Below are 71103 nucleotides of genomic sequence, written 5' to 3'. Positions count from 1 at the left end.
CGCGGCGCGGCGGCGGCCGGTGCGGCGGCGGAGACGGCGCCGGTCGCCGGAGGTCGGGGAGGCAGCGGATCCCGGCGGGAGGCGAGTCCCGGGCGGCGGCGGAGCTCACCGGGCCGCGGGGGCCGGATGCGGGCTCCCGGGCCGCGGTGGGAGGCGGCGGCGGCGGGGGTGACGTGGCGGCCCCCGAGTGGGCGGGCTGCGGCGGCGGACGCTGTCCGGCCGGGGGCGGACACGTCCGTCGGCGCGGATCTGACGGGGATCTGTTTTTTTTTTAGGGTTTCGGGGAGAGGGAGAGATCCGAAAACGGAGGGGTGTATATATAGGCATAGAGGGAGCTAGGAGAGTCCAAATGAGGTGCGGTTTTCGCCCACACGATCGTGATCGAACGCTCTAGGACATGGAGCAGAGTTTGGTGGGTTTTGGGCCAAATTTGGGGGGTGTTGGGCTGCAACACACACGAGGCCTTTTCGGTCCCTCGGTTAACCGTTGGAGTATCAAACGAAGTCCAAATGACCCGAAACTTGACAGGCGGTCTACCGGTAGTAAACCAAGGCCGCTTGGCAAGACTCGGTCCAATCCGGAAATGTTTAAACCCCACACGAGAAAGAAAGGTAGAAATGACCACCGGAGGAGAACGAAACGCCGGAATGCAAAACGGACAACGGGGAAAATGCTCGAATGCATGAGACGAACATGTATGCAAATGCAATGCACGTGATGACATGATAAGAGATGCACGAAAAAGAAAACAACACACGGAGACAAAGACCCAAACCCGAGAAATAAATATAACTTAGCGCCGGAGACGGCAAGAGTTGGATACAAAAAATGGAAAGTATATCTGGGGCGTTACAATATAGTTGAGGGAGAGGAGGATCAAAATAGGAGAGAGTCCGTAGGTGATGGTAAGGAAATTGGGGGTATAAGCAAGGAAGCTACCGGCCCTGGGGCTGCCGGTCAACTGACGGGCGCACTTGATGACGCCCGTCAGGAGCCATGAAAATGATATGTTGGAACTGCCGAGGCTTAGGTCAGCCTCGGACAGTTCAAGAACTTGTGTGCCTTTCAAAGACACACCGGCCTAACATTATCTTTCTTTCTGAAACAAGAAAAAATAAAGAGTATGTTGAGAGTTTGCGCTACCGCTTGGGTATGAAAAATGTTTTTGCTGTTTCTATGCCAGGCAAAGGAGGTGGATTAGCGGTCTATTGGGATGACCTGTACACTTTGGAGTTAAACAAATATGGGGAACATTTTATTGACATGTACATTTCCAACGATGCTGGCACTAAGTGGAGATGCACTTTTATCTATGGGGAGCCGAAGGCGAGCCAAAGGTATGTTATGTGGGAATTGTTAAGGCGTATAAAACCTCTTGGGTCGGGTCCATGGTTTATGGCTGGTGACTTTAATGAGGCTATGTGGCAAGATGAGCATTTTTCTCGGATCAAACGGTCACCAAAACTTATGGCTAATTTTCGTGAGATCATGTCTGAATGCAACTTGTTTGATTTGGGTTTTCATGGAGTTCCTTGGACCTATAACAATAAGCAGGAAGGTAACAAGAATGTGAAGGTGCGGCTGGACCGGGCGGTGGCGTGCCCCCAATGGTCATCTATCTTTCCTGACTGCAAGGTAACACATATTATCAGTTCCAGGTCAGATCATTGCCCTCTTCTTATTGAATTGATGGGAGCTCCTCGTTCTGGCACATTTATTAAACATTTGAAATATGAAGCGTATTGGGAGAGGGAAGATGCGGAGCTGCAAGTACAGATTGATTCGTGTTGGAATAATAATGCTAGAGTCAATAATCTGGGAGATGTTGCCAATAATCTGGACAAGTTGATGAAGTCTCTTCATGGGTGGAGTCAGGTTCACATTGGATATTTGCCAAAAAAACTTGAATCTGCTCGCAAAAGACTAAGTGTGTTGTTTAACAGAAGTGATCATAAAGCAATAGTAGAAAGGAAGAAAATTTTAAAGGAAATGGATGAGCTCCTGTTAAAGGAAGAAATTATGTGGAAGCAGAGATCATGTCTGAATAAAATGAAATGGGGAGATAGGAACACAAAAAATTTTCATAGGAAGGCCACTTGGAGAGCGAAGAAAAATAATATTTCTGCCATCAAAAGAAGAGATGGGTCTCTCTCTCAGGATATGGATGAAATAAAAGGTATCACTAATGATTTTTTCAAGAATCTTTATTCCTATGATTCTGTGGTTAATCCGTCCCGTATCATTTCTCTTGTGAAACCATTGGTGACTGATCAAATGAATGAGGATCTTTGTAAGCCATTTTCTGAGCAAGAAATCAGCGATGCCCTATTCCAAATAGGGCCGTTAAAGGCCCCGGGGCCAGATGGATTTCCTGCCAGGTTTTTTCAAAGAAATTGGGGGCTGCTTAAGGAGGATATTGTTCGTGCCATCCAGTAATTTTTTATTTCTGGAACTATGCCTGAAGGGATAAATGATACAACTATTGTTCTTATTCCTAAGGTGAAGAATCCTCAGTCCATAAAAGACTTCCGTCCAATCAGTCTTTGTAATGTGATTTATAAGATTATCTCTAAGTGCCTGGTCAACGGACTAAGACCTCTGCTAGATGGTATGATTTCTCCTACCCAAAGTGCATTCATCCCTGGAAGATCAATATCTGATAATGCACTTATCGCGTTTGAATGTATGCACTCTTTAAATACGTTAAAATATAGCCGTGGTGAATTTTGTGCATATAAGTTGGATCTCGCTAAAGCGTATGACCGTGTCGATTGGAATTTCTTGGAAAGAATGCTTCAAGCGTATGGTTTTGCTCCAACATGGATTAAGTGGATCATGTCTTGTGTTACCACTGTGAAGTTTGCTGTGCGTTTGAATGGCCAGCTGTTAGAGCCTTTTCATCCTTCTCGTGGTCTGAGGCAAGGGGATCCACTATCACCATACTTATTCCTCCTTGTGGCTGAAGCATTTTCGTTGCTACTTAATGATGCTTCGGCAAGAGGGGCTATTCAAGAGTTCCGGCTAAACAGACATGCCCCAGGTATATCTCATCTCCTTTTTGCTGATGGTAGTCTCCTGTTTTTTAAGGGTAACTTGGAGCAAGCTCTGAATATTAAAGGCATTTTGTCGGCTTATGAGGAGGGAACTGGCCAACTATTAAGTCCGGATAAATGCTCCATATTATTTGGCAAAAATTGTTCTATGGAAGACCAGGTGTCTATTTTGGTTATCCTTAAAATCACGATTGATGGTTTTGAGGATAAATATCTAGGCTTGCCTATTCCAGAAGGTCGTATGAAGGCAGGTAAGTTTCAATCCACCAAAGATAAGGTGCTCAAGCGGGTTTCAGATTATATTGAAAAATATGCTTCGAGCGGAGCGAAAGAAATCCAGATCAAGTCTGTTATTCAAGCTATTCCCGTGTTTGCAATGGGTATTTTTAAATTCCCCGCTTCACTGTGTGAGGAGTTATCCCAGATTATCCGGAATTTTTGGTGGGGCGATGAAGAGAATAGGAAAAGAACGCATTGGCTGGCTTGGGATAAGATGACGAGACCAAAAAGTGAAGGGGGTATGGGCTTTCGTGATCTTTGGCTTTTTAATCAAGCACTCCTGGCGAAACAAGCTTGGCGTCTTTTGGTTTTTCCGGACTCTCTGTGTGCTAAGGTGATGAAAGCTAAATACTATCCTCATGGGCACCTTATTGATACGATATTCCCTCAAGCTACTTCCCTTACTTGGCAAGGAATTATGCATGGCCTTGAATTGTTAAAAAAAGGCATTATTTGGAGAGTGGTCGATGGGACTAGTATAAATATTTGGAGGGATAATTGGATCCCTAGGGAATCTGGCCTACAAATTTGTGGTAAAAAGAGCAGAACTACGATCAAATTGGTTTTCGAGTTATTTTTGAGTGCAACCAGGAGTTGGGATGAGAACCTGATAAGGCATCTATTTTATATTCATGATGCAGAGGAAATCCTAAAGCTCCGTATTCTTCGAGTGGGCGAGGGAGACTTTATTGCTTGGCACCACGAGAAAAGTGGCTTGTTCTCCGTGAAGAGTGCGTATAGACTAGCTCTGAATCTTAAAGAGCCGAGGAGTGTTTCTGGCAATTCCAGTGATGCCATAAATGGGGATAGGAGGCTCTGGAATATTATTTGGAATGCTAATGTCCCCCAAAAAATTAAATTTTTTGCCAGGAGGGCTGCTTCTAATAGTTTGGCGGTTCAACTCAATAGGGTTAAACATCATCAAACTACTCTAGGTACATGCTCAATATGTGGTATTGATGATGAGTGTATTTTCCATGCTTTGGTGGTTTGTCCCAAGGCTCGTGCGTTCTGCATGGCTCTGAAGGAAGTTTGGAAATTACCAGCGGAGGAGACCTTCAAATTTTCTGGACCGGATTGGTTCCTTATTCTATTGGACCAGCTAACTACGCATGTTCGTGAGCAAACTATATTCATGTTTTGGAGAGCTTGGCACTTGAGGAATGATTTGATCTTTGGTAAGGGAATGGAATCCATCTCAGCCTCGGTAAGTTTTGTCGAAAATTATTGGGCATCTTTCTCGTCTTGTCTTGCTAAAATGCAGGTGGAGATATGCAGTAAGGGGAAGCAAGTGGAGTTGGATCTTCAGCCAACCAATAACATTGAGAGGCAGGTTACTCTTTGGAGGCCACCTACCCCAGACATCTATAAGATTAATGTCGACGCAAGTTCTGTGAAGGCCATTGAAGCTGCGAGCGTGGGGGTGGTTGTTAGAAATCACCGTGGACAAGTGATCCTATCCTCCTGGGATTATATTGGTACTTGCTACAGCGTTGAGGAAGCGGAACTTAGAGCGTCCTTGTCCGGCCTATATATTGGTATGACTCTAGACATGCCCGTCATTTTGGAAACTGACTGTTCGTTTGTAGCCTCCGTTTTTGGTAAAGAACATGTGGACAGATCATCCCTTGTTGATCTAAAGAAGGAAGCTGTAGTTGTCTCAAAGTTGTTGGTGAATTTACAGATTTCTAAGATCAGTAGGAAGGCTAATATGGTGGCTCATGAGATTGCAAAGTTTAGTTTTGATAATAGTTCTGATGGTATTATGTTTCATTCTGTTCCGCCCTGCGTGGGAAAGTTTGTAACGAATGATTGTATGAACATTTTAAGTTAATTAATACATGGAGGGGTTTTTCAAAAAAAAAAAGTTGAAGAGGGCACGGGTCGCAGCTGTCAGTTTTTGGGTCGGAGCAGACGGCTCCAGTCCAGAGAGATTGATCGATGGATCGGACGGAGAGACAGATGGGCTCGCGGATTTGTTTTTACTCGCCGCTGCCGGATCTGGATCTGTATCTGCGAGGCCGCTTTTTGACACAAGACGGGCGTCGACTCTCTCTGCCTCTGGCGTACGTACGTACTTTGCATGTATGTATAGTTATTATACTGCACTCGCCCGCGTGTACGAGCTGGGAGGGAGGGGGATCTCTTTGTCCGTGCCCCCGCGGTGAGCGTGCAAGCTTCAGCTTCGCTTGACCTTGTCAGTCGGTCAGTCAGTCAGTCAGTGTGGCTGGCTCTGCATCTGCATGGACGGACGACGCAGAGCAAGTAAATACGCCGTACCTTCTTTTGCTGCAAGCAAACAAAACATTTGCCAAAGCTTGCCAAAGAAAATATTCAGAATGCTTCCATTTTTTTACTAGTTCTTCGGCTTTACTGTTTATGAAGGAGCATTTGAGTTCGGGAGCGTCCCCCTCGAGTGAAAGTTTTTGGTTCACTGCAAGTCCGCTTTTTCTCCAGGCGGGCCTTTTCCATTCTTCCAGGCCCATTCGCCATTTTCTTTGTATATATAAAAATAGAAAAAATGTGCAAAGAAGATTTTAAGTGAAAAAGTCAGGAAATTTGCCATGTCATATTTTTAAAATTTTCTATAAAAAGACACGTAAATAATATTGTCATCATAAAAAATAAAAGAATAAAGTTGCCATGCCATTTAAAATAAAATCATTCCATGATATTATTAATTAAATTGTTGTGTTCTATGTGTTTCTATGTCATGACTTAAAAATCGCACATAGAAATTACCATGATACAAAATAATAAAAATTGCCACGGCATTTAATTTTTTTCCATGATCTATATAAGTTGTCATTCGTGGTAAAGAGGTAGACAAGAATCTAACCGAGACCACTGGCGTCCGATATTCTCATGATCCTCATCCTCTTCAAGAACCAGCGAACACTCTGCACATGCGGGCATCCAGAGAGCTACAGAGAGGATGTGTTTAGATTGCAACCAATAGCAACCATACCAAAAATTTGGCAAAGCCCACAGAAATTGGTGTCCGTTTGGATGGTAACCAAAATTTTCGCTCGTCCCACGCGCCCACGACCGACCAGTACGATCCTTGCCAAAGCGAGGGCGAGTTGATGGCACGGAAAAGCTGCGCGAAAAAATTGGCAACTCCCTCGCCCGCTCTCTCCATGGGACCCGCTTAATTATTGCAACGATTAACTAACGATTTACTCTCAAAACATATTTATTGGTCCGCATATCTCACCAATTTCCTAATCTTTAGGTGATACATACTCCTTTTTTTGGCTCAACTAACCGGCAGGTGCATGCAGCAACATATGTACTAGTACTTACCAAACAAATTACCATCGGTTGTTTAGATCGACTACTATAATCCGGTGCAAACCCCGACCCTAATTTGTTTATTATTATTACGGCCCAGAGCAGCCCTTTTAAAAAACTAATCCAGAATTTGCCTTAAAAAACTAACCCTGAATGTCCTAAATAAAAACTACTTCGGAAACCCTTTAAAAAACTAATCCTGGAAAAACGGGAATTTTATCTCAAAAAAGAGTATTCTTTTGTGTGACAAATGTAACATACATTTGAGCTTTTGCATGCCAATTTTCGTTTATTCAGTGTATTGTAGCTGATTAAAAAGGTTATGTGTCACATTTTTTTGACCGGCTATGGATAAAAGGAAGCATGGATCAATCGTAAGTCCCAAACTTTGTTATGTTTACTTGGTAACAAATCAAATGGCGGCTTCACTGATTTTGCCAAAAAAAATTGGTAGGTACAATGGATCTAAACCAAACAAGGTTAACTTGCCAATTTTTTGGTCATGCCCTAGCTTTGGTCATGCCAATAAATTGGTGGGGCTAGCTGGGGCATAAAGCAAACACACACAGAGACTTCATACTATCTCACAATTCCAAGATCAATGTCCTTTAGGTTCAAATAAAAAAATGCACCAATGGTTGGGCCCGATACATACCTAGATAAATTATAAAAAATGTGATTTGCAGAACATAAAGTTAACACTATTATGGGGTGGAGTTTGTTTAAAATTCGATGATTTTTTTCTAGTTAGATGATTTTTTTTTCAAATTTGATGAAATTGTTCTACTATTGATAAACTTTTTTACAAATTCGATGATTTTTTTTAAAGTTTGACGAACTTTTTTCAAATAAGATGATTTTTTAAAATATTAAATGAACTTTTTAAAATTCTTTGAACTCCTTTTCAAGTTTACGGTTTTTTTTTTCAAAATCAGTGAACTTCTTTGAATTCATGATATTCTTCATTTTTTGTGAATTATTTCATTTTTTCCTTTTTTCCCAAATGCGATCGAGCGAACCATGGGAAAAATGTGAAAACTAAATGGGTCAGGGAGCACTCCAGCCTCCCCAAGGGTCACTTCGGGTGGGTTGAGAGCGCGCCACTTGGCGCGCTCTCAGCCACCGCCATGCGTCGCTCTCTGGGCGATTCCTCCATTTTTTATTTTTATTTTATTTTTTCGCACGCGTTTTTGCCTTTTTGATGATTTTTTCGGCTTTTTGATATCTCATCAGTCTTTCATAGCTTTTAGACAAAAAAATTGATTTTTTTCACGAAAAAATGTGCTTTCTTTTTTTTCATCCGCGAGAGACACGGATTTGCTCCCGCGGGAGGCACGAATTTGCTTCCGCAAAAGGCACGGCCATGGTCGTGTCTCTCGAGAAACGACTTTCGAAAAGGGGAAAAACGTGCTCCCGGTCCATTTTTTTCATGAAAAAAGGTTTGTTAAAACCTATCAACCTAGGATCTAGTTTTGAAGATCTTGATGCGAGGAATCCAACGGTGAAAACAGTTCAAGATTTGGACGACAGTTTAAAAGATAAAACTTTTTGAATAAATGGATCAACGACAAAAGAGAAAACTCACTGGTTACGACAAGTGGCGCATATCCAGTGCACATGCAACCCGCCATTTGTCAGATTCTGAGAAGGTGGTAGTGATCTTTAAAGGGAGTACTTCTCAATTAGTGATTCCACGATCACATGACAACAAAGTGCGCACTCTCGGCAATCATGATGGTTGTAATCGATATACCGAGGCCCACAAAGATGTGGTGTCTATATGGGCTTAGTTCGTCTGGGCTGGGCTGGTCTGAGATGGACCCGCTGCTGCTAACACTGCCGCTTGGGCTTAATGTCACTAGTAGAAAAAGGGTCAAACGTGAAGCACATTAGTGCCGGTTTGAATTTGACCCGGCACTAATCTGTACATTAGTGCCGGTTCCAACGGCTAGTCGGGCCGCTCTCATTAGTACCGGTTTGTGGCGAACCTTTAGCACCGGTTCGTGCCACGAACCGGTACTAAAGTGAGTGGTGGCAGGATGTTGTCAGTCCGGGGCCCCTCCAGCACCTTTAGTACCGGGTCGTATCACGAACCGGTACTAAAGGTCGTCCTACATAGACCCTTCGTCCACCCGAGCTCGCTCTGTTCTTCCCCTTTCCCCTCTCCTCTCTGTTATTTTCCCTCTTCCTCTCAAGCTCATCACACATTTTGCCCAAGATTTGAAGGCCCCCATCCATTCAAATGATCACAAAGGTTAGCAACTTTTTCCTTTCATCACTCACTGCTAGATTAGCTCGTGCAATGCTTTATATAGTGATTGATTTTTGAGTTTAGTAATTTGGGAGGAATTATATATATGTTCTAGTATTTGATTTATATGCAATTTGAGGTAAAAAATAACACTTAGTTTTGCATATGTAGGTGTGGTTTACTTAGTACCTTCTAAATCTCTGTCGTAACCACCGTTGATCGCTCGCAACGTCTCGTCGCCGGCACCACCTTGTGGTGAGCCTCTTGTTCATGAAGTTTTATATAAAAAATGATGTTTGTGTGATTTGGATATATAGTTACTCGTATAATTATCTTACCCATACGTTGTTTGTTATGCATAGTGCCATGGTTTTGATATCCGTCCCCGTCGGCCCTCGTCCGGGTTATGATTCGTATGTGGTATATTCTCTTTTAAAACTATTCATTGCATTTCGTGTTTATGACAAATTATGCCCATCAAGTTGACATAGATATTTGTATGTAGGAGGTAGTTGAACCCGAAATTCCAACCGACCCTATTGTCGAGAGGTTAAATTTAGTTGAAAGAGAAAACGAGGATTTGAAGGAAAAATTGAAAAGAATTGAGGGGGGGGGGGAAGATGGAATTGGAATTGCATGTTGCCGATGTCGTCGATGATCACAAGATTAAGATGGAGAAAATGCGCTTGAAGATTAGAAAGATTAGAAAATATGCCATTCATAGTGAGGCTTGGTATCATTATGTTGTTGGATCAATTGTTACCTTAGTTGCGATCTTGATCGCATTTGTTGTTGCATTTAAATTCTTTAGCTAGAGAGTTATTTGTTTGTTGCATTTAAGTGTTGTATGATCTTTATGTATTGTATTAATTTGATGTTTTCGGTGCTGTGTATTGAAGATGAGCCGACAATGGATGTACGATGACCGATGCTCTCCCGAGTTCATTAATGGCGTGCATACTTTTCTGCTTGCGGCTGAGGCAAACAAGCGAGCGGATGGTTTTATGCATTGTCCATGTGCTGGCTGTAAGAATGGTCGCAATTACTCTACGTCAAGAACCATTCACGTCCACCTGTTTGAGTCCGGTTTCATGCCCCACCATGTTTGGACCAAGCATGGAGAAAGAGGGGTTATGATGGAAGACAATGAAGAAGAAGAGGACGACGACAACTATGCTGGCCATGGATTCCCTGAATACGATGATACAACAATGAGGGAAGAAGCTGAGCCGGTAATGCAAAGAAGGTTGTCTACCCTCTAGGGTTAGAGGTGCAGAGCAGCAACCATAGCACCTAGCCTGTGACTCTATGTTTGTATAACCTTCCTCCTTGGTTGTGCATAAAGCGGAAGTTCATTATGATCCCAGTGCTCATCCAAGGCCCTAAGCAACCCGGCAACGACATTGATGTGTACCTAAGGCCATTAGTTGAAGAACTCTTACAACTGTGGAATGGAACAGGTGTACGTGCGTGGGATGAGCACATGGGGGAAGAATTTGACCTAAAGGCGTTGCTGTTCGTGACCATCAATAATTGGCCTGCTCTCAGTAACCTTTCAGGACAGACAAACAAGGGATACCGCGCATGCACGCACTATTTGGATGATACCGACAGTATATATTTGGCTAATTGTAAGAAGAATGTGTACCTAGGACATCGTCGGTTTCTTCCGAGCAGGCATCCCGTAAGAAAGAAAGGCAAGCATTTTAAAGGTGAGGCGGATCACCAGACGAAGCCTCGCTACCGTACTGGTGCTGATGTACATGATATGGTCAAGGATTTGAAGGTGGTCTTTGGAAAGGGTCCTGGTGGACAATCTGTTCCGAATGACGCTGACGGACGCGCACCCATGTGGAAGAAGAAATCTATATTTTAGGACCTACCCTATTGGAAAGACCTAGAGGTCCGCTCCGCAATCGACGTGATGCACGTGACGAAGAATCTTTGTGTGACCCTACTTGGCTTCTTGGGCGTGTATGGGAAGACAAAAGATACACCTGAGGCACGGGAGGACCAGCAACGTATGCATGGAAAAGACGACATACATCAGGGTCATGCAAACTACGCTCTTACCAAAGAAGAGAAGAAAATCTTCTTTGAATGCCTGCTTAGTATTAAGGTACCGTCTAGCTTCTCGTCGAATATAAAGGGAATAATAAACATGGCAGAGAAAAAGTTCCAGAACCTAAAGTCTCATGACTGCCACGTGATTATGACGCAACTGCTTCCGGTTGCATTGAGGGGGCTTCTACCGGAAAACGTTCGATTAGCCATTGTGAAGCTATGTGCATTTCTCAATGCAATCTCTCAGAAGGTAATCGATCCAGAAATCATACCAAAGTTAGAGAATGATTTGGTGCAATGTCTTGTCAGTTTCGAGTTGGTGTTCCCACCATCCTTCTTCAACATCATGACGCACGTCCTAGTTCACCTATGCGAAGAGATTAACATTTTGGGTCCTGTATTTCTACACAATATGTTCCCCTTTGAGAGGTTCATGAGAGTCTTAAAGAAATATGTTCATAACCATGCTAGGCCAGAAGGAAGCATCTCCAAGGGCCATGAAAATGAGGAGGTCATTGAGTTTTGTATTGACTTTATTCCTGACCTTAAGTCGATTGGTGTTCCTGAATCACGGCATAAGGGCAGACTGGATGGAAAAGGCTGTTGGAAATATGCCCTAGAGGCAATAATAAAATGGTTATTATTATATTTCTTTGTTCATGATAATTGTCTATTGTTCATGCTATAATTGTGTTATCCGGAAATCGTAATACATGTGTGAATACATAGACCACAACACGTCCCTAGTGAGCCTCTAGTTGACTAGCTCGTTGATCAAAAGATAGTCATGGTTTCCTGACTATGGACATTGGATGTCATTGATAACGGGATCACATCATTAGGAGAATGATGTGATGGACAAGACCCAATCCTCAGCATAGCTCAAAGATCGTGTAGTTCGTTTGCTGTAGCTTTTCTGAATGTCAAGTATCATTTCCTTAGACCATGAGATTGTGCAACTCCCGGATACCGTAGGAGTGCCTTGGTTGTGCCAAACGTCACAACGTAACTGGGTGACTATAAAGGTACATTACAGGTATCTCCGAAAGTGTCTGTTGGGTTGGCACGAATCGAGACTGGGATTTGTCACTCCGTATGACGGAGAGGTATCTCTGGGCCCACTCAGTAATGCATCATCATAATGAGCTCAATGTGATCAAGTGGTTGATCACAGGATCATGCATTACGGTACGAGTAAAGTGACTTGCCGGTAACGAGACTGAACAAGGTATTGGGATACCGACGATCGAGTCTCGGGCAAGTAACGTACCGATTGACAAAGGGAATTGTATACGGATTGATTGAATCCTCGACATCGTGGTTCATCCGACGAGATCATCATGGAGCATGTGGGAGCCAACATGGGTATCCAGATCCCGCTGTTGGTTATTGACCGAAGAGTCGTCTCGGTCATGTCTGCATGTCTCCCGAACCCGTAGGGTCTACACACTTAAGGTTCTGTGACGCTAGGGTTGTTAGGAAGACTTGTATGTGATTACCGAATGTTGTTCGGAGTCCCGGATGAGATCCCGGACGTCACGAGGAGTTCCGGAATGGTCCGGAGGTAAAGATTTATATATGGGAACTTGTCATACGTTCGCCGGAAAGGTTTGGGGGCATATCGGTATTGTACCGGGGCCACCGGAGGGGTTCCGGGGGTCCATCGGGAGGGGCCACCTCTTCCGGAGGGCCTTATGGGCTATATGGAGAAGGGAACCAGCCCAAATGGGCTGGGGCGCCACACCCCCTAGGGCCCATGCGCCTAGGGTTTGGGGGAAACCCTAAGGGGGGCGCCCCCTTGCTTGGGGGGCAAGCCCCCCTCCCCTTGGCCGCCGCCCCCCCTCTAGATCTCATCTAGAGGGGGCCGGCCCCCTTCCCCCTTCCCCTATAAATAGAGGGGTGAGGGGAGGGCTGCACACAATATCCAAGGCGCAGCCCCTCCCCTCCCCAACACCTCTCCTCCTTCATAAGAGCTTGGCGAAGCCCTGCCGGAGTATTGCAGCTTCATCACCACCACGCCGTCGTGCTGCTGTTGGAGCCTTCTTCCTCAACCTCTCCCTCCTCCTTGCTGGATCAAGGCGCGGGAGACGTCCTCGCTCCGTACGTGTGTTGAACACGGAGGTGCCGTCCGTTCGGCGCTAGGATCTTCGGTGATTTGGATCACGACGAGTACGACTCCATCAACCCCGTTCTCTTGAACGCTTCCGCTCGTGATCTACAAGGGTATGTAGATGCACTACTCTCTCCCTCGTTGCTAGATGACTCCATAGATTGATCTTGGTGATGCGTAGAAAATTTTAAAATTCTGCTACGTTCCCCAACAAAGGCACGCTAGGAGGGGAACAAATAATATGTATGGACGGACATTCTCTCAATGAAGCACACTACACAGTTCTACAGAATTCCGCCTTGGTGGCTCCGTATATGGATGAACACAAGAATTTGCTACGCTCCAAACACCCGGAGCGGTTTGATGACTGGATTACACGTGAACAAACCAGGAGTTTCGCCAGCTGGTTGCAGACACGTACCATGCATGACACCTCTATTGAAGATGACCTGTACTTGCTGTCCCAGTTACCATCTTCAAATATAATGACTTTCAAAGGGTACGAGATAAATGGTAATACATTTTACACGATCGCCCAAGATAAGAAGAGCACCAACCAAAACAGTGGTGTCCGCTTTGATGCAGAAACCAAGACAGGAAAGGAAACATATTATGGTTATATACATGACATATGGGAACTTGACTATCGACGTGGTTTGAAGGTCCCTTTGTTTTGGTGCAAATGGGTCAATATGACACGAGGCGGGGTAACGGAAGACCCGCAGTACGGAATGGCAATAGTGGATCTCAACAATCTTGCGTATGCAGACGAACCATTCATCCTAGCCAATGATGTGGCACATGTTTTCTATGTGAAGGACATGTCTACCAAGCCAAGAAAAAGAAAAGATAAGGAAGCGAATGCATCGTACGATGAGCCAAAGCGGCACATAGTTCTTTCTGGGAAGAGAAACATCGTGGGAGTGGATGACAAGACAGACATGTCAGAAGATTATGAAAAGTTTGATGAAATTGCTCCATTCACAATGAATTTTGACCCAAGCATCCTGTTAAATGATGAAGATTTTCCATGGTTACGGCACAAAGGGACACACACGAAGAAAAAGTTTCACACCCAAAGATCTGGGATGTGATCGGCTTCACTATCATCACTTTCTTCTGTGTTTCACACTCAGGAGGGAATCTCTGTAATAGTTAGAGTAGTTATGTGTTTTGGCATTTGAAACGCGAAGAAATTTTATGTGCAAACAAATTCTTTCATGCCTTTACTAATTTTTTAAGCTAAATGACCCTGAAATTGAAAAGCATTTCAAATGAACTCAGAAAAGGTTGAAAGTTGGCATGGTATCATAATTTCACCCACATAGCATGTGCAAAAAAGTAGAGAGGGTTACCGCAAAAACTAGATGCACTTCGTGTACAAAATGGACAATCTCTTTCGAAGTATCAGGGTTTCGGACGAAAACTCATCCATTACAAAAGGCATTTCATTTTTTAAATAACCTAAGCATTACCAAATTGAATATAATGATAAAACACACTAATATTAAACATAAGAAAAAAGAATCACTGAAAAATCTATTCTCAAAGTTAAGTTATTCATAAACTAGTGATTCACACAAATTTCAAATAAATTAAAATTTGAACTATTAAAATTTGTAAACTACCGGTACTAACAGAAAGTTTGTAATTTTTTGTACCTAAAGCAAAAATATTCACAAAGAAACTCTAAATACAGCAAAAAAACAACTAAAAAACAAATAAAACAAAAATAAATAAAGCAAAAAATAAGAAAAAAGCCCACCTACTGCGCCACAGCGGCCTGCATATGACTAGAAACCTAACCTGTTGTTGGGCCAGGATGCAGGCCCGCAAAGGCCCGGTAGGCCCACAGGGCAGCGCAGAACATTTAGGCCAAGTAGGCCTGGTTTGGAGAGGAGCTCGAGGGAGCTACCGCACTGGGGCTTATAAACCAGTGCGGACGCCCCTCGGCTAGCGAGGTGGGACTAAACATTCCGCACCGCACCTGCGCCAGCGCACCCCCTTTAGTACCGGGTGGTGGCTCAAACCGGTACTAAAGGGGGCGGTCTTTAGTACCGGTTTGAGCCAACACCCGGTACTAAAGGGGTGCGGTTCCCACCGCTTGGCCTGGCCAAAACAGGCCTTTAGTACCGGTTGGTGGCTCCAACCGGTACTAAAGGTCCATCCTATATAACTAAACACTTCAAAATTTTCAGTTTCTCATCTGCTTCTTCTCCTCTGCCCCGTCGCCCGCCGCCCCTGTCTCCACATCCCTCGTCGCCGCCCCCGTCGCCGCCCCGTCCCCATCGTCGCCGCCCCGTCGTCCCCGTCGTCACCGCCGCGCCGTCTCGGCCCGTCCCGCGTCGTCCCCGTCCCCATCATCGCCGCCTCGTCCCCGTCGTCACTGCCCCGGCCCGTCCCAGCCGTCGCCGTCCCATCCCTGTCCCCGTCGTCGCCATCCCCGTCGTCGCCGCGCCCGTCGCCGTCCCCGTCTCCGCCCCCCGTCGCCTCTCGCCTTGCCGGTGAGCACACACACACACACACACATTTTTTAGTTATAGAAATAGTTATAAAAATGTTAGAAATTTTTCATTTTTAGTTATAGAAATAGTTAGTTATATAGCATTGTTAGAAATGTTATAGAAATGTTAGAATTGTTATAAATTTTTCTGTTTTTTAGTTATAGAAATAGTTATAAAAAAGTTAGAAATTTTTCTTTTGTTTAGTTATAGAAATATTAGAAATGTTATACAAATGTTAGTTATATATATAGAAATGTTATAATTTTTTTCTGTTTTTTAGTTATAGAAATATTAGAAATGTTATAGAAATGTTAGTTATATAGCATTGTTAGAAATGTTATAGGAATGTTAGTTATATAGAAATGTTAGAAATTTTAGTTATCAAAATCCAATCATTAAAAAATGTTACTTTTTGCGGGCATATAGCTAGTATTTGTTCTCGACGATGCCCGGCCCGCATCCTCGTCGTCGACCCGTCCGCGACGACGTTCGGCTGACCCATGTCTGGGACTGGGCTTCGCCGGGCTGGCACTGGGAGGTGCTGCCTGGAGGGGCGCGCCGCTTGATGAGGAACCCGTCCCCTGTCGTCGACCTTGATATAGTTTGGTGGCGTTCGCGTGGGCCAGTTTCGGTACGAAGGGAGCCGGCCCCGTCGGAGGTGGTACGTCACCGTGTCAGGGAGGAGGACGAGCACGTCCATCGCTACATGGTTGCGTTAGAGGGCGGTAGGTTCTACAATACCTGACAGTTTCTTCAGGGATCTCACTTCAGCTATGATCCTGTGAGGGTTCCTTCTCTTTGGGTGTCCACCGCCCGCGCCGCATGATCCTACGATGTATTCGAGATTATGTATATTATTCGAGACGATGTATTCGAGATTATGTCTATTATTCGAGACGATGTATTCGAGATTATATCTATTATTCGAGACGACGTATTCGAGATTATATTCGATGATGCTTATTATGTACTATGATTGATTCAGTTTTTCCTTATTAATTGATTGCATCCATGCATTGTAATTTGAATATATTTCTTTTGGATTAGTTAAACAAAACCTATGGCGGATAATACCGGCAGAGAGGGAGAAGAGGCCATGTTTAATATCATACGCAATCCTCGCGGGCCAGATGATGATCAGAATGAAGAAGATTATGACGGCTCCGAATATCTAAACAACACCGGGGAGGGTGATATGATATTCGATCGCGACGACCGAATTGATGAAGTCATGAACTATGAACATGACGAAGAAAATGTTGATCTTGAAACAACAAAGACCGGCGAGGTATATATATTTATATAAGCAGGCATCTGGTGATCATCACATGTTTTAAATGACTTGAAGATATATTAACGAATCGATCTTTCTTCTTTCAGCCATCCAGATCGAGCAAATCTTCAGACAACAGGACGAAATGAGGCCCGAACAAAAAGTTGAAGGAGGGCCTAAAGTACAATATCGAGGCAATCAGACCTAATGGCGAACCATTCGCGCCTAAGAAGATTGCAGACAAGTTCGTTCGTCAGTGCGGAGTTCTTGTGAAGGACCAACTCCCGATCTCCCTTCAAGAATGGAGAGAGCCAGCAAAGCCACGTCCAGGAGTTACTTTTGTCGACGACAGACAAAAACATTTGCTTTGGGAAACGCTCATGGAACATTTCACCCTACCAGATCATTTCACAAATGCAGATGTGGAGAAAGTCAAGGACGCTGCTCTTAGGAAGATGGCGGTTGCATTCAAGAACGACAAGATTCGTGAATGGGCCAAGTACGTCAACGGAGGAAGGAAGACTCCAGTATTCGAGGGAACACTAGAGAACCAAAGTGCTCATTGGGACGATTTCGTGAAATTCAAGGATTCGGAATTATCTAAGGAACGGTCGAGAATAAACAAGGCCAATGCCGCAAAAAAGGATAAGTTCCATAAGCTGGGGCCAGGTGGCTATGCGGTGGGAATGCCTAAGTGGGATAAGTCTGAGAAAGAGATGCTGGATGCAGGTGTCACTCCAGAAACATTGAGCTGGCCCCCCAGATGCAGGACTTGGTTCTATGCGCATGGGGGGGAGTTGGACCCGAAGACAGGCAAAGTTTCCAAGAAGGCATGTCTGGACGGAGCCGAAGATAAGCTACTTGTTGCAATAGAAGAGGCTCGATCCGGGTTGTTCGAGCCCAACAGAGAGAACGACGAGCTTACGCGTGCCCTGGGAAATACTGAACACCCGGGAAGAACACGAGGCATGGGCGCTATTCCGTGGTATGAGGGGTTTTCGGACTGGAACGCCGACAACAGAACACGTGCGAGAAAGAAGATTGCGGAGGAGAAGAAGAGGAAGATGGAGGAGGAGCAGAGGAAGCTAGAATATGAACGCCTTCAAGGCCTAGAATCAGCGCACGCAGACTTGGCAATCAAATTCCAGCGGCAGCAGGAGCAGATCGACTCACTTAGCCAGCAAAGGGGGTCTCAGCAGCTAGCGGATGATCCACCAATGGATAGCACCGTCCCATCCATGCCGAGAAGCAGCGTGGGTTTGTAAGTGCATCTAGTCCCACCCCTAGTTGGTTTTGGAGTATTGATGACAAACCTAGTTGAGGGACTAATGTGTTTGTGAGAATTGCAGGATAACACAGGTAGAAGTGCCTCATTGATTCGGTTTTCCTACTAGAGATGACCCCTAAAAATGTATGAAGACATTGATGTCAAAGGTGGTATGTGAAGATATTCACATTGAAGACTATGACAAGAGAAGACATCGCATGAAGCCTATGGAGCTCGAAGACTTAGATCTTTCGTAGTTCTTTTTCTTCCTTGTTGGGTCATTGGAACCACCGTACTGTTAAGTGGGGTCCAAGAGAACCAGTCAGAATGACTGAAGTGACGCTTAACCAAAACCTATGTCTTCGACTGAAGACTATGAGAGCGAATCTTGTCCAGAGTCGGACAAGTCAGCTTTGCTTGTAGCCCAAGTAAAGTTGCCGTATGTGTTTGAAATCTGACCGTTGGAACACGTATCAGTTCCTTAGTGACCCAGGGTCATTTCGGACAAATTAGGCCGGGTTGCCTAGTGTCTATAAATAGCCCACCCCCTACAACCATAAATGGTTGGCTGCTCAGAGTTAGAGTACGGCTTTTGTCGTTTGAGAGCAACCCACCTCGAAGCCTTTGAGAGAGAATTCCTTGCGAGGATAAAGCCCTAACCACCCAGAGCCAAAGAGTGTTAGGCATCACTTAAGTCTTCCTGTCTGTGTGATCTGAAGACTTATTACACTTGAGGACTGTGAATCCTCCAGCCGGTTAGGCGTCGCGTTCTGAGCATCCAAGAGTCATTGTGGATCGCTGGTGAATAAAATCTGTGAAGGTTTGGGAGTCTACCTTGAAGACTTACCAGAGTGATTGGGCGAGGTTTGTGTGACCTTAGCTCAAGGGGAATACGATGAGGACTGGGTGTCCTGAGTTGCGTGTTCAGGACTGGGTGTCCGGGACTGTGTGTCCTCAGGTTTAAATACCTAGCCGCCCTAACCAGACGTATAGTTGTCACAGCAACTGGAACTGGTCTAACAAATCATTGTCTTCAACGAGTCACTGGTTTCATCCTTCCCTTCCCTTTACTTACTGTTGGTCCTTGTGAAGTCATTGTATGATTGCACTATCTTTTGTCTTCACTGAGTGACTGCTTGTTCTGATTGGCTTCATAATATCTTCCTACCTGATCCTTACTACCTAGCTGCTATAGGTCATTGTGCTTTCACTTCATTGAATACTTGACTATGGTTTGCCTAGTGTAGTCTACCTTCCGCTGCATGGTAATAGGTCTATTTCTATCGTTTTTCTTCAAAACTTCCATGTTGTGAAGACTTTCATAAAAATTGCCTATTCACCCCCCCTCTAGTCGATATAACACACTTTCGATTGGTATCAGAGCAAGGTACTCCCTTGTTCTATGTGATTCGGTTTAACCACCTGGAGTTTTAGCTATGTCGACTGCAGGGATAATCAAAGTCTCCGCTGCATGTCCCGTCTTCGATGGAACTAAATATCCCTACTGAAAGAATAAGATGCGCATGCATCTTGAAGCCATTGATGTCGACCTATGGTATGTCGTCAAGAATGGCGTTCCTAAGGCTGGTGAAGGTGTCACCGCTGCTGATGTCAAGAAGTTCGTTCAACTGGACTCCACTGCCAAGAATATCATCTGTGGTCATCTGACCAAAGGTAAGTATGGCCGTGTAAGTGCTTTGGAAACATCTAAGCTAGTATGGGACTGGCTCTCCAAGGTCAATGAAGACGTCTCAACCCAGAGAGATCAGATAATCAACGTCCTTTGCAACCTCTTCAACCGCTTCAAGAGAAATGACAATGAGAATGTCCAACTTACATTTGATCGACTCACTGATATCACAAATGAGCTTCAAGCTCTCGGCGCCACTGAGATCACCAAGCATGAAGTCGTCAAGACACGCTTGAGATCACTTGACAGCTCGTTTGACACCCTAGCCCTGATGATTCAAGAACGTCCTGACTTCAAGACACTCGATCCGTCTGACATACTTGAGAGGCTCAACACACACGAGTTTCAGCTTTCTGAGAAAAGAGACATCTACGGTCCCAACTATGGGCGAACTCATGCCTTGAAGGCAAAAGCTGTCTCCACATCTGAAGAAGAATCCGACAGCAGTTCTGATGATCCTGAAGACATTGGAAAGGAGCTTGCTATGCTTGTGAAGAAGTTCCAAAAATTCACCAAGAAGAAAGGCTTCAGAAAGTCTTCACGATCAAGCTCAAGGAATGATGAAGCTTCTGCTTATGACTACAAGAAAAGATCATGCCACAAGTGCAAGAAACCTGGCCACTACATCTCTGAGTGTCCGCAGTGGGACAATGAGAACAAGAAGAAGAAGAAGAGCAAGGAGTATGACTCTGACGACAAGAAGAAGAAGAAATACTCAAAGTCCTCTTCCAAGTCTTCCTCCAAGTCTTCATCACACAAGAAGAGCTCATCTGGCAAGGAAATGGATTCAGAGGAGGAGTCTGCTTCTGAGGAGGCGGAGGTGGAGTCTGAGGAGGAGTCCGATTCTGGCGTTGCGAGTCTGGCTACAGCATACGTTGCCAAGTCCATCTTCAACACTGAAGACAACGACTTCATCACCGACACCGATGCAAATGACAAGGACTACTCCGCTCCTACCTACTGCTTCATGGCACGCGATGCCAAGGTAAACACACGCACTACTCACTATCAAACATCTAGTGAAGATGACTCTGATTGTGATTCCAAACCCAGCTACAAAACACTTGCTAAAATTGCAACTGAACAACAGAAAGCTATGGAACATATTCAAAAACTGTTAGACAAAAGCGATGATCTGCTAGACGCTGAAATGACTCGATCTCAGTCCTTAATTGAAGACATAAAAAATCTTCATGTTAAGTATGAGGAACTTGAAAGTCGTCATGAAACGCTCTCAACAACTCATGAAAGGCTTTCCTATGATTATCTTCAAAGGAAGCAAGATCTTGAGAAATTGAGAGCGGCTCATGAAGATCTTCAAAAGGAAAACGAGTCACTTCGTGCCAAACAGATCAGTTCCGCTCAGGAAGGATTTGAACCACCATGTCTTAAATGCATTGAGCGTGATAACGTTACCTCTGTTGCTGAATGTTCTACTGCTGCTACTATTGCAATATCTTCAACTATTGATGTGGTAACTAACCCCTCCGCTGAGGATACCACTGCTATTGCTGATGAGAATGCTAGGTTGAAGACACTGCTTGAAACAGGGATGTACAAAAGTCTCAAAGGGCATCAGACACTATGTGATGTCCTCAAAAGGCAGATCCTGAACCGAAACCCTAGGAAAGAGGGTGTTGGGTTCGAAAGGAAAATGAATGCTGATGGCTCTTACTGGAATCCTGAGCAGTACCCCAAAACCACATGGGTTGCTGCAAAGGAACCTTCCGTGGATCCATCCACCCTATTTGGCTTCACTTGTGCTAATCCCATCGTTATTGATGAATCCTTTGATGCAAACTATAAACTGTTTAAGAATCAGAATGGTGAAGTGTTTGCCAGGTATATTGGTACTAACTGCAGGAATGGACCGCCTATGAAGAAGATCTGGGTGCCAAAAAGGTGTTTGGAGAATCTTCCTGTGAATGTCATCATGACACCACAGGTGAAGAAGACAAACCCCAGACCACAGGCTTCATACGGTCCAAAGGCTTCATACAGACAGAGGACTCACCTAAGTCGCACTAACGCAAATGTTTTGCAGGGAAGCCATACTCAGGCCTATGAATATGAGCGCGGTTCATCAAACCGCCATGTTCATAAGACCAAGAACTATTCTGCTTATTCTTATGAGTACTATTGTCCTCCTGCAAGACTTTTTGCTAGGGCTCCAAAGCCAAAGTTCTCAGATGCTGCACTTAGACTTATTGCTTCTAAGCCACCCTTGAAGATGTGGGTGGCTAAGAAAGCTTAACTCTCTTTTGCAGGGAAGGGTCTCCAGCAGAAAACCAAAATCGTCTGACGCTATTGCTGGGGACCTTAAACATCTTGTAGGGTGCAAGATCAAATGCCCGAATGGTCTTATTATGTACTTTGTTCCTGAATCGCTTGCTACTCGCCCTATCAGTCCAAATCTCGATCTAAGCTTTCATAACCCACTGGTTCGTCAAATGTTTTTGCTTCACAATTCTCTTCGTGAAGCCTATCCCCCTAACTGCACTATAGGGTACGACACCAGCAGCTTCAGAATGGATTATTGATAGTGGGTGTACCAATCACATGACTGGCAAGAGAAGCCTTCTTATGGACTCAACCTTACGTCCATCCGACAAGAGTCACATCACATTTGCTGACACTGGTAAAAGTAAGGTATTGGGTCTAGGTAGAGTTGCAATCTCAAAGGATCAACACATGGATAAAGTCATGCTTGTTGAATCCCTTGGTTTCAACTTAATGTCTGTCTCAATGCTTTGCGATTTAAACATGATCGTGATGTTTGGAAAATATCGTTGCCTTGTTCTAATGGAATCTGACAAGTCTCTAGTGTTTGAAGGGTATAGGAAAGATGATTTGTACGTGGTAGATTTCTCAGCAGGACCATAGCTTGCCGTATGTCTTCTGGCAAAAGCTTCAGAATGTTGGCTCTGGCATCGGAGGCTAGGGCATGCTGGCATGAGGAACCTCCACACCCTTGCAAAGAAGAAGCATGTCATAGGCATCGAGGGCGTCAAGTTCAAGAAAGATCACTTATGCGGTGCCTGTGAAGCAGGAAAGATGACGAGGGCCAAGCATCCCTCGAAGACAATCATGACAACAACTCGACCCTTCGAACTGCTCCACATGGATCTTTTCGGTCCCACTCATTACTCAACTCTTACTACTACTGCTTGTCTCTATGGCTTTGTCATTGTTGATGATTATTCTAGATATACTTGGGTGCACATAATCCTCTACAAGACTGAAGTGCAGGATGTCTTCAGACGCTTCGCCAATCGAGCAATGAACAACTATGGCGCCAAGATAAAGCACATCAGAAGTGACAATGGCACTGAATTCAAGAACACTAGCCTTGATACATATCTTGATACTTTGGGCATCACACATGAATTCTCAGCCCCGTACACGCCACAGCAGAATGGCGTCGTCGAACGCAAGAACAGAACACTCATTGAGATGGCCCGAACGATGCTTGATGAATACAAGACTCCAAGAAAATTCTGGCCTGAAGCCATTGATACTGCATGCCATACAATCAACCGTGTTTATCTTCACAAGCTTCTGAACAAGACATCTTATGAGCTCCTTACTGGCAAGAAGCCAAATGTCAGTTACTTCAGAGTATTTGGCGCCAGGTGCTGGATCAAGGATCCACATCACACTTCAAAATTTGCACCAAAAGCACATGAGGGTTTTATGCTTGGATATGGAAAGGATTCGCACTCCTACAGAGTCTTCAATCTCTTTCATTATAAAGTGGTTGAAACAGTGGATGTGCGGTTCGATGAGACTAACGGTTCACAAAGAGAGCACCTGCCAAATGTGCTAGATGAAGTTCCATCCAGTGAATCAATCAAACTTATGGGAACTGGAGAAATCATACCCTCTGAAGCTCAACCTGAAGAGGAACTTATCATCTCCGCACCTGATCAACCTGAAGACAATGCTCAGCCTGAAGACAATCCCTCTAACAATGACAATGATCAGCAAGAGCAAAATCTTCGCCCTGTACATCCTCGTGTTGCCAATGAAGTGCAGATTGAGAGAATAATTGATAGCATCAATGCACCCGGTCCGCTCACTCGTTCAAGGGCAACACAGCTAGCAAATTTCTGTGGGCACTTCGCATTCATCTCAATAACAGAACCCAAGAAAGTTGAAGAAGCCTTCATGGAACCTGAATGGATTCAAGCTATGCAAGAAGAGCTTCAACAGTTTGAGCTGAATAATGTATGGGAACTGGTTAAGCGTCCTGATCCTCGGAAGCACAATATAATAGGCACCAAATGGATATACCGCAACAAGCAAGATGAGCATGGTCAAGTTGTCAGAAACAAAGCTCGTCTCGTTGCTCAAGGATATACTCAAGTTGAAGGGATTGACTTCGATGAAACATTTGCTCCTGTGGCTCGACTTGAAGCCATACGCATACTGCTGGCCTATGCAAATCATCATAACATACTTCTATATCAAATGGATGTGAAGAGCGCATTTCTCAATGGCAAGATTGAAGAAGAAGTGTATGTTGCACAACCGCCTGGCTTTGAAGATCCAAAGCATCCTGACATGGTATACAAGCTCAACAAGGCACTGTATGGCCTCAAACAAGCCCCTCGGGCTTGGTATGACACACTCAAATACTTCCTGAAGAGCAAAGGCTTCACACCTGGTTCTCTCGACCCCACTCTCTTCACGAAGACATATGATGGTGAACTGTTTGTGTGCCAAATATATGTGGATGACATTATCTTCGGCTGCACCAATCAGAAATACAGTGAAGAGTTTGGATATATGATGCAAGAGCAATACCAGATGTCCATGATGGGAGAGCTGAAGTTTTTCCTTGGTCTTCAAATACGACAGCAACGCAACGACATCTTTATATCTCAAGAGAAGTATCTCAAAGACTGCCTGAAGAAGTTCGGTATGCAAGACTGCAAAGGCTTCACAACGCCAATGCCAGCCAAACATCATCTGGGTCCCGACGACAATGGTAAAGAGTTCGATCAAAAGGTATACCGCTCCATGATTGGTTCTTTACTTTATCTATGTGCATCTAGGCCAAATATTATGCTTAGTGTTTGCATGTGTGCTCGATTCCAAGCGGCATCAAAGGAATCGCATCACTTAGCTGTGAAGCCAATTCTTCGATATTTGGCTTACACCCCAACTCTAGGATTATGGTATCCAAAGGGCTCAAAGTTTGATCTAGTTGGATTCTCGGATGCTGATTATGCTGGTGACAAGGTTGATCGCAAGTCTACATCAGGCACATGTCATTTTCTGGGACGATCACTTGTATGTTGGTCTTCAAAGAAGCAGAACTGTGTATCTCTCTCCACTGCTGAATCTGAATACATTGCTGCTGGATCTTGCTGCGCTCAGCTTCTGTGGATGAAGCAAACACTCAAAGACTATGGCATTCATCTGAAGCAAGTGCCACTCTACTACGGCAACGAAAGCTCCATCAAGATTGCCAACAACCCAGTTCAGCACTCGAAGACAAAGCACATTGAGATTCGTCATCACTTTCTCAGAGATCATGTTGTGAAGGAAGATATTGATATCATACACGTCAACACTGAAGAGCAATTGGCAGATATCTTCACCAAGCCCTTGGATGAGAAGAGATTTTGCAAGTTACGGTGTGAGCTAAATATCTTGGAATCCTCAAATGTCCTGTGATTAGGCACACATCCTAACACTTATGCATATTGATGACTTAGATGTGCAACACATGAAGCAAAGTATATCTTCAATCAATGAAGACATGCATTCTAAGTGTGAATACATTAATGAGGAATTTGACCTGGGAGCGCCACGATAATTGTGCGTCGTGTCTGGGTCTAGCACTTCCTATACGGTGGGTAACGCCACCACCAAATGTTCTGTTTGAAGTGTTTCACTCACGGCGTTACATTTGCTATGTATTCACATTCGGTTTGGCTTCAATCTCAACATGTCTTCATGATTATCTTCACTATGTTGATTATATATATACTAGTGTTCTGTCCTCTACAGCATTCACTTATAGCTATGTCTTCTTGTTGAATCTTTTGAACTAAGTGAATGTGATCGGACCCTAACCTCTCTATGCTTTCTATCTCAAACTCTAACTCTCCAAATCATATGCATTCTCTTGAAACTGTCAAATGTCTTCTCTGCGTCCTTGTCAGCAGAAGATACAGAGACAAACATTAAGTCCGCTTTCAATGCTAATTCCTTCACCTGAAACCCAGAGAAGTGGGAACGACCACCCGACAATCCAGGCGTGCGTGGGACGTGGAACAACCTCCGATATGCTGCATGATGGCCACATGTTCCTTAGATGTGAATTGCCAGGGGCACCTGTGTAATAACACTGAGCCGCCCCTGTCCCTATAAATACACGCCTCACCACAGTCATTATCTCTTCTTCCAATCTCGCACGAACCCTAGCACCACCGCTAGCACTCGACGACGCCGGCGACGAAGCGCTTAGCTGCCACAACCTCTCCGACGCCGTCTTCACGCCGACAGCAGACGTCGTCCTCTCCGCCGTCGCCATAGGTGTCCTCCGTCGGCAAGTTAGGGCACGGACGATCGAACTGCTCGGCCTCCTCTTCCACTCCGTCCAGCAGTTCCTTGTGTGGTAAATAAAAACCTCCTTTTTACGGCCCCCTTTGATCCTACAGATTCGTCACTTTCTACCACAAGTAGTTTTTGTTCACACATGTTGGATCCACTTCATACTGCATCTCATATTATGCCTATTATGTTCACTTATGCTTCACAAAGTAGTTAGATTCCTCACTTGTACTGATCTCTGGATTCGTACAAATCTGGAACCAACTCCTTATCTATGAGTGAATGTCTTCGCACGATGAGGTCAATGTCTTCTAAACTGGTTTATCTTCAAAATCTTTTGAGAATGCATATGACCTCTTCCCCTTCCCTCGCACCTTAATACTGTCACAGGTACATGTCCGTGGGAGAATCCCTTGATTCTCATAGTCTGCATTCATTTGAAGAATTCTTACAGCATCATATAAATTCTCCCGAAGCCAGTTCCTGTTTGTCCAGCAAGCGAAAGCCTTTGAAGCCTTTGAACGTGTTGAAGCCATTCAGTTTAAAGTTCATGGCTACAGAGATATCTGCAAGGAAGGGAGGCAGACAGCGTCGTGGGGGATTTTCAAGAGATTTGCCTGATGACCTCTCAGAGCTTTACAAGACAGATCCTGAAGAGGATTACAATCAGCGCAAGACCCGAATCCAATGAATTCGAAGATATTGGGCAAAACAATGGTTCAAATACCAGTTTGTGACCCAGGAATATGCTGAGAAAAATGCCATCAAGAGACCTTGGGGAGACATCCTATACAAAAATCTTCAACCCAGGTCCAGAGCTAAAGCCATTGAACAAGGCTTCTATCCCTGCATGGTCCGTGGACCACAGCCTGCAGATGCACACCCATTGTCACTACTATGGTGTCGTGACGACAATCTGTTCAAGCGCAACTTCCAGTTTGCCAAGAACTCAGTGAAGCAGAACAAGAAGTCTTTGGGACTAGACTTCAACCCTGGTCCCTCTGCTCCCCGTACTGACGGCACACGTGATGCAGAACTCAATGTCATCGGTCCGTTCTACAACCTGGATGGCCTCATTACTCACATTTCTATTCTAGGTGCCAAAGTGGATCATTCTGATAATGATGCTGACACTGATGAAGCCCCAGCCCCTACTCCAAAGCCGCAGAAGCCAAAGAAGGCTAAGGCTTCAAGATCAGCTGCTCCACCGAAAATTTCACGGGCGAAGCCACTGGCTACTGCACCTCCTGAAGACAGTGTGCAGTCTGAAGATCTGTCACGCATCTCCAAGCCCCAGAGAGTCAAGATGCCTCTGCCACACACCAGCCAAGAACTGACTGCTGCTGCCATTCTGCGCAATGATGCCATTGATTTGTCCAGTGATGAAGATCTGGCAGATGATGCTCTTGAGCAACTGATCAAGAGCAAAGAAGAAGCAGAAATCTTCAATGATCTGCCTCTCTTTGACGTGGCAATCATCCACAACTTCATTGATGAGTGGTTTGACACGCCCAACCTCAGCTTCGAAGATCTGCAACTTCCAATTGGCCTCAGTGTCGCCTTCCATGGCGCCATTGCTTCAGAGTTAGCTATCGCCCATCGCATTGTTGAACTGAAGCAGAAGATTGACTTTCAGAAAACGCAGTTCAAGAAGCATATGGCCACGCTCAGCGTGCAAGAGGTGAAGAACTTCAAGATTATGCTGCACGAGCTCAAAGAAGCCTTTCTCAAGAAACGTGCAGAAGCTGAGGGTTCTCGTGAGCGCATGAAGAGCCTGGCTGACAAGTGTGTGCAAGGCTACAACGAGGCTGAGAAGCGCAAGGCCCTTGGGTGTCCGGGCATTGATCCCAGGATGGCTACTAAGAGGAAGAAGAAGCCCACTGTGGCCGAACCCAACGCACCAAGGCAGGAAGCGGATCCCATTGTCTTCCCAACTAGAATGACTGGCTCGAAGCCAAAAGCCAGGTCTACCGCTTCAGAACTAAAGAAGACGAGGACTGCTGAGGCTGAAGCCAGAAAGAGGAAATATCCTGAAGCCTCTGATGCTGCTCCCTCCAAGAAGAAGCGGAAGACCAAGAAGGAACGGGCTGCTCCCAAAGAGCCCTTAATCGTTGAACCTATCTCCAAGGTTCGCCCTGACGCTGAACGTCAAGAGCGCCAACTGACTATCCATGAGCCTGCTTCCACAGAGGCTTATGGAGCTGAAGACATTCCAGCAGCTGATCCCACCGCTGCTGAAGACATTGGTCACCATGACAATGTTGAAGATAATGTAGTCCTTCCTCAGATCGAACACCAACAGGTATCATCGCCTGTGCTTACGCACAACGAACTCATCAGCATTGGTCGTTCCTTGACGCCAATCGATCAGGATACAACATGGGCTGATCACCCACAGCAACCACAAGTCACACCACCCCGGCAAGAAGAAGATGACTTTGAGGCCCAGCCAACACCATCTCCAAAGGCGTCGCTAGCATTCCGCAGGCTTAGCAAAGGATCAAGGTCTCAAGTCCCTCCTTCCAGCATTCCAGAAGGAGAAGTGCCTCACCAATCTGTTGCACGTCAAGTGTTTCCAGATGCCACTCCTACTATGACTGAATCTGAAGCCAAACTGGCTGAAGATGTTCCGGCTGCATCAGCCGATGAAGAAAACACCCCAAGAGTTGCTACACCCCCGTCTCACCAAGAAGCTGTTCTTGAGGAGAACGTGACTGTGATCGACCCTCCAGCTCATCAAGTGGAGGTTGAGAATCTTGAGGCTGCCACCATCAAAACAAATGAAGCCAATGACGTTGTCATGGCTGAAGCAAATGTGGAGCCTGCACCAACCAATGAGCCAGAAGTCAGTGAAGCAAATGATGCTACTGCTCCTGTTCCTGCGCCTGCTGCTGGTCCTTAGTTTGACTATCATGTTGAGCGCAGGCCTCAGGTACAGAAGTCAATTCCAAGGTTGCCCAGGTTTCCAGGTCCTGCATCAGCACCTAGATCCTTCAATGTCAACGGCTTCAAAACAGACAACACTTTCTTCAATAGCTCCAAGAACCCCTACTCAAGGGAACGAATATCTTCTGATCGGTTCTGGAGCTATCCATAGCGAAGCTATTACTCCTGCATTCTGTACAATCAAGGTCGCATCTTCCCACATAAGCGTCTTGACACCGAAGCAATAGCTGGTCTGCCCTATTTGGAAGAAACTCTGGATTGCTTCAAAGAGGTTGGACTGTTGCCTTTTGTCACCGACCAAGAGCACCGGAACGAAGAGTTACTGCTCCAATTTTATGCCACACTCTACATACGTGGCTACAACAGAGATCCGAAGACTTGGGTCTTGGAGTGGATGACAGGAAATGTTCATCACGAAGCCAAAGCCTTTGATATCATTGAGCTCACTGGTCTGCCCACTCCTGGAGATCTCTATGAACCTGGCTATCAGCTTCACAGTGAAGCTCTGGAAAACATCTTTCAGAAGCCTGAACCGAACATGAGTCAGATGCTCAGTATGATGAAGCCCTTGCCACAAGATGCTGCATATCCTAAGGAGTTCTTTGTTGAAGACCTTGAGTATCTGCCAAGGACTATCTATCACATCATAAGGCGAACTCTCTGGCACATCAAAGGACATTCTCCACATGCCAAGCTGGAAGGTGCAATGAACACTTTGGTCTTCTATATTCTTCATGGCAAATGCTTCAATGCACAAGACGAGAAGGGGGAATTCTTCTATATTCTTCTATATTTGGTCGCCGAACACCACCGACGACCCTGCTGCTTCACCTACTCTTCATGGGAACGAGTAGATGCTCTATGTCTTCAAACCTTTTTGGTCCTTACTAACAAAAGGGGGAGAAGCATATGAGTTCGATAGTCTTCAAGCGGGTCCATATGGGCGGTTGCTTTATATTTTGCCTAGTGTTTACAACTCTCGTTTTGATACATTTGGTTCTTTGAGTTGTAACACTTAAACTCGATGGTCGTCTGCTACTTATTTGCTACTTTGTGATGCGATGATAAATTCCGCATGTGCGACGATAAATTCCGCACTTAGATCATTTTGCAAACGTCCATTTTCCATTATGCATGTCATTATCTTCACATACCTTCACATGCATAATGAATTGTCATCATAAGTTGAAGAGGATCTCCACAAGTACAACCTGCCATGTGCATTTGCATTCCAAAAGCAAATTACTCATATGCACATCTTCAGGGGGAGCCCTTGCAACTTATTAAGACAATTCCTTATCCTTTACAATTTCACATTATATTCCCCGTTGAAAACTTCAACTAGTTTGTCATCAATCACCAAAAAAGGGGAGATTGTAAGTGCATCTAATCCCACCCCTAGTTGGTTTTGGAGTATTGATGACAAACCTAGTTGAGGGACTAATGTGTTTGTGAGAATTGCAGGATAACACAGGTAGAAGTCCCTCATTGATTCGGTTTTCCTACCAGAGATGACCCCTAAAAATGTATGAAGACATTGATGTCAAAGGTGGTATGTGAAGATATTCACGTTGAAGACTATGACAAGAGAAGACATCGCATGAAGCCTATGGATCTCGAAGACTTAGATCTTTCATAGTTCTTTTTCTTCCTTGTTGAGTCATAGGAACCACCGTACTATTAAGTGGGGTCCAAGAGAACCAGTCAGAATGACTGAAGTGATGCTTAACCAAAACCTATGTCTTCGAGTGAAGACTATGAGAGTGAATCTTGTCCAGAGTCGGACAAGTCAGCTTTTCTTGTAGCCCAAGTAAAGTTGCCGTGTGTGTTTGAAATCTGACCGTTGGAATACGTGTCAGTTCCTTAGTGACCCAGGATCATTTCGGACAAATCAGGTCGGGTTGCCTAGTGGCTATAAATAGCCCACCCCCTACAACCATAAATGGTTGCCTGCTCAGAGTTAGAGTACGGCTTTTGTCGTTTGAGAGCAACCCACCTCGAAGCCTTTGAGAGAGAATTCCTTGCGAGGATAAATCCCTAACCACCCAGAGCCAAAGAGTGTTAGGCATCACTTAAGTCTTCCTGTCTGTGTGATCTGAAGACTTATTACACTTGAGGACTGTGAATCCTCCAGCCGGTTAGGCGTCGCGTTCTGAGCATCCAAGAGTCATTGTGGATCGCTGGTGAACGAAGTCTGTGAAGGTTTGGGAGTCTACCTTGAAGACTTACCAGAGTGATTGGGCGAGGTCCGTGTGACCTTAGCTCAAGGGGAATACGGTGAGGACTGGGTGTCCTGAGCTGCGTGTTCAGGACTGGGTGTCCGGGACTGTGTGTCCTCAGGTTTATATACCTAGCCGCCCTAACCAGATGTACAGTTGTCACAGCAACTGGTCTAACAAATCATTGTCTTCAACAAGTCACTGGTTTCATCCTTCCCTTCCCTTTACTTACTGTTGGTCCTTGTGAAGTCATTGTATGATTGCACTATCTTTTGTCTTCACTGAGTGACTGCTTGTTCTGATTGGCTTCATAATATCTTCCTACCTGATCCTTACTACCTAGCTGCTATAGGTCATTGTGCTTTCACTTCATTGAATACTTGACTATGGTTTGCCTAGTGTAGTCTACCTTCCGCTGCATGGTAATAGGTCTATTTCTATCGTTTGTCTTCGAAACTTCCACGTTGTGAAGACTTTCATAAAAATCGCCTATTCACCCCCTCTCTAGTCGATATAACACACTTTCAGGGTTCCGCCCCGGGCGACGCATTGCTGGATAGCTACCCAGTGGATGACATCATGGAGAACACTAACTGCGAGCTACACTTCAAAATGAAGAACATATCCATGAAGGTGGCGGACGCCCTTGCTTTTACAAATCCCCCCGAGGCAACCTTCCATTGCAACCCGATTCCAGCGGGCTATGCTCGTGTCTTGGTTGATGAGGTGGTGGACCAATATTCGGGGCTAGAGCTTGACATTCCTGGAGATGACGATGAGCACACACTAGGAGAGGCCAACCATCGTATCATCCTATGGAGAAAGGATTGCATCATCTTTCGAAGGCCACTGACACCGCGTCATCCGACTCCTCGTCGCAGTCCGCCACCGAGTCAGCAGACTCCTGCTCCTCCAAGTCCACCAACGCGTCAGGCCACTCCTCCTCCAAGTCCGGCACAGCTTCAGGCCACTCCTCCTCCAAGTCCGGCAAAGCGTCAGGCCACTCCTCCAAGTCCGGCATAGCTTCAGGCCACTCCTCCTCCAAGTCCGGCACAGCTTCAGGCCACTCCTCCTCCAAGTCCGGCACAGCTTCAGGCCACTCCTCCTCCAACTCAGCCACGTCAGCCGTCTTCGCCGCCTCAGCAATCATGGAAGAGAGCCGCCTCAGCTATGGTGCGTAGCGGTACAAGTCGAGGTAGTACTGTAGGTACAGGCGGAGGCAAGCGATTTCAATATGGTCCAAGCCTCGCGCCTCTTCCGCAGAGGACTTACGACAAGTCTGAGGAGGAAAACGTAGCCATATCGAAGGCCGAGGTGGAAGCCCATTTTGCACCGAAACCGCCACCGCCGCCAAGGGAGAAAGTGCCTGTGAAAAAGATTGACCACTTCATTCGTATGGCTAGACCACCAGCTCCCAAGCCTGTTGACACAGACTATGAGCGTCACCTCAGGAAGTTAAATCGAGCACGTCTACAAAAAGAGGCGAGCTCGAGCTTGAGCAAATCAGCTGGCAAAAGGAGCGGTAAAACCGTTCCCCAGCTGGGAGAACAGGCGGTGCAATCAATCCCCCCGCTTGTTGTGCCAACAACACATGAGATTAGGCGCGTCCAATATTATTGTGGGCAAACCGTTAACGTTCCCGGGGTGGGTGATGTGGTAATAACCGAGGAGCATATTGCGCAGGCTGAATCGACCGGGATCACTGTTGGACAACTCCTCGATATCGGGCCCATGTCTCCGACTAGAGAGGAGGAAATAAAACAGAAATATGCCCGGGGCCAACCGTTGGTCGAGCCATAGGAGGTTAATAAGCTCCCAACGAGAATGTATGAACTGCATCAATGGTACATGGACATTACCAAGATTTCCAATCGAGAGTCCCTCATGGTGAATGTCAACAAGGAGCATTACTACCATGAGAAAGTTGTGACCGTTGAGTATTCAGAACTATTTCAGCTATACAATAAAGACGCACTCGACAAATCTATCGTCAGTTTCTATTGTCTATAAGTGATTTCTTTTTGTAATTTAAGTCTCAAGCTAGCTGTAGTGATCATTTTGATCAATCATTACCTGTAATTATCCTTACTATATTCTTTTCTGTGGTATTATGCAGGATAAAGATTTATGAAATGAAAAAAGGTAGACGCTATGGTATTGGGTTCGTTGACCCAAATACCATTAATGAATAGACATGGAAAATAGATCCATATCACGAAAAAAGTGTAGAGGAAAGCATGCTACAGTTCTTCAAGAAACTCAAATTCAATGAAGATATACTAGTTCCTTACAACTTCTAGTGAGTCACACTATTTTGTACTACAAATTCTGTTTTTCCCTACTAGCTATAGCTACATGTTTTTGTTTACATATGTCCACTTAATTAAGACATCCAAACGTGTGTGCATGCAGATTTCACTGGATCTTGTTAATCATTAAAGTTGATGAAGGAACGGTTGAAGTACTAGACTCACTACTTAAGAAAGCAAGTGACTACACTATCGTGAAAGGGATAGTCAACAGGTAATTTCAATCATTATTAACTATATCTCGGCCTATTTAATTAGTTCGTCATTTCCTAATAACAACTATTTAATAACCCATTTATTCATTTTCTTTGTCGGTGGGCAAGGCTTGGGCAAAGTTCATCAGGGTCACTCCAGGCCCATGGAAACAAAGTCTGAAATGGTATCGACCCAAGTTAAGTAATTAAGTAGTACTAGCTAGCTGTCATCTCTTTAATTAGCATGCTTATTATTATCTAATCAAATTCCATTCTCGTAAAGGCCCTGAAGCAGGCGCCGGGGAATGATCTATGTGCATACTACGTTTGCGAGAACATTCGCATGATGGCATCCGAAAGGAGCAAATCTCAAAGACAGGAGTGGGTACGATATCGATTGTCAAAACACTATTCACAATTTTTACACCATTATCGATATTTAGTCACACAACTAATACACATGCATATTGATTTCCTTCTTAACAGTTCAAAGAGGTGCGGGACAAGCTCCTAGCACCGGACCGCATAGAAGCAATTTAAGAGGAAATAGCGGGATTTTTGCTCGACCAGGTCATAGATCCCAAAGGAGAATACTATTACCCGCTACCGCCCCCATGAACCACTTCCAATTGTTATCGTGCTCCGAAGGCACCAATTAGCTATAGGCTAATGTCACTGGCTCCGAAGGCACAAATTAGGAGAAATTGTATATATATATGTGTGTGTGTGTGTGTGTGTGTGAATTAATTAATGGTGGTTGTCAGACATTCGATGATATATATATATATATATATATTATGATCGGTTCTATTAGAAATTCTATTTATATATATGCATAACATGTACAATATGTAGTATCGTAAAATACCAGCAAACGAAAAATAATCAAATGGAAAACACAAAATTAAATGAAAAAGAAATCATAAAAACCCAAAACCCCCCAACATTTTAATACAGGTTGGTGACACCAACCGGTACTAAAGGGCTCCCTGCCCCCGAAGCTGACTCGTGCCACGTGGTTGCCCTTTAACACCGGTTCGTGTTGAACCAATACTAGGGGGGGGGGGCTTTAGTGCCTACAGTTTAGCGCCGGTTACAAACCGACACTAAAGGGCCTTACGAACCGATGCTATTGCCCGGTTCTGCACTAGTGTGTCTCTTTTGAGTCTTTCTCGTCACGACTGTTTTTTTCTTACAAAAAATCACAAGTATCACTGGACAGAGAACACAAGGTGCATGCCACTGTTTGCTGTGTTCGTCAGAGCTCACAACAACTGTTAAAACGAACCGATGTGGTGTGATTCACATCCCACTTCTAAAAGCCAAAAAAAAAAGGAGCCGGAGGCCGGAGATGGCCATGCGTGCTCGTCATGGATTCAGCTGCAAATGCTGCAGCCAAACCAAGTTACTCTGCTGCTAGTCATTACTCATTAACTTGCGGTTGCCCCTGCCTGGATCCGGCCGCTGCTACAACCTGAGCCACTCGAGGCCGTCGATGAAGCTGAGGGAGATGAATGGCTTGGCCTCCTCGTCGGTGAGCTCCCGGGACCAGTCCACCCTGCCGGCGTGGTTGGCCCCCGGCCCCGAGCACTTGTACTGCCCGTAGAACACCGTCCTGCGCATCCAACAAGAAAAGACGTCAGCCCAGTTGCACTTGCGCCAGAGGAACATAGATGGCATTCAGAAGAGAGGGAGAGACGTACATCTCTCGCGTTGGGTCGCCCCAGTTGTACCAGCCGCGGGGGATGATGATGTTGTCCATGTAGGTGTAGGCGAAGACGACGCGGGAGAAGGTGCCCCAGGCGCGGCCCAGGTAGAGCGCCCCCGACCCCGTCACCCGGCAGTTGAGGAAGGAGAACCCCGTGTCGTCCAGCATGCTCCGCCGGTTCTGCGCCGTCAGCGCCCCGTAGTGCGGCGAGATCGCGTGCACGTGGCAACCCTGTATGCATTCCCCAAAACGCATGCCGCCATGCCATGGACGCCCAGGTTAGCTTAGCTAGTGACTGACTGATTGGCTACCAAAGTTTTATGTCGAGCTAATTAAGCTAAGGGCAAGCAGATAGATAGGCACGGCACCAACTAGCCAGCCAGCTCCTCCGTCACGGGCCGGAGCTAGCCGCCGGCACCTGGGGCCAAGCCCTAGATGGAGGGGCCGGGGAACCTGCCGCCAGCAGAAAGCTACATTCCGCAACGATACAAGCGGCGCGACAATGGCTCACTGCCATCAAGAACCAAAACCGCCATTAATTAATGGAAATCTACATTCCCTTCTATCTTGTCTTGTCCCAGCATGCACGGCGGACGAACAGAAACGAGACGGATACGTACGGGAGGCCGCGACCCAGCATGCATGCAGGCAGCATCCATCCGCCACGGGACGAGATCGTGTCTCGCAGCATGGCATGGGCACGGGCGCCAGCCACGGCACGACATGGATCGGGAGCGGTGCCTGCCACGGAACGAGATCGTGTCTCGCAGCATGGCATGGGCACGGGCGCCAGCCACGGCACGACATGGATCGGGAGCGGTGCCTGCCACGGAACGAGATCGTGTCTGCCCCAGAGCGAGAAGGGCGGCCTGGGCTGCTGGCGGGACAAAGATTCGTCACGGGCTCACGGTGCTACTAGCCACGTCCTATTCCCTTCCAGGAATGTACTGTCACTGTGACAGGAACACTGTCTTGTGTTTTAACAGTGTGAGAACGCTCAAGACCGACCCGTGCACACGTACGTGACTCTACGTGGGACACTGGTAGGCCATGCGCGCTGGAGCTGGATGCTCTGCTGTGGCCCAGCCCCGGCGGGTACTGACATGCCACCACCTCTTTGTGCTCTATGCAGGGCTCGGGCGGAGGTACAGTGGCAGTCGACACACCGACAAGTCAGGCCGAGCAAAGATACTCTGTTGACTCGAATTGCAAGCTTGCTTGAGAAATTAAGAGGAATGTCTGTGCAAGCTTGCTTGAGACGGAGAATGAGAGAAAGAGATGATGCACGCACCTCGTAGAGGGAGAGGGCGTTGCCGAAGATGAAGTCGACGGAGCCCTCGATGTAGCAGTCCTTGTAGTAGTGGCGGCCCAGGTGGTCATACAGCGTGTCCTGCGCGCCCAGGAAGTTGCACCCCACGAACGCCGCGTTGTCCGCCGATATCCGCAGCGCCACCCCCTGCTTCCCCAGCGCGCCCGGCCGAGGCACCGGCGCCGTGTTCTGCACAGTTTCACCCACAAATTAATCAATCGATGTCATGTCGCCATGGCCGGCCAAGCCTTCCGAGTACGCACGCACCTTGAAGGTGATGTTCTTGGCGACGAAGAACTGCGAGTTGACGGCGAAGGTGGCGGAGGCGAAGGTGCCGAAGGGGCGGCCCCAGGGCCCGGCCGTGTCCGCCGTGTCGCCCCACTGCACCACCGTCCGGTCCGCGCCCGCGCCCTCCACCGTCACGAACCCGCGCAGCGGCGAGATGCTCACCTTCTCCCTGCAGCACCGCCGCATCGTCAGACGCCGAGCACCGAAAGAGAACGATCGACGAGTATGGTAGCGAGGTCAGGTCACGCACGTACGTGTAGGTGCCGGCATTGACCTTGATGACGACGCGCATCAGGTTGATGAGCGGGAGCGAGTCCACGGCGGCCTGGATGGTGGTGAAGTCTCCCGCCCCGGGCGTCCTGTCCACGACGATCGTGCGAGTCGACGGGAGCAGCGCGCGGTTGAGCGCGCGCTGGAACACGCTGTGGTCAAGCCCGCCCATGAACCACACCCACCGCGTGAACCTCCGCTCGATCGCCTCCGCCGCCGTCGCGTTCGCCGGGTACGGCCTCGCCGCCATCGCCTTCCCCGGCCGCAGGCCCTTGGTATGCCTGTGTGCCACGCTCCCGCTCCCGCGCCCCCGCCCCCGCCCGTGCCCATGCCGGCCGGCGTCCACGTCGCCCGGCGCGAGCAGCAGCAGCGCCGCCACGGCCACGCACGCCAGCAACCTCGCCCGCGCCCGCACCCCCGACGACGACGCCGACACCGCCATTGCCGCGACAATGCGCTGCACGCACGTACGCCAATGGCAGCAGCCGATGGGTGCTGTTGGCTGTCGCGGTGGTCACTCACCTCACCGGCAGCTAGCTGGGTGCAAGGCTACAAGGGGGTGTGTCAGGTTTAATCGGGGAGCGGGGGGAATTTAAGGAGATCACGGGCGCCCTGTTCCGAAGGAACGATGGAATGACACAGCTCACGAGCACGAGCAGGAGCAGAGCCCGCTGTTCGTGCTGGTTGGCTCTAGTGTGGGCGTGGGCGTGCGCGCGCATCTAGCAGAGCGGCGCTTGTGCTGTGCGCGGCGGCCACGGGGGTGCATGCACCACATGCATGTGCGCTCGTTCGTCTTCGTCTTGCCCTTCGTTCGCCTCTGTCTCCCAGTGTCCTATCCGGAAAGGCAAACCAGCCTTGTACGTACTTACGGTGGCTAACCGCGGCCCCGTGGTTTACTTTGTTTTGAGCAGTGTTGCCACGCACCCTGGTTCCATTCCGTGGCGGCATCACGACCTCCGACGTGGCTCTCGTGGGTGATGAGCGCTGCTAGTAGACACACCTTTTCTTCCAGTAATAAACTATATAATGACCGAAAACAGTGTTTTCTGAAACGGATTTGCCAGCATTTCCACTTCCGGGAAGAAGATATCCAGCGCTGGTGGGTTGCCCGGCGTCGACCGAGCTGCGCTGCATTGCATGCGCGTCGATTCCCAACCAACCATACATAAAAGTCGTACGGGAATGAGTGAGTAGGCAATTGAGCAATTGGGCATGCTCGCCATCAAGTACAGTCTGCACCATCCTTGCAGCTTTACACAGTTATATTACAGCCACCCATACCTCGTATTAGTAGCGTCAATCAAGTGATCTCTGTGCGTCCGTAAATGCAATCAACATGCAGGCGCAGGGAAGCGCACATTCTCTGTCACTGTTGGTTCCCCCTCTCTCCTACTGTCAGCTTGTGCCGCCCGTGAGCGTCAGGTCTCTCTCGCTTTTACAGAAGGAAAAGCGGTATTGCAATACCGGCCGAATCGCTACCGGTTCCATAGATACTGGCTGGAGCAAACCGACACTACACGCTCCATATGCATTGGCTACTCCCCACTTGCGCTAGCTCAGCTGGGCCGGCGACCCTGCTGCATCCATCCAGCTCGGTGCTACCAAGCATGGTGATGGGGTAAATTGTGGAGCTACCACTCATTCACTCAGGTATCAGGGCCACTTCCCCACTACACCGATATATACTCTACTGCATTACCGTACAGGGTATGGCAAGTGCAGCCTTTATACTTTCTTCTCCACGAAGCCGCACGCACTTGCCCAGATCTGCACAGCAGCCACATTTGACATTTCCAAGCATCATCATCTCAAATGGAGCTAGACTTCTTTTTCCAACATAACGCACTTATTTAAGTACAGACAGACTTCCACAGGCATGCTTTGTTTAGCATCCGGAAAACTTATTATCCAGCCTAGGTGCATCTCAGAAAATTTCTGAAACGGACTACGGTACACACAACACAGTCAAGAAGATAGGTTCGCTAGTCTCCCAGGAACTTCACTGGCTACCACTCTGAGGGCGAAAGGCGGGTATATATGGGGCTAGGCTAGAAAAACAAGAGAGGTTCTATGTCTGCGGAAACGGAAGAAGACGACACAAGTCAAGGCAGGGTTGGCTGTACACGGAGGGCGGCATATCATTCTTCCTCCTGCTGTTGTTCTACATCTACAACATCCGCGATCTGGGAGCTGCGGATCCCCCAGAAGGATTTCGGGTGCAGATGCCTCTTGGTGGTACTGAACCGCCAGCCTATGTTGGAACCGCAGGGCACGCACGACGCGATAGTCCAAGCGTATCTGCACATATATATAGCAAGACAAATGTGCTTATGGTTTGATCTCACATTCAAAGATCGTACAATAAACACGGAGGCGACTGGAAGATAAACAAGAGTCGTGAAGAAGGCCCATACCCTGGAAACCAGCTGTGTTCTTCTGTGGGTTCCCCCTCGAGAGCAAGCCCCGTTGCATTGTTCACAGTAATCGTTGCATGCACGTACCCATGATTGTTGACGTAAGTACCGAGAGGCCCATCGCTAGACATCACCACCACATCACTGTGCTTTGCTATTTCAGACTGCCATAATTAACATACATGTCAGAATAGAGTAATGGGCATAATCTTGAAATTATTTGATTTAGCTATACATGAGCAATACAAATTAGAAGCAACTTGGTTTTACATTAATGCCATTACTCATCAAGCAGCTGCAAGAGGCAACAGCACCCAAGTATCTGGGTGCAACTTTGGACCAAGCCTTGTTGGAACATGTTAATCTTGTTAGAGTTATAATATAAGTCATGTACCCCTTTGTATTTATTCCGTTGTATAAGGGGTTTCCTGCATATGTTCCACACCTGTACATGTATATATATATCGGCCTATGGCCTCATGATAATACAAGTTGCTTTCCTAACATGGTATTAGAGCTCTAGGGTTTCTTTTTCGCACGCCGCAACTCGTGCTAGATCCCGGCTGCCCTGTTCCGATCCGGCCGAAGCATCCTCGCCCGAAGGTCTCCTCGTCACGCGCCGTCGGCGTGCTGCGTTCACCCGTGGATCCGGCCGCTGCCCTCCTGATCTACACGCTCTCCTCCCGCAGGAGTCTGGCTTGTCCAGCAGCCGGCGCCTGTCAGATCAATCCGCTGCTTGTACGTCCGCTCGTGGGATCCAGTCGCCACCCGTGCAAGCTAGCTCCTGTTTGGCCGTGTATGTGCTGATGCCTTGACGTTGTGCTAGCGCACTGCTTTGGCTTCACGTGGTGAATCTCCAGTTACTGGTGCATCTCTCGCCGGCGACTCCTGCAGGCCCGTGGTCTTCCGCCTGCCGTCGGGTCTCTTCAAAAAAAAAAATGTCTGCTGCGTCGGGCTATGTTGCTGTCCCTCGCTGTCCGGTGATCTTCGATGGTACTAACTACACCGAGTTCACTGGCTTCATGCGCATTCACATGCGTGGCATCCGTCTCTGGGGCGTTCTTTCTGGCGAGGTCTGCTGTCCGCCCCGTCCGGTTCCTCCGGTGGCCCCTACTCCGCCGACTCCCCTGGTTCTTCCTCCGGATGCTAATCAGGCCGCCAAGGATGCGGCTAAGATTGCTGATGAGGTTGCTGATCGTGCCTATGATGAGAGGGTTTTGGCCTATGAGGAGGCTCTTCAGACGTATCATGGTGCTTTGTCTGTTTACACCCAGTGGCTTGATGATGATGCTCGTGCTGCAGCTGTTCTCACTGCTAGTGTTCTGCCTCAGTTTGCTTCTGAGTTTCTGGGTCTTCCTACTGTCTTCCAGATGTGGACCTATCTTCGTCAGCGCTATGAGCCCTCTGGTGATACCTTATACCTTTCTGTGGTTCGTCAGGAGCATGCTCTTCAGCAGGGTGACTCTACTGTTGATGACTTTTATGCACAGAGTTCTGCTATCTGGCGCCAGCTTGATTCTCTCCGCAGTGCTGGTTGTCGTACTTGCCCCTGTTGCCAGGCTGTCCAGGCTGATTTGGAGTTTCATCGCGTCTACGAGTTCCTGTCTCGGCTCCGTAAGGAGTTTGAGCCCCGGCGTGCTCAGTTGTTTGCTCGTGGCCGTATTTCTCTCATGGAGGCGCTTTCTGAGATTCGTGCCGAGGAGACTCGCTTACGTGGTGCTGGTTTGCTGGAGGTTCCTTCTGTGCTCGCTACTCAGGCTTCTTCCATGCCACCTGCTGCACCGACCCCTTCTCGCTCGAGTGCTCCGCCACTTTTGCCCACTCCTGGAGGCTCGGGTCGCCGTCCACATTGCGGCTACTGCAACAATGATGGTCATATTGAGTCCCAGTGCTACACGAAGAGGAAACACCTGCGCAAGGCGCGATCATCATCTTCAGGGACTTCGTCATCTACCTCGACAGCTTCCGCCATTGCTTTGACTGAGCAGGATATTCTGAGACTTAAGCGTCTGCTCGCGGCTTCAGGTTCTTCCTCGACGGGTACTGCTGGTTCTGTGACTGATGCTTCCCGCACTGAGCAACCGCCCTCTACACAGTCAGGTACATCCCCATGGGTTCTGGACTCTGGAGCTTCTTTTCATATGTCTTCTCATTCTTCCGCTTTGTCCTCTCTTCGATTGCTGGATTCTCCTGTTCATGTCTTCACTGCTGATGGTACTCCACTTTCTGTTGCTAGTAGAGGCAATCTTTCCACTCCTTCTTATTCTGTTCCTGATGTTGCTCATGTTCCTCGACTTACCATGAATTTGTTTTCTGCTGGTCAACTTACTGATTCTGGTTGTCGCGTCATCCTTGACGTTGATTCTTGTTCTGTCCAGGACCGTCGCACACACACTCTGGTTGGGGCTGGCCCTCGCCGCCGTGATTCTCAGGGTCTTTGGGAGTTGGACTGGCTTCATGTTCCTTCCGCTGCCACCACCATCGCCAGTTCCTCCGCTTCAGTCGCCTCCGTTACTGGTTCCTTCCAGCAGTGGCATCATCGGCTTGGTCATCTGTGTGGTTCTCGTTTGTCATCTTTAGTTCGTCGAGGTCTTCTGGGGTCTGTCTCAGGAGATGTCTCGTTAGAGTGTCAGGGTTGTCGTCTTGGCAAGCAGATTCAGTTACCATATTCACATAGTGAGTCAGTGTCTAAGCGTCCTTTCGATTTAGTCCATTCTGATGTATGGGGTCCGGCTCCTTTCGCTTCGAAAGGTGGTCATAAATATTATATTATTTTCATAGATGATTTCTCTCGTTACACATGGCTTTATTTCATGACTTCTCGTAGTGAGGTGTTGTCTATTTATAAGCGTTTTGCTGCCATGGTTCATACTCAGTTCTCTTCACCCATTCGTGTTTTTCGTGCTGACTCCGCTGGCGAGTATATCTCTAAGATGTTGCGTGGTGTTCTTGCTGAGCAAGGAACTCTCTCTCAATTCTCTTGTCCTGGTGCTCATGCTCAGAATGGTGTGGCTGAGCGAAAGCATCGACATCTTCTTGAGACAGCTCGTGCATTGATGATTGCTGCTCTACAGGGTGGTGTTCCTTTCGAGCGTCTTTTTGATCGTTCTCCCGATTATTCGATGCTTCGCTTGTTTGGTTGTGTTTGCTATGTTCTACTTGCCCCTCGCGAACGCACCAAACTGACCGCTCAGTCTGTTGAGTGTGTCTTCTTAGGCTACAGTGATGAGCATAAGGGTTATCGCTGTTGGGATCCTATCGGTCGTCGGATGCGTATCTCTCGAGATGTGACTTTTGACGAGTCTCGCCCCTTCTACCCACGCCCATCCTCCTCGACTGTTTCAGTAGAGGATATCTCTTTCCTCACTTTTCCTGACTCACTTATTACCCCTGTCGAGCCTGTGCCTATTCGTTCCACTCCCTCTGCTTCTCCACCTCTAGTCGATTTGCAGCCACCATCTTCCCCGGTCTCCTCGCCTAGCATGTCATCGGATTCTACACCTTCATCTCCGGTGACTTCTTCATCGCCAATCCCCGATTCTACCTTGGCGATTCCTCCTCTTGTTCCATCTTTTCCTCAGCATTACACTCGTCGTTCACGGCCTGTGGATGCCTCTGTGGATGAGTCATCATCTTCCTCTCAGCCTACTTATGGCTTGCGTTCTCGTCCTCGTCCGCCTGTTGATCGCTTTGGCTTTCCCACCGTTGGTGCTGCTGTTCTTGAGCCGACTTCTTACCGTCAGGCTGTTGTTCATCCTGAATGGCAGTTTGCGATGGCAGAGGAGATTGCTGCTCTTGAACGCACTGGTACCTGGGATATTGTTTCTCTTCCTCCCGACGTCCGTCCCATCACTTGTAAGTGGGTCTACAAGGTTAAGACTCGCTCTGATGGTTCTCTTGAGCGTCACAAAGCTCGTCTTGTGGCTCGTGGTTTTCAGCAGGAGCATGGTCGTGATTATGATGAGACTTTTGCTCCTGTGGCGCATATGACCACTGTTCGTACACTTCTTGCCGTTGCCTCTGCACGCCACTGGTCTATATCTCAGCTTGATGTTAAGAATGCCTTTCTTAATGGTGAGCTGCGTGAGGTGTACATGCAGCCACCACCTGGGTATTATGTTCCTGATGGCATGGTATGTCGTCTTCGTCGCTCTCTCTATGGCCTTAAGCAAGCCCCCCGCGCCTGGTTTGAGCGTTTTGCCTCTGTGGTCACTTCTGCTGGTTTTTCAGCAAGTGCTCATGATCCAGCATTGTTTATTCACCTCTCTCCTCGTGGTCGGACTCTTCTTCTTCTCTATGTTGATGACATGATCATCACTGGGGATGACCCCGAGTATATTGCCTTTGTAAAGGCCCGTCTTAGTGAGCAGTTTCTTATGTCTGATCTTGGACCTCTTCGCTACTTTCTTGGGATTGAAGTCTCTTCTACCTCTGATGGCTTTTTTATATCCCAGGAAAAGTATATCCAGGATCTTCTTGCTGGTGCTGCTCTTACTGACGAGCGCATTGTTGAGACTCCTATGGAGCTCAATGTTCACCTCCGTGCTACTGATGGTGATCCTCTCCCTGACCCGACGCGTTATCGTCATCTTGTTGGCAGTCTTGTCTATCTAGCTGTCACTCGTCCGGACATCTCTTATCCGGTCCATATTCTGAGCCAGTTTGTCTCTGCTCCCACATCGGTTCACTATGGTCATCTCCTTCGTGTTCTTCGATATCTTCGGGGCACGATCTCTCACTGTCTATTCTTTCCTCGCTCCAGTTCTTTACAGCTTCAGGCCTATTCGGATGCTACGTGGGCTAGTGATCCTTCCGATCGCCGTTCACTTTCTGCTTACTGTGTTTTTCTTGGTGGTTCTCTCATTGCCTGGAAGACGAAGAAACAGACCGCAGTTTCCCGTTCGAGTGCAGAGGCTGAGTTACGAGCGATGGCTCTTTTGACGGCAGAGGTGACTTGGTTACGGTGGTTACTTCAGGATTTTGGTGTTTCTGTCACTACACCGACTCTGCTCTTATCTGACAGTACAGGTGCTATTAGCATTGCGCGCGATCCTGTGAAGCATGAGCTTACCAAGCATATTGGTGTTGATGCTTTCTATGTGCGCGCTGGTGTGCAGGATCAGGTTATTGCTCTTCAGTATGTGCCTTCCGAGTTACAGTTGGCGGATTTCGTGACGAAGGCCCAGACTAGCGCACAACATGGCTTTTATCTCTCCAAACTCAGTGTTGTTCATCCACCATGAGTTTGAGGGGGGGTGTTAGAGTTATAATATAAGTCATGTACCCCTTTGTATTTATCCCGTTGTATAAGGGGTTTCCTGCATATGTTCCACACCTGTACATGTATATATATATCGGCCTATGGCCTCATGATAATACAAGTTGCTTTCCTAACAAATCTAGCATGCTGTGATACAGGTGAGCTAGAAAGCTATTTTTTTTTAATGAAAACAACAGACCACAAACTAGTGAAACCGGATCAACATCAAGATAGAACTACCAGTCAGAAACTAGTTAAAATATCACCTCCAGATACAATAGATTGTTACCTTGCAGTATCCACATTTTATGAGATCACAGGCCTTTAGAAGCTGGATCTCCCTTCGTAGGCGATACGAAACCCCATTAATCTCCAGCAATTTTTGTCTCACAGGTTCCGATACTGGAAGCTGGTTTCCGATGTAAAATGACAAAAGATCTGGCTTTTTTACAAGCTCATCAATGCTTGGCGTTTTGATTATCAGTCTCCACAAATCTGCAACAAAAGGACAGTGTAAAAAAAGATAACCAGCTGAAAATCAGAAACATACCTAAGGATTTGCACAATTATCATTCATTTACTTTGGTGAGAGGATGTTTTTCCTATGAGAACAATATACACAGGGCAAAGTTGGCATTGTCCAGTAAAGATTCAGTGAAATATGTAGGGCATGTTTGGTTGGTATACTAAGGTTCCACACTTTGTCAGGCCACAAGAAAGCATGGCAAAGTGTGGCGCCAATTTTAATTGCCTAACCTTAGGCATGTATGGCAAAAAAACTGTGTCAAATGTTGGCAAACATGGTATATGAACCAAACAGACACGTAATGACAAGAATGCACTGTAAGATTCATAAGAAACCAGTTTGATGAAATAGGAGCGCTTCACATACCAGCAGCTCTACAGGCAAGTGAATATGGGTCATACATTTCATAAGCCCATTGAGGCCAAAAGGCCAATGATGCCTGAAGAGGCTTCTTCGAGTAATTAGCAGCATTGTACTGGTGCTGGTGCTTTGTATCTGTTCTTGAGCTCGAGGGTGTCGAGCAAATATAATCCTCCTCATCCATGTTGGTATTCTCGCCTGACTGACCAGAAGGCTTCGTTGAATTGCTAGACTGTGAACTTGAATCACTTGCAGGAGTATCACAATCTAGGCCTGAATCCATAAGGCCCTGTTGTTTCATTGGTGGCACATCCAAGCTCATAACTGGTGAAGAAGTATGCAGCCGGCAGCTCCTAGATGCAGCTAGCTGTGCAAATGCACCTCTTGGAGTTCTTAGTGGAGGATCTTCCTCAATGATTTGAACCTCACCCCACACCTAAGGACAAGAGTAAATGAAACAAAGCTACATTTGTCCTGCTTCTAATTCAAAAGAACATAAAACAAGGCTACCCAATTAGATCTTAGACTTACCACCCCATCAACATCCGACCAGTAACGGATCAGACGAAATCGTTGCTGACCACGTGCTTTAACATTTATTGAACCATCATCCGACCGTCCAAGTTGCCGTATCTGCAAACAAACAAAAATACCAACTGATCTGATCAGGCTGTTCAGAAGAATAGTTCTAACCATAAAAGACAAATGGCACCAAATTACATATAACATTTTATCTTTCGAGATTATGCAAGGGATCTTAAAATTTATCACATGTGTGCCATGCCACCATATGTAACTAATAACCCCTAATCCCTCCGCCCTAATTTACATGGCGCCCACGTATTTCAATGTTCAAGTTTGACAATTTACTTGCCCAGTAAGACGTAGATTGTGTGCCACAAAAATTATACCATTGAATTTATATTTGAAAAAAGTTTCCAGCAGTACTGTTTGTATGGCACATACTCATATATCATTGATCTAATTGACTGTCAAAGTAAAATCACAAAAAACGAGGGCGCCACGTAAATCAGGACGGAGGAAGTATTAAGTATATAGAACTAGGATACACTCCCTCCGTCCCATAATATAAGAACGTTTTTTACACTAGTGTAGTGTCAAAAATGCTCTTATATTATGGGACGGAGGGAGTAGCATACACATGGAGTTGGTCACTAAACAGCTCCATTGGGAATTTAGAACCAAAAAAAGCTAACCAAATGAACAATCCATGCACATAGAGATTGATCAATAACTTCAGACTGGTCTGGAAATTGCAACTCAAAGCATAACAGAAATAAATGTACGGCACCTCTGCTGTGGTTCCAACTGAAGCATTAGCATAGTTTCGATGATTTGGCCGTCCGTGCATGAGAACCTATACATCGAGTCATAGTCTTTAAAAATTAATCCACAAGTAAAAGCAACTAATTTTAACATGATTGGAACGCACCACGCCTATTGTGCCCGGGGCATCATCACGCCTTAAAGCCTTCTCGACAGCTGCCACAAACCTAGCCTCAATTAGTTTCAGAGGCAAGGTAGCTCCAGGAAACAGGACGACACCTGTGAAATATTCATAGCACCATTACATTTGATAGTCTGTAAGAAAAAATAATATAACCTTTATGCTATGACTTCTAATGTGTAACCGTGCATGAGTAAGGACAAACCATACCGAATTGTGCCTCTTTTCGCTGGATCTGGATTTGCAATTAAGAAACTATTTTGACAGGCCATCCTATCAGGATCCCAAAGAATCTAATAGCAAGTTATCAGCATATTACCTTTTTAGGATTGCTCGTAGATGATTCATTATTGAGTATAACTTATCTAGTTACAGACGAAAACTTCAATTATCAAGAGAAACACCAGCTAATATTTTCCTTCTGCTTCCTGATCTTAGACGGATGGCCAGGGCCCAGGGGAGCATCAGCGTAGTGGTGTAGGCGGCTGAGGCAGAGATGTCTGGTGGGCAGAGCTGGTACAGGGGTTCTCGTCTAAGAGGACACTAGGCGGGAACGGGGTGGGGTGAGCCATTGATACACTGTAGGTGGGCATGGGTGGTGTTGGAGGGGGGTGAGAGGGAGGAGCTTGGAGCGGAGGAGGAGGTAGAATTGCAGCTTTCCGCTTTCGGTTGGAAGAGGAAGCGTTTCAACCACAACCTTCCATTTATTGGCTGTCGGAAGGTTGTCGTTCAGCACAAACATGCTAGCATGCATGAGCTAGACGCGTTATTAATTGAAAAGCCAAGGCATCTTGACATTTTACTGTAAAGTAGACACGTGTCTTTATATCTGCAAATCTCCAATTCTAAAGGAAACAACTACCAATAATAATGCTTTTCAATTCAGACTATCATATTCAAAACTAGAAAAAACACTCACAATCTGTGGGGCATAAAAAGTATCTATTAAATGATATCTCGGTAAATTTGACGAAGCACCAATCCATGCATCTTCAAGGTTATCAGGACAATAAAAATCTTTGCCAAAAGAAAGACAATAAAAATGAAGGATACAAGTGCATGAATTAACAAATAACATACAGAAATATAAGAGCATTACTGTGAAGAAAGGTCATTGGCAAGTTGAGAATGAATTAACAAATGACATACAGAAACAGAAGAGTATTACCGTGAAGAAAGAGCATTGGCAGGCTGAGGATCGAACCAGCTTCTAAGAGAGTAGCTTTTCTGCCCGGTATATCATCAACGTCTGAGTGACATGCAAAGAGACATTTAGAACATGCAGTTAGCATCATAAAAACATGGGAGGTCGGCACGGATAATTTACCGCCAAGATAGGTGTGCAGTGCGGTTTGACGGCCGAATTCCCTACGTCCATCCTCATCATTATCCAGCCTGGTACACATGAATCAGGAAATGAGCATGAGAAGTGCCATGATCCAATCTAATGAACACGATCCGCAGCTAATCCAGACTACAGAGCGAGATTTCGGTCAGGGATGCTGTGTTTAGAGCTGTGGAGCCACTCCTTTCCCTGAAATCCCCACACACTCCCCACCCTAGGGTTTAGTCCGGATGGCAATATACTTCTTCTTTAATAAACGAGAGTAAACATCCATTCCCTGAAATCCCCACTCTCTCTCCACCCTAGGGTTTACAGGCCTAACGCTCATCCGACCGCAGCCCCCTCCGCTCTCAGCCCCGAAATGCTCTCTTGGGCGGATCGCCTCGATGTCGGCGGCTTCCGCACCGCCGATTCCACCGGCACAGCTCTACAGCTCCGCCCCCTAGACCTAGAACAGCAAGCACGCTACGGCTACAGCGCGGATGCTACACGGGAGGGGGGAGTATGGCGACGAGTGGTGTTGAGAGATGACCTCGCGAAGGAGCCGATGGCGAGCACCTGGCGGTAGATCTCGTCCTCCATCTGCTCCCACTCCCTCTCGAACCTCTCCTGGCCGCGGCCTGGGTTCACGTCGAGCAGCCCGGCGGCGAGCCCCACCCTTCCGGGCTCGTCCATCTCCGCGGCGTCCTGCAGGACCGTCCCGTCCCACTCCCACCACTCCGCCTCCATCTCGCCGGCCACAATCGCAGCCGAGATTTGGCTTCTCCTCTCTCTCTCTCTCTCCGGTTCCCCCTCCTCTCTCCGGCTGTTTCTGTTTGTGTCTGCATCATCCATCCAGTTCCAGTCCACGTGTTCACGGCCCATTACACATTTCCCCCAGGCGCCCATTCGGCCCATTTGCCCGTACGCACTCCTCCGCCGCGGCCTCCTCACTCCTCAGAGGCGCAGCCGCGCAACGCTGCCGGCGTCAAGCCGGAGCCCGGCTCTCCCCGCTGGTAACAGCTGCTGCACTCGCTTCTCCGTATCGTCTGCCGCACTGCGACAGCGCCCCCGGGTAATTTCTGCGACTGTTTTCGAGGTCGCGATGCTGGTTACTTTGGCCCCGCTGATTTGTGCTGATTCGAGCAGGGGTCGGCACAGTCGCGCGGAGGATTGGGGCCGCTGCTGTACTGGTCGCCGGGGCTCCTGTCGACGAATCGCCCGCCCGCCAATCCCTCGCCCGGGCGTAGGCATCACCGGGGCTTTGCCTTTGCCCAGCCCCAATCCGGGCGTCACTTGGGGGGGAAAGTGGGTCTCCATGCGCCATCACATCTGCCGCGGAATCGACGTATCTAAAAAGAGGTAGTGTATCCACGCGACATGCCTTACCCGTTGCTACCCTTGACAGAGATTGCCAACTTGTTATTCAAGCATAATAGATTTTGGCATTTTTGCCGAGCTAGGTTCGTGATGCCACTAGAAGCATGCTGTAGCGTTCCTACCATCTTGATGTTTGGTCTTCAGAGTCTGGTAAATCCAACTAGGGAGCTCACCGGAGCTTTCCAGAGTGTGCTTATTTGATATGCATAATCGGTGGTGCCGTTTTAGATCTCGGCAGTATTGTTTGGCTAGAGGTTGCTAATAAATGGGTCGCCAATCTCATCGTTATAATTGAAATTATGAGGACAAATGCAAGGTCTCACTACACGCGAAAACAAAACAAGAATCATCTGAACACCAAGCAACTAAGAACATCGTGAGCATGCGCACAAAAGATTAATAAAAGGTATCTTTTGAAGATGAAGCTTGAGCCCATGGCGTGTACTATGAAGAGCGTGCTGATACCTAGTTTCCTCAGCCGACACAAGCCACTGGTAACAGAAAGCCACGCAAGAGGATATGTATGCTATGTATATGGTAAGTCTTGCAGCCACGATTGAAGAATCTCATCATAGTACTATCTCCGCTATGTTGTTCGTTGTCTTTTAGAGGACGTGTGTAAAACTTCACGAGACGCTCTGTCTTCCCCGAGAACTGTTCATTTAATATTCCTAAAAAGCTAAAAAAACTCGAGAGCTGGGCAACTATTATCCAATTATTGTTTCTATCAGCGGTAAGTAGTGAGCAATAACCACTTGATGTGCACCCTCTCATACACAATACAAATATCAGCAGACATTATCATGACATTATGATGAATCATATGGGAGGGAGTGCTATGTTAATTACTTAAAACCTCATGCTTTAATCATGCATGAAGTGCTAGCATGGCATTATGTGTCATAGATTACTGGGCACAACAGACTTCCTTTGTTGCAGATTTACAGGTAAATATATAACGAATTGAGTGATGTGCTGTCTTGTTTCGAAATGCAACAAATGGATTATGTACTTCTACACTATCTTGAATGTGGTTTATAGAGAAAATTTTCTTGTCGTATGCCCATGCAATTTCTCAGAAGAGATATTCCATCTTCTATTGCATGTAGAGGCCTGGCATGCTTTCCGAAGGGTGTTGTCATGTGAATGTTCTGTATGTAAAGGGAAAGCGATGCAGCTGCAAGGATGAAGAGTGAAAACCATGCTATAGGATCTTTATATAAATGCATGCAACATTCAGGGAAGGTAGTAACTGTTATATGTTAATTCATCTTCTGCACTCGTTTTATCACTCAGTGCTATAGCAATTTTGTCTGCCTAGAACTTTCTCTTCTTTTCTAATCCTCCAATCAAATGGGCCTTTGGGCTATTTCATTCCACATCAGATTCTCTTATCAAGATGTGATGTTGATTGAAGGACGGTGAAGACCAATCCTTGGACCAATCACTGGATAGATCTATTTCGCTTCTTTTTGCAAAGCTTGATAACGTGCCACGTGGTCCAGTGATTTGAGAGAGTCTTGGTTTGTAACTGTTTGAAGGAGATTGAAATCGTTTTCTTTCTCTAGCTTTCTTTGGGCTGTGCACAAAGTAGGCATATCTTAGACCTATTCGAATTCTCTATCGTTCTCGATGATTTTATCACCACATTATGCTTGAACTTTGAGATACACAAACACTAGTTTTGTTATACCATTCCCCTTATGTCCGTGTATTAGTTCCTGCAACGTGTCGCTCTAGAAAATTTCCTCTATCAGGACAGTTCATATATCCAGACTTGACACATGTTCATTTCCTGTAAGAATGAGCCACCACATGAAACATCTTATGTGATCAAGTAATACTCTTTATGTTCATTGTCTTGATTCTTGGACTCCAGTATGCTCAGACCGAGGCATGTATAGATGAACCCATGTAAATGTTCCTCACCGGGAAAAGAGAATGCTGTTTTGTTTCGCCCTCGATGAATGACCATTGAATTCCTTCTTTCCAATTTAGTCTGATAATGTCAAGCCTTGAGAAAGTTGTTAGAATTTAGAACTTGTCAGAAGCTATCACATGCAGATGCTGACCTATATCTGATTATGTTATAAGTATTGTTTTTTTTAACCTTTTTACCTTCTTCTGGAGTTTGTTCTTCAGGTTTGCAGATGTCAAATTTGTATGCTCGATGATGTGCGATGTAGAAAAAATGGACTGAGGGTAGTAACCCATCTGCATAGACCAAAGAAGAAAGGCTTGGGTTTCTACACGCCAATATAAAGGAGGAGCATCACAGTCTGTTGATGTTCAAGTCATTCTCCAAAATGTGAATAGATGCTGCACACGCTGCAACAAAACCATTTGCATATGTAAGATGATAAGGCTTTGCCATCAGAACTTCAAAATATCTTCACTTCCACTTATGTTGGTGGAGGAACAGTGAAGCCTCCAGAGCTATATAAACAACCTGATGTTCAACTTTCTACAACCAGAGAGATCGACCAGTTGGATATGCATTTTGTGCTTGCCTCCCACAGCCCCTGCTTAGCCTCTTTTCCCATCGTTCAACACTTATAAATGGAGTATGCTAATTTACGACGCCAAGCAGCATCCTTGAAAAGGAGCCTCTTTGATCAGGCTTGTGCTCTGTTCATCTCATGCATTAAGCATCAAAGTTCATGCAGTAAACACTTGTCATGTTTTCTTTACAGAGCCAAGACAAGAATTGTCACTTTGCACCTCTGTTCCAAACTTTGACACACCTTAGAAAAATCTGAATGAAGCACAAATATTGAATAAGTTTGCTACCATTTAGTGCTTAAATTCCGCTTTTTCTTTATGTGCGGCAACACTTTAAGAATTAAGATTTTTTTAGCCATTTTGGAACTCTCCTTTTCTGCTACTTATCTTATTTTAATGTGCGTTGATATTGATATGTGCTGATTTAGCTAATCATATTTGGTAACAGGGGTATTTGGATGAGCAATTTTGCCAGGTTGAGGACTTGCAGGATGAAGCAAGCCCCAATTTTGCAGAAGAAGTGGTCTCCTTGTTCTTCAAGGACTCAGCGAGGCTAGTGACAAACATTGAGCAAGCTATGTAAGCAATGGCACTTCCATAAACTTAGTCAATTGTTGTTAAGCAGTATCTAACAACAACACTGCAGGGAGAAGTATCCAAAAGATTTCAATAGATGGGATGCACACATGCAGCAGCTTAGAGGCAGCTGTTTTAGGTATGTCAAGACAGTCAAGTTTGAATATCTTTAGGCGATAGATGATTAGATGTTGCATGCCTATGTGAAAGAAATTGGTGGTGGACTCTTAGAGGCTGTTGAATTTGTTGCCCTTTTAGGCAAATTCTTGACTAGTCTTGATTACCTATTGGGCAGGACCCCTGCTTTTGCCAACAAACTGGTCAGCTTGGATTAGAAAGCCATCACCTGTTGAAGGAGAGACGCACATGGCTAAACTCAGTTTCGTGGGTGAAAAGCGATAATTGTTTGGTTTTGTAAAAAAAAAGTCACAAGTTTGCAGAACTTAATCTGAACCTTTGACTACTACCAGAAAATAATGGATAGGAAAATTACCAAACAAGCTGTTGACTATTTGTTCCATGAGCCACCAGAAAGCTCCTGCAGCACACTGCTTCTAGATATCGGATGTGTCTCAACACTGCATGTTTGTGTCCTCAATTCTCGAAACCATTTTTTTTGTCGTCCTCAATTCTTGAAACAGTGCCTTGTTTACTTCTTTTTTTTGCTTGGTGGTGCTTCTACGTTTTTGTTTTACTTTAAGTGCCTCAGTGAATGTGTGCACCAAAGTTTTTCTTTTTCTTGACAGAGATCCCCTAACGCAGAGATTTATATTGCTTTCATCACGCAGTACTAATCATGTGCGTCCATTTTACAACTAAATGTTGGATGCATGTGGAGTAGCGAACATTGGCCTTTTACAGATGATATGTATCATGAGATAACATGCTTGCAGCTCCTTTGCCATGACATAAAGAGCTGACAATTTGCATTTGTTATATACTACTCTGCTGTAAAGTTTTGGGCTTAAGCTTAACATATACAACTTGCCACAGCATCGGCGCTTCTAAGATGAACAATGAGTGCACATCTTTCAGGAACAGCTGTGGAGAAGAAAATGCTGAAGGGTCTCTCTCTCTCTCTCTCTCTCTCTCTCTCTCTCTCTCCTGCTTAATTAGTTGGTTAGCATGTCGACATGTGGTTTTCTATCCAAAGCATACAGGTTAATCACTACCGACACGTCTTCTTTCATCCATATTAAGATATTATTATGCAGCTGCAGGAGAACTTTCCAGAAAGTGAAGAGGGAGCATGCTATTCTGAGGCAGAAGCTGGAGTCCTACTTCCAGGTAATCTTCATGAATCAGTCATCACCATGTGTATCCGATCTCGCCATGTGCTCTAATAACATGACATGGCCACACGCAGCTGCTGCGACAAGCTGGTCCTGCCAGGGCCGCGACCAGGCCTGGAAGCATGTAAGGCGCTGGCGCTTTACAGGGAGGTGAACCAGTATATCTCTATACGGGATTGTTGCAGAGGAAGAAGACCCAGGAACAGGAGACATGCCTGGCGTTAGTTCATTAATGCCTGAAAGATACCGTATAATGATCATAAAAAAGGTATCATAGTAATATAATCATAAGGGCACCATGTTGGTGTCCTGTTGGATAATAGTCTGATATAGTCGTATCATGTCATGTCCGCGCTTATGTACGGTAAATAAAACCAACCGAGCTTGCAAGTGTCTGTTACGGAGTATTAATTAATTAATTTATTGACAAGGAGCCTGTGAATGAATGTTTGCACAACAGCCAACTGGAAAGCAATAGTCATATTTCTTATCCATTGATTCTTCTGTTAATTGAAATCTATTACTGGCCGTTCTTTTTATTCGATTTAGTCTTCATTTTTTATGTGAGATGTTTGTAGAGGTTAGTAAATCTTTGTCGCTTCGCCTTTATCTGCCCCTATTTGTCCAGACAGCGAGGGGTCATTCCGTTGTTGTGCCGAGTTGAAATTTTTAATCTCATGTGCGTCGGTGACCACTGATGTGGATTGTGGTAGGCTGAAGCTGGAGTGTTAGGACCGCCTGAGAGGTTGCGATGGCTCTAATCAACGTCTGATGGACAGTACTGAGCTAACGGGGGAATAGTTGAGAAATCTCTGTGATGGGCATGACTGAGCTACCAAGGATATCTCTCTCACTATGCCAAACTTGTTGCAGGGTGTACTGATTGGTTTGTTTACATGCGCCCTCACGCTTTGTGGCCTGACCGTGAAGTCGCAACCACTCTGGGGACGACGCAGGCAGAGATGATAAAAGGGAAACCAAGATGAACTCCCGCCTCCCGGTGCCGAAGAAGGGAAGTGGAAGAAACTTCGCACCGGAGCAAACTTTTGCCTCTGCACGCAGGAAATCCAATTGACCAAAAATACACGTTTGACCAAGAATATTGAAAAAAAATTATACCAACATCACATAACTATTTTTTTAAATACTTCTCCATTCACTATTAGAATGTGTTTAACATATTTTAATATGGACTACATACGGACTAAAATGAATGAACAAACACACAAAGATGTGTCCATGTAGATCTGATTCAGAAAAAAGTTAGTACACCTTATAATAGTGAACAAAAGAAGTACATCATAACACATATTTTTCTGATGTTGTGGATATTAGTAAATTTTATTATAAACTTGGTCAAACTCTAAAAAGTTTGACTTAGGACAAAGTTAGTACTTTCTTCTTCCTAAAATATAAGGCGCGCATTGATTTTTTAGGTCTTCATCGCACAACTTTGACTATGATTTTCACATAATGTATGCCTACAAAATTATTATGAAGACATGTGAAATAAAATTGTTTTGCAAGACAAATACGATGATATTATTTATACATGTCCAATCCATGTATTTTGGTATATATTAATAGTCAAAGTTGTGCATCAAAGACCGTGCGAAGTCAACCACACCTTATATTTTGGGAAGGAGGGAGTACCTCAAATATGGTGTGGCGGCCTCTCCGCGTGATTATATATTAAGATAACGCCGACTATGGTTTTGTGGAGAGCATTAGCGCCGTGAGCATGAGGGTTGGTTGCTAGAACTCTTCTGGCGATCTATCATATCTTTGTGGGACTTTATTGAGCGATGCACCAGTGTGGATGAAGCGGAGCTTCGGACGTGCGTGTGAGCTTAGGAACAGAAACTCGGTGTCCAGCTTTAAGTTATATAAAATCAATCATCGGGCCAATGGGATGGCGTGTGAGATTGCGAAGTTGAATTTTGATAATAGGTCTGGTGGTGTTCTTCTTAATAGTTTTCCGTCCTTCGTGACGTGCTGTAAAGATGGATTGTAATGATAACCTTATAATAAACTAATATATGAGGGCATTTTTTAAAATAAGAAACTTCAGATATTAGGAATCGTGCGATATGGTGCCGGTACCTGTCTGAAGTGCCTCTCGCGAACCAACCTATGGTCGGATGGTTAGGATGACAGTGGTATCCCCAGCCCATCATGGTTCAAGTCCTGGTGCTCACATTTATTCTGAAATTATTTCAGGATTTTCGGCGATGTGCGTTCAGTGAAAGGAGACATCTTCGTCAACTAGAGACACATACGGTGACTTCGTAAAATCTCAAAAATATATGCCGGATCAATCTCTCGCAGATGCTCATAAAGGTAGGTTATGCGTGTGTGCATTCGCAGGGGCGAGTGTATGTGTATATATGGGCACTTGTGTGTACTGTGTTCAGAGAAAAAGATGCGCCTCTCAAGAAAGAACAAGGAAATTGTCAAAAAAGAAGGAAAACTGCTTGAAGAGATGAAACCGTTTTTTTTAGGCAAGAGATGAAGCAGCTGGCATTCAGTTTAAAGGGAAAAAAAACAGCTGGTTTTTTTTTTGTAATTTGTTGGGTTCGTATTCAGCTCAATGGCCGGCCCGGCGGGAACACGATTCAACTGCTTGAACGCGTCAGCGCTGCCAAACGTGCCGGCCATCAAGTGGGCCCCTCGACCGCCCGCCATCCCCCTTCTCGCCAGCGCTTCCAAACTTCGAAAAGCGTGTGCCGCCCACGCCGTCAGGTCGCTTCACTTGACGCCGTCAGGTCGCTTCACTTGACGCCGTCAGTTCATCCATCAGCCCTTCGTGCCAAAGCGTATCGATCAAAGCTGCTGCTCGTTGCTGGAGTATTGTTTTTTGTTTTCTAGATAGAAAATGGAAGGGCACCTCCAAAACTATGTATCATGAACCCACGTGGCTGAAATTGTGGGTATCAACCATGCACTCCGGTACATTGAAACATTCCATGGAACCCTCTTCCTTTCAAGTTAAAGTACACTCGTATATTTTTTTCCAGCGTTCCAATTTATTAATGTTTTGCTCTGCGATGATGTAGTTGTGCAGAGTGTAAGGCCTTTTTTTTAAACATTGACTTGAGTTTTCTGATGATCTTAGTTACTCCTTTCATTTATTTATACAAGGCCATTATAAAAAATACCTTTTGCATTTATACAAGGCTACCAACAATAATCAAAACAAAAGTTAAAAAAGGCCACTATAGAAAATACACTTTGAGTAATAGTTTTATTGTTTCGTGGTTTCGTTTTCAGCAATGGAAATGGGGCTGGGCTAGGTGTCTGGAAAAACGTAGTCTTGCTGTTTTGACTAAACTTGAAATTTGATATAAAATCACTTTTTATGTCTTCTTTATCGAGTTATTCGGTGCATCCATTAGCGAACCAAACAAAACAGAAGCATGTGTTTATAATGCTTAAGAAAACTATTATGTGATGTTATTGGAGTATTCATATGACGAGGGTAGTTGAACTGCTTTATTTTTAATTGTTAATAATGGGGCCTAGAAAATGGATTTGACTGACCTATGAAGTTATATTGCATGTTCTAGGTTTGAAGTTCTTTTGTGTTTCCCCTAAGATCGGATTTGTTACTTTCAAGTTGATGTTGAGTGAATACTTGTTGAAGCGGCAGTCCAACATAAGCAAGTAGAGTACTCAATACGCGTCTCCATTCCCTACGCACCCGCCACCTCCTCCATACGTACCCGCCACCTCCTCTCAAAAAACTTAGGGTTCTTGCCTTTCGTCGGCGCCGCCGTCGGTCCGCCTCGTCTCCAGTGGCCTGGGAGCCATGGGAGCGCGGTGGATCTCGGCCCTTGTCGGCGGGAGAGCTCCGCTTTTAGATGTTTCTTTCAGTTTTGTTATGGTTTGTGTCTTGCTCAAGAAGGCGAGAGGGCGGCGGCTTCTTGAAGATGAAATAATGTTCTCTCCGTCTAGCCCCCATTCCGATGGTGTGTCTAGCATCATCGGAGGGTGTGTAGAAGTGTGCCTCCGGCGGATCTCAAAGGATTCGGTTGGTGCTTGTCTTTGGAGGATCTACTAAGATCCGGTCTTCTTTCGTCTACGTTCATGTGTCTTTCCGACTTTCTGACTGTCTACTACAACAAGTTTTGCCTGGCTCCAGCGAAGGAGGGGCGATGACGACGGCGCGCCTTCGGCTCCCTTCGGCGCTTGTAGTCATCGATAGGTGGTCTACAGATCTGGATGTATTTTTTTTATTTCTAGTGTTTGTTGTACTGACATGATTAAATATGTATAAATTAGAAGTTTTCGCGCAAAAAAACAACCCCCCCGTTTCATAATGTAGTGTGTATAAATTTTCTGAAAAGTTAAAATTTTCAAACTTTGACCAAGTATATAAATATAACTACTTATATCTACAATATCAAATATATAAAATATGAAACTATATGATATCGTGAATCTAATGATATATGTTTGACAATCAAGATATGAATGTTTTTCTTCACAAACTTGGTTAAAGTTTGTGCAGTTTGACTTTAAAAAAAGTATATGCACTACATTATGAAACGGAAGGAGTACTTGCTAACCCATAGGACAAAAATAATCTACTCAAACATATAGAAGATGCAAAAAAATCATCATATAATAATTAATATCATCCAACACTATGTTCAAGTAAGGGATTATAACGAGTTGCGGGAGAGTGGACCGCTGAATAGAGAAGGAGGAATGTGATGGAGATGCATGTGGGTGAAGACAACGAAGTTGTTGGAGACCATCACCGTGATGATGGTTACTCGAGCGGCACTTCAGCACCAAATGGGAGAGAGGGGGAGAGAGCCCCCTCTTCCTTCTTCCATGGCCTCTCCCAAGATGGGAAGAGGTTTCCCCCCTATGGTCCTGGGCCTCCATGTCTCCCAGAGGGGTGAGAAACCCTCCGAGATTGGATCTCTTTCTCTCTCTGTTTCTCTCTATTTTCGGTACTGTTTCTGAGGCTGATCATTATTTCTTAAATATTCGGAGATCTGTAACTTCGACCTGACTGAAATTTTAACACGATTTTTTCATAAATTAGATTTCTTGTGGCAAAATATGGGCCTCAACCGACCTAGGGAGCTCACATGGGTGGCCCATAGTGGTGGGTCCCTGGCCGCGCCAGCTGCCGTATGGGGCCCCTCGTAACTCTCCCGACTCCCGTCATCTGGCTACATGTGTTTTTATTTCCAAAAAATCATAAAAAAATCAGCACATTCTGACTCCATTAAATTTTTACCTGTATTCTCAAAAACACTAGAAAACAGGAACTGACCTTTGACACTGGATTAATAGTTTAGTCCAAATAAAAATGATATAGATTGTTGCCGAAAATATGTAAAAGTGGTATGATAATAGCATGAAACAATCAAAAACTATATATATTTTGAGACGTATCATGATGTCTACTACACAACCTTCTTCTTGTAGACGTTGTTGGGCCTCCAAGTGCAGAGGTTTGTAGGACAGTAGCAAATTTCCCTCAAGTGGATGACCTAAGGTTTATCAATCCGTGGGAGGCATAAGATGAAGATGGCCTCTCTCAAACAACCCTACAACCAAATAACAAAGAGTCTCTTGTGTCCCCAACACACCCAATACAATGGTAAATTGTATAGGTGCACTAGTTCGGCGAAGAGATGGTGATACAAGTGCAATATGGATGGTAGATGTAGGTTTTTGTAATCTGAAAATATAAAAATAGTAAGGTAACTAATGATAAAAGTGAGTACAAACGGTATTGCAATGCGTTGAAACAAGGCCTAGGGTTCATACTTTCACTAGTGCAAGTTCTCTCAACAATGATAACATAATTGGATCACATAACTATCCCTCAACATGCAACAAAGAGTCACTCCAAAGTCACTAATAGCAGAGAACAAACGAAGAGATTATGGTAGGGTACAAAACCACCTCAAAGTTATCCTTTCTGATCGATCTATTCAAGAGTCCGTAGTAAAATAACATTAAGCTATTCTTTCCGTTCAATCTATCCTAGAGTTCGTACTAGAATAACACCTTAAGACACAAATCAACCAAAACCCTAATGTCACCTAGATACTCCAATGTCACCTCAAGTATCCGTGGGTATGATTATACGATATGCATCACACAATCTCAGATTCATCTATTCAACCAACACAAAGAACTTCAAAGAGTGCCCCAAAGATTCTACCGGAGAGTCAAGACGAAAACGTGTGCCAACACCTATGCATAGGTTCATGGGCAGAACCCGCAAGTTGATCACCAAAACATACATCAAGTAGATCAATAGAATACCCCATTGTCACCACGGGTATCCCATGCAAGACATACATCAAGTGTTCTCAAATCCTTAAAGACTCAATCCGATAAGATAACTTCAAAGGGAAAACTCAATCCATTACAAGAGAGTATAGGGGGAGAAACATCATAAGATCCAACTATAATAGCAAAGCTCGTGATACATCAAGATCGTACCACCTCAAGAACACGAGAGAGAGAGAGAGAGAGATCAAACACATAGCTACTGGTACATACCCTCAGCCCCGAGGGTGAACTACTCCCTCCTCGTCATGGAGAGCGCCGGGATGATGAAGATGGCCATCGAAGAGGGATTCCCCCCTCCGGCAGGGTGCCGAAACGGGTCTAGATTGGTTTTCGGTGGCTACGGAGGCTTCTGGCGGCGGAACTCCCGATCTATTCTTCTCCCCGAAGTTTTTAGGGTATATAGGTATATATAGGAGGAAGAAGTACGTCGGTGGATCTCCGGGCTCTCCACGAGGCAGGGGCGCGCCCAGGGGGGTGGGCGCGCCCCCCACCCTCGTGGGCAGCCCGGGACTCTCCTGGTCCATCTCCGATACTCCGTGGGCTTCTTTTGGTCCAAAAATAAGTTCCGTGAAGTTTCAGGTCAATTGGATTCTGTTTGATTTTCCTTTTCTGTGATACTCTAAAACAAGGAAAAACAGAAACTGGCATTGGGCTCTGGGTTAATAGATTGGTCCCAAAAATAATATAAAAGTGCATAATAAAGCCCATAAACATCCTAAACAGATAATATAATAGCATGGAACAATAAAAAATTATAGATACGTTGGAGACGTATCATATCACTCCATCATTCCTAACATCCATTTTACTCAATACTCTCGATACCTCCATCAAACACTAAAGTACTTTGGGATTTGACATAGTAAGACCCTATCTATACTTCCACCAAACCGATTCATGTTCCCCGCTTGATTTATTCATCAACACTTCTTACTCTTGGAGCTTGGGCTCCTAGGTGGTTAGAGGTTCCCTTGGAAGGTTCCTTGCGTGGGGCTTAAATAAATTTTCACGATCATAAGAAGAATCACCACAATCATGATCATTGCAACAAGAAGTAGACATAGCAAAATTAGCATACGCAAGCTTAGGGTCCTGCATATTATTAGAACAATTGATATTAATAGAATTTATAATAACATCATTGCAATCATGCTTTTTATTCAAAGATCTATCGTGAATCACTTCATAAAGCACTTCATCACAATTTTCAGATTCACGGATTTCAAGCAAAACTTCATAAAGATAATCTAGTGCACTCAACTCACTAGCAATTGGTTCGGCAGAATTGGATCTCTTAAAAAGTTTAGCAAGTGGATGAGGATCCATAACAATAGATATTTAGCAAGCGAAGATGCAAGCTAATAGAAGGCACATGGTAACACGAGCAAACATAAGGACGAACGGAAAAAGGGGCGAATAAAGCGGCAAATGTGAAGTGGGGGAGAGGAAAACGAGAGGCAAATGGCAAATAATGTAATGCGAGGGAGAAGAGTTTGTGACGGATACTTGGTATGTCTTGAGTTGAGCGTAGATCTCCCCAGCAACGGTGCCAGAAATACTTCTTGCCACCTCTTGAGCATGCGTTGGTTTTCCCTTGAAGAGGAAAGGGTGATGCAGCAAAGTAGTGTAAGTATTTCCCTCAATTTTTGAGAACCAAGGTATCAATCCAGTAGGAGATTACACGCAAGTCACCTAGTACCTGCACAAACAATCAAATCAAGAACCTTGCAACCAACGCGATAAAGGGGTTGTCAATCCCTTCATGGCCACTTGCAAAAGTGAGATCTGATAAAGATAATAAGATAAATATTTTTGGTATTTTGTTGTATAGATTGGAAAGTAAAGATTGCAAAATAAATAGTAAACTAGAATTGTAGATCGGAAACTTATATGATATAAAATAGACCCAGGGGCCATAGGTTTCACTTGTGGCTTCTCTCATGATAGCATGTATTACGGTGGGTGAACAAATTACTGCCGAGCAATTGATAGAAAAGCACATAGTTATGAGAATATCTAGGCAATGATTATGAAATATAGGCATCACATCTGTGTTAAGTAGACTGAAATGATTCTGCATCTACTACTATTACTCCACACATCGACCGCTATCCAACATGCATCTAGAGTATTAAGTTCATAAGAACAGAGTAACGCTTTAGGCAAGATGACATGATGTGGAGGGATAAACTCAAGTAATATGGTATAAACCCCATCTTTTTATCCTTGATGGCAACAATACAATACGTGCCTTACTGCCCCTACTGTCACTGGGAAAGGACACCGCAAGATTGAACCCAAAGCTAAGCACTTCTCCCATTGCAAGAAAGATCAATCTAGTAGGCCAAACTAAACCGATAATTCAAAGAGACTTGCAAAGATATCAAATCATGCATATAAGAATTCAGAGAAGAACCAAATATTGTTCATAGATAAACTTGATCATAAATCCACAATTCACCGGATCTCGGCAAACACATCGCAAAAGAATATTACATCGAATAGATATCCAAGAACATCGATGAGAACTTTGTATTGAGAACCAAAGAGAGAGAAGAAGCCATCTAGCTAATAACTATGGACCCGAAGGTCTGTGGTAAACTACTCACACATCATCGGAGAGGCTATGGTGTTGATGTAGAAGCCCTCCGTGATCGATTCCCCCTCCGGCAGATCACCAGAAAAGGTCCCCAGATGGGATCTCACGGGTACACAAGGTTGCGGCAGTGGAAAAGTGGTTTCGTAGCTCTCCTGGATGTTTTTAGGGTATAAGGGTATATATAGGCGAAAAAATTACGTCGGTGGAGCTACGAGGGGCCCATGAGGGTGGGGGCGCGCCTACCCCCCTGGGCGCACCCTCCTGCCTCGTGGCCGCCTCGTTGCGTCTCTAACTTCCACTCCAAGTCTCCTGGATTGTGTTTGTTCCAAGAAAGATCCTCGCGAAGGTTTCGTTTTGTTTGGATTCCGTTTGATATTCCTTTTCTGCGAAACACTGAAATAGGCAAAAAAACAGAAACTGGCACTAGGCCTCCGGTTAATATGTTAGTCCCCAAAATAATATAAAAGAGCATATTAAAGCCCATTAAACATCCAAAACAGATAATATAATAGCATGGAACAATCAAAAATTATAGATACGTTGGAGACGTATCAGCATCCCCAAGCTTAATTCCTACTCGTCCTCGAGTAGGTAAATGATAAAAACAGAATTTTTGATGTGGAATGCTTCCTAACATAATTTTCAATGTAATTTTCTTTATTGTGGCATGAATATTCAGATCCAAAAGATTCAAGACAAAAGTTTAATATTGACATAAAAATAATAATACTTCAAGCATACTAACCAAGCAATTATGTCTTCTAAAAATAACATAGCCAAAGAAAGCTCATCCCTACAAAATCATATAGTTTGGCATGCTTCATTTTTGTCACACAAAATGCTCCCATCATGCACAAACCCGATGACAAGCCAAGCAATTGTTTCATACTTTAGTATTCTCAAACTTTTTCAACTTTCATACAATACATGAGCGCGAGCCATGGACATAGCACTATGGGTGGAACAGAATATGATGATGGAGGTTGTGTGGAGAAGACAAAAAAGGAGAAAGTCTCACATCGACGTGGCTAATCAACGAGCTATGGAGATGCCCATCAATTGATGTCAATGCGAGGAGTAGGGATTGCCATGCAACGGATGCACTAGAGCTATAAATGTATGAAAGCTCAACAAAATAAACTAAGTGGGTGTGCATCCAACTTGCTTGCTCACAAAGACCTAGGACATTTTGAGGAAGCCCATTGTTGGAATATACAAGCCAAGTTCTATAATGAAAATTCCCACTAGTATATGAAAGTGACTAAATAAGAGACTCTCTATCGTGAAGATCATGGTGCTACTTTGAAGCACAAGTGTGAAAAAAGGATAGTAACATTGTCCCTTCTCTCTTTTTCTCTCATTTTTTGGGCCTTATTTTTTTATTTGGCCTTTCTCTTTTTTTTCCTCACACGGGACAATGCTCTAATAATGATGATCATCACACTTCTATTTATTTACAACTCAAAAATTACAACTTGATACTAGAACAAAATATGACTCTATATGAATGCCTCCGGCGGTGTACCGGGATGTGCAATGATTCAAGAGTGACATGTATAGAAATTATGAGCGGCGGCTTTGCCACAAATATGATGTCAACTACATGATCATGCAAGGCAATATGACAATGATGAATCGTGTCATAATAAACGGAACGGTGGAAAGTTGCATGTCAATATATCTCGGAATGGCTATGGAAATGCCATAATAGGTAGGTGATGTCTACTACACAACCTTCTTCTTGTAGACGTTGTTGGGCCTCCAAGTGTAGAGGTTTGTAGGACAGTAGCAAATTTCCCTCAAGTGGATGACCTAAGGTTTATCAATCCATGGGAGGCGTAGGATGAAGATGGTCTCTGTAGAGAGAATAATATTTCCACAAATCCAAATCTGCTGACACGTTTTGATAGTATGACATCACTTCATGGCCCGGTTATTATTCGAACCGCTTTTCTCAACCAGCTCCGCACACACCGCGAGGCGGTTTTCTCGATACGTCTTGTCAAAGCAGAGATCGTGTTCCCCTTATCACGTGATTCTCATCAATACGAACATGGGTAACCCAACCGCGCCATCAATTACGGCACCTGGGGAATAAGCAGTTTTGCCAGGCAAGTGGGGAGACTCATCGCCTCCTCCGCCCTTATAAAAGGGACAAAGATCTACTTTTTTCACCCATGCCTTCTTCCTTCTTGCTTTCCCATTCCCGCACACTCGAGCTCCAGCGCCCAAGCTCGCGTTCTTCTTCTCAAACCACCCCAAGCATGTCGGGAGCAGGAGGCACGTGGATGGTCTCCTCTATCACGGAGGAGAACGTCAAAAAATTACAGGAAGCTGGATATCTGGCTGCGGATATCGCGCACCGGCTGCCCGATGTGGGGCAGATCGTCCCAACGCCTAAATCCCATGAGAGGGTAGTTTTTCTTACCCATTTTGTCCGCGGACTGGGATTTCCCCTCCACCCGTTTGTCCGCGGGCTCATGTTCTACTATGGGCTGGATTTTCATGATCTGGCTCCCAACTTCATCCTCAACATCTCGGTGTTTATCGTCGTGTGCGAGGCCTTCCTCCGCATCAGGCCCCACTTCGGCCTATGGCTGAAAAACTTCAATGTCAAACCAAAGGTGGTGAGCGGCCAGCAAGTAGAGTGCGGAGGCGCCATGGTGGGCAAGATGCCTAATGTCACCTGGCTCGAGGGCACCTATGTGGATACCATAAAGGGGTGGCAATCGGGGTGGTTCTACATCACCGAGCCGCGCGACTCCAACTGGGTGGCGGCCCCCAAATTTCGATCCGGAATCCCCACGCGGCTTACCTCCTGGAGAAAGAAGGGCCTGTCCTGGGGCTCTCCGGTAGAGTTGACCGGACTCCAGACCTGCATCCAGAACATGACAAGCAAGAAAATCAAGCTCGTCAACGTGGTCCAGGTTATGCTCTTCCGCCGGATCCTTCCGTGTCAACGGCGGGCATTTGTTTTGTGGGAGTTCGACTCGGCCAACCACCAGACACTGCGAGAGCTCTATGACACGACGCACGAGGATGTCTAGAGGGTGCTGTTTAAGAGCGCCGAGATCCCCCCTCTCAACGAGGACCGCGGACTCGGCGCAAGGCGCCGCGCCAATCCGGTAAGCTTTTTATATTTCTCAGGGTATTTATTTGCCCCGATTTAGTTGTGTGCAGGATCTGAACTTCCATGTCATTGACAGGACTGGATAGAGACGGTGGAGCAACTTGATAGCCTAGCCCCGCCGCCCGAAGATCCTGCAGACGCTCTTCTGACGAAGATGCTGACTCCGGCACCCTACGAGGTGCCGGAAAAGACCAAGAAGAAGGCGGCGGAGACCCGAAAGGTATCCAGCGCAAGGTTGTATCGGAGTCGTTGGACGATGACTCCAACGCGCACTCCTCCCACGGAAAGGAGGAGGAGGAGAAAAGTTCTCCCCCCAGCCAGGGGAGACAAGAAAAGGAAGGCCGACCCATCTGGGGAGGCCGAAGGGTCCAAGAAGGGAAGGACCCTCCTTCTGGACTGTGCCACGACGGCCGCCGACAGCGGCGATGAGTGGCTGCCCAGGGACAAGCCCCTGGCGAAGTCGTAAGTGTCCAGACACCATAGTACTTCATGATATGTTTTATTGTACTGCCTTTCCTCTTGCTGAACATGATTATGCAGTCCGTCCCGAGCTCATCTCGATGTACCCTCGTCGAGCGGCTCTTTGGACTTGTCGGATATGAACAACGGTTCTGTTCCGACCGCTTCCACCCCTCGCCCTACGGACAACGCCGAGGTGTTGTCTAAACAGGCACCAAGCCAAGGGGAGGTGGTCCTGGGGGCGCCTCGCGGCGACTTCCCAGACCCTAGGTACCAAGGGAGCGAGGCTCCTACGGGCTTCGAGTTCGAGCCCCAGCTGGACACTGCGCCGGAACCCTCGATGGTTCTGGACTCCGGCAGGCGGTCCCCCATCAAGGGGGGGGGGCAACCATCCGTGCCGGTGTCCTCTGTCCAACCAGAGGCACCGGACAACTTGCTGGAAGCGCTTCACAGCGCTTCCATCGATGAAGAACACCGCACTATCATGGGTGCGGTGGTTAAGAAGGTTCAGTCCGCCAAGAACGGGCTGACTGAAGCTTGCGCCAGCCTCCTAACAGGCTTTGAGGTAAGCATTCAAAATATAAAAATATTACCGCATAGATAGTAGCTGATACGTCTCCAACGTATCTATAATTTTTGATTGCTCCATGCTATATTATCTACTGTTTTGGACTATATTGGGCTTTATTTTCCACTTTTATATTATTTTTGGGACTAACCTATTAACCGGAGGCCCAGCCCAGAATTGCTATTTTTTTTGCCTATTTCAGTGTTTCAGGGAAACAAAATATCAAACGGAGTCCAAATGGAATGAAACCTTCGGAAACGTGATTTTCTCATCAGATAAGATACAGGAGACTTGGACCTTCTGTCAAGAAAGCCATGAGGCGGCCACGAGGGTGGAGGGCGCCCCCCTAGGGCGTGCCCCCTGCCACGTGGGCCCCTTGAAGCTCCACCGACGTACTTCTTCCTCCTATATATACCTACGTACCCCCAAACGATCAGGGACGGAGCCAAAAACCTAATTCCACCGCCGCAACTTTCTGTATCCACGAGATCCCATCTTGGGGCCTGTTCCGGAGCTCCGCTGGAGGGGGCATCGACCATGGAGGGCTTCTACATCATTATCCAAGCCCCTCTGATGAAGTGTGAGTAGTTTATTTTAGACCTACGGGTCCATAGTTAGTAGCTAGATGGCTTCTTCTCTCTTTTTGGATCTCAATACAATGTTCTCCCCCTCTCTCGTGGAGATCTATTTGATGTAATCTTCTTTTTGCGGTGTGTTTGTTGAGACCGATGAATTGTGGGTTTATGATCAAGTCTATCTATGAATAACATTTGAATCTTCTCTGAATTCTTTTATGTATGATTGGTTATCTTTGCAAGTCTCTTCGAATTATCAGTTTGGTTTGGCCTACTAGATTGGTTTTTCTTGCAATGGGATAAGTGCTTAGCTTTGGGTTCGATCTTGCGGTGTCCTTTCCCAGTGACAGAAGGGGCACCAAGGCACGTATTGTATTGTTGCCATCGAGGATAACAAGATGGTTTTTTTTATCATATTGCATGAAACTATCCCTCTACATCATGTCATCTTGCTTAAGACATTACTCTGTTTTTAATTTAATACTCTAGATGCATGCTGGATAGCGGTCGATGAGTGGAGTAATAGTAGTAGATGCAGGCAGGAGTCGGTCTACTTGTTTCTGATGTGATGCCTATATAGATGATCATACCTAGATATTCTCATAACTATGCTCAATTCTGTCAATTGCTCAATAGTAATTTGTTCACCCACTGTAGAATACTTATGCTCTTGAGAGAAGCCACTAGTGAAACCTATGTCCCCCGGGTCTCTTTCTCATCATATCAATCTCCATCACTTTATTATTGCTTTGCTTTTACTTTTTACTTTGCATCTCTATACTAAAAATACCAAAAAATATTATTTATCATCTCTATCAGATCTCACTTTCGTAAGTGACCGTGAAGGGATTGACAACCCCTAAGCGCGTTGTTTGGTTGAGCTATTGTTTTTGTGTAGGTACGAGGGACTCGCGCGTAGCCTCCTACTAGATTGATACCTTGGTTCTCAAAAACTGAGGGAAATACTTACGCTACTTTGCTGCATCATCCTCTCCTCTTCGGGGAAATCCAACGCAGTGCTCAAGAGGTAGCAGTAGCCCCTGATGCTCTGTTTGGCGTTCGCGAAGAAAAGCCGAACAGAGGATCAAATGATAACTCATGAGTCTAATTAGAGTATGTCTATGTGTATGTGCAGGCTTCACTGCTAGCCGCTGCCGCACGTATTGCGGAGGTCGCTGCGCTGAAGCAGGACCTGAAGCGGTCCGAGGACGAGCTCGACCTTACCAAGAGGCAGCTTGAAGAGAGCAAAGGTAAGAAATACCCCTGTCTATGTAGTTAAAAATAAGTTCGGGTGTAAAGTAATAGGATCATCATGGATTTGTCAGGGGCCACGACCGAGGTGGAGACCCTGAGGAGGGCGTTGTTCGTGGCCGAAGACAAAGCGGCCAAGGAATGCATTGAACGGGAGAAACAAGAAGCCCGAGTGGGCGCGGTGCAGCAAGAGCTCGAGGCTCTCGCCAAAAAGCACGAGCCCTTGGAGCTGGACTCTAAAACGCGAGAGTCTGAGCTCGTGCAGGCGCTTGAAAGCGTCCGGAGTGCCAAGGCCGATGCCCACAAGGCCCTCCAGGAGATCGATGAGGCGAAGAAGATAGCAGCGGGTAAGGAATTCAATATGCAAAGCAAGCATGTGAAGGAGAATTTCCTTTTTCTTACCCGAGTTCGGAGCTCTCCAGGAGCGTTTGCAGATCTTCCTCGCAGTGTGCTGGATGCCGTGGAATTTTACCGGGCTGAGGAGGGGAGCTCAACGGAGAGGTTGTTCTGGTCTTAGTATACTGGGGCCGAACACCCCGTGACCTTGAGCGACCAGCTGAAGCAGTTGGTCGAACTTCACAAGGCGGCCGAACAGGCCATGAGGGGCCTTATAGTCCAGATGTGGCCTGGTGAGCCCCTGTCCGGCAGCTACTTTGGTCTGGTGCGACGGCTAGTGGAGGCCTGCCCACGACTTGAGGTCATCAAGCGATCCGTTTGCACCGAAGGTGCACGCAGGGCTTTTGCCCGGGCGAAGGTGCACTGGGCGAAGTTGGAAGCCACGAAGCTTGTGAAGGAGGGGCCGCCGGAGGGCAAGGAGCATCGCCGCCCCGAGAATTATTATGAGGGTCTCCTGGAGGGATCCCGCCTAGTGGCAAATGAGTGTGCCAAGGATGTAATTTTTGAATGAACATGCTCATGTGATCCTGTAATATGAAACAAGTTCATTTGCGCCATGCGACGCTTTCTTAATTTAAAATATTACCTTCTGTGCGGCCGTTTATAAAATCTGAGAGTTGGCCAGTCGTCGGCTTCTGCCCCCATGTAACTAGTAGCGGGGTGTTCGGGATAAACCTGAACACTCTTTACCCCAATTTTGGGTCCTCCAAGGGAGGTGTTCAGCACAACGAACCAGACAATCGGACTATAATCCTTTATCACTCTCACTTAGCCATAGAAGTCTATGATTTTAAATTTTGGCGAAGTCCCTAGTATTCGGAGGGCCAAATTTGGGGCGCTATACACGCCTAAGACGGACAAGGCCGACTCCTCGCCCGAAGCAGAAAAGTCTTTAAGGACTGGAAACCTCTCAAACAGCGACCAGTCTCTCGCCTTATCATGACAGTCAGTTTTTGGCTTTCTCTACTGAGGTGCTCGTCCGGAAGAACCGGGACACAATTGCAGTAGTTCTCCCACCGCTACCTTAGCCGATATAGCGGAACATAAGGTACCAAAGCATGGGAGCCGGGCAACCCAACATTTGACCCAAGACATGATTCGGAGCTG

General features: G+C 46.0%; 3 protein-coding genes across 12 annotated transcripts; 1 reads left to right on the top strand and 2 right to left on the bottom strand.

The window, feature by feature from the left end:
* Nucleotides 1-35250: 35250 nt before the first annotated feature.
* On the bottom strand, nt 35251-39137 carry LOC123063560 (probable pectinesterase 53). The gene is made up of 5 exons (XM_044487371.1): nt 37577-39137; nt 37302-37491; nt 37017-37223; nt 35721-35956; nt 35251-35632 (listed from the first exon to the last, which is right to left on the bottom strand). The coding sequence occupies exons 1-5, from the start codon at nt 38032-38034 to the stop codon at nt 35485-35487; spliced, it is 1239 nt and encodes a 412-aa protein (XP_044343306.1). The 5' UTR covers nt 38035-39137; the 3' UTR covers nt 35251-35484.
* A 257-nt stretch (nt 39138-39394) lies between these two features.
* On the bottom strand, nt 39395-49804 carry LOC123063546 (protein cereblon). Of its 2 annotated transcripts, XM_044487359.1 has the most exons (10): nt 49498-49803; nt 48948-49015; nt 48789-48869; nt 47606-47718; nt 47465-47530; nt 46684-46785; nt 46159-46588; nt 45556-45761; nt 40007-40170; nt 39395-39890 (listed from the first exon to the last, which is right to left on the bottom strand). In XM_044487359.1, exons 1-10 carry the CDS (start codon nt 49797-49799, stop codon nt 39731-39733), a joined length of 1692 nt encoding a protein of 563 aa, XP_044343294.1. In that variant the 5' UTR covers nt 49800-49803; the 3' UTR covers nt 39395-39730. The 2 variants fall into 2 exon arrangements, with proteins under 2 accessions (XP_044343294.1, XP_044343291.1); XM_044487356.1 differs by having other exon boundaries at nt 48789-49015; nt 49498-49804.
* A 2-nt stretch (nt 49805-49806) lies between these two features.
* LOC123063562 (pseudo histidine-containing phosphotransfer protein 5) lies at nt 49807-55171 on the top strand. Of its 9 annotated transcripts, none has more exons than XM_044487410.1 (9): nt 49810-50019; nt 50094-50306; nt 51434-52675; nt 52799-52943; nt 53275-53405; nt 53473-53541; nt 54396-54467; nt 54617-54689; nt 54769-55171. In XM_044487410.1, the coding sequence occupies exons 4-9, from the start codon at nt 52884-52886 to the stop codon at nt 54820-54822; spliced, it is 459 nt and encodes a 152-aa protein (XP_044343345.1). In that variant the 5' UTR covers nt 49810-50019; nt 50094-50306; nt 51434-52675; nt 52799-52883; the 3' UTR covers nt 54823-55171. The 9 variants fall into 9 exon arrangements, with proteins under 9 accessions (XP_044343373.1, XP_044343349.1, XP_044343363.1 ...); XM_044487391.1 differs by having other exon boundaries at nt 49811-50019; nt 51434-51569; nt 52467-52943; XM_044487414.1 differs by lacking the exon at nt 52799-52943 and having other exon boundaries at nt 49809-50019; nt 51434-51569.
* The last annotated feature ends 15932 nt before the right edge of the window (nt 55172-71103 follow it).

This window comes from Triticum aestivum, chromosome 1A, assembly GCF_018294505.1.
Source record: "Triticum aestivum cultivar Chinese Spring chromosome 1A, IWGSC CS RefSeq v2.1, whole genome shotgun sequence".
Taxonomy (NCBI): Eukaryota; Viridiplantae; Streptophyta; class Magnoliopsida; order Poales; family Poaceae; genus Triticum; species Triticum aestivum.
Note: the sequence above shows the minus strand (reverse complement) of the source record. Positions and strands in the feature narration are given on the sequence as shown.

Bases quoted from the DNA above. Each gene is read 5' to 3' on its own strand.
- LOC123063560 (XM_044487371.1), bottom strand. From the start codon at position 38,034: ATGGCGGTGTCGGCGTCGTCGTCGGGGGTGCGGGCGCGGGCGAGGTTG. The intron at 37,224-37,301 runs GTGCGTGCGTAC...GAAACTGTGCAG, and splicing joins CCAAGAACATCACCTTCAAG to AACACGGCGCCGGTGCCTCG. The intron at 35,633-35,720 runs GTACGTCTCTCC...TTGGATGCGCAG, and splicing joins GGCGACCCAACGCGAGAGAT to GACGGTGTTCTACGGGCAGT.
- LOC123063546 (XM_044487356.1), bottom strand. From the start codon at position 49,799: ATGGATGATGCAGACACAAACAGAAACAGCCGGAGAGAGGAGGGGGAA. The intron at 47,719-48,788 runs GTAATACTCTTC...AATATTTCACAG, and splicing joins GCCAATGCTCTTTCTTCACG to GTGTCGTCCTGTTTCCTGGA. The intron at 47,531-47,605 runs GTGCGTTCCAAT...CTCGATGTATAG, and splicing joins CCCCGGGCACAATAGGCGTG to GTTCTCATGCACGGACGGCC.
- LOC123063562 (XM_044487414.1), top strand. From the start codon at position 51,510: ATGAAGAGTGAAAACCATGCTATAGGATCTTTATATAAATGCATGCAA. The intron at 53,542-54,395 runs GTATGTCAAGAC...AACTTGCCACAG, and splicing joins CTTAGAGGCAGCTGTTTTAG to CATCGGCGCTTCTAAGATGA. The intron at 54,690-54,768 runs GTAATCTTCATG...GGCCACACGCAG, and splicing joins AGCTGGAGTCCTACTTCCAG to CTGCTGCGACAAGCTGGTCC.